Raw genomic sequence first — 69882 nt, 5'->3', positions numbered from 1 at the left:
TGTATTTATAAACACATAGATATGTGTTTTTAGAAATTTCGGAGGGGGCATATACACATTGTATTTGTACCTCTTTGTGTCTGTGGCTTTCTGGGTGTATCTGTGAGTGTCTGTCTCAGTGTGTATCCATGTGTGTGTGTATTTGCACATATGTTTCTGTGGGTCTCTATGTGTGTCTTTTGGTCACTCTGTGTGTATTTGGGCCCTTAGGTGTGTATTGAGGCCCTTGTGTGTGTATGTAGTACTATGTATGTGTTTGACCACTGAGTATGTACGAGTGTGTGTGTGTGTGTGTGTGTGTGTGTGTGCGCGCATATTGAGATCTCTGGTGGTGTGTCCAACTCTCTCGGTGTGTGAGTGTCTGGGTCTGTGGGTGGGTTTGTATGTGTCTCTATGCCTGGGTTCATGGGTGTGTGTGTGCGTGTACGTATGTGTCCCTGGGTGGATATGTATCTAGGTTCTAGGTGTGTGTGTATGTAGAGTACCAGTCTTTGGTTGTGTGTATGTCTGGGTCCCTAGCTGTGTTTGTGTGGGGGTCTCTGAGTTCACATGTGTCTGGATCTGTGTGTGTGTGTGTGTGTGTTTCCCCCAGTTATCCACCATCTGTGTAGCCCAAGGACCCCCAACCCCCTGCATCCTCTTTTGCAGGACAGCGACTGTTTGGCGGAGCCTAAGCCCCTTCTGGGGAGAGGAGTACACTGTGCATCTACCCCTTGATTTCCACCATCTGGCCTTCTACGTGCTGGATGAGGACACTGTTGGGTGTGTGGCTGGGGCAGGTGGCGTGTGTGTGTTGGGGACCCAAGCCTGGGCATCTGAGGGGAGGTGGGATGTGAGGTCACACCCTATAGCCAAATGCCCACCCACCAGCCCTTGACACCTGCCCTCACTACTCTGTGGGTGGTTGGGGGTCCCTGACTCGGACCCTTACCCGCCCTGCTTTCTGCAGGCATGACGACATCATTGGCAAGATCTCGCTGAGCAAGGAGGCCATTGCAGCCAACCCCCGAGGTGGGCGAGGGACACTGGCCCAGCTAAAGAGAGGGAAGGTGGGGTGGCCATTCCTGGAGGGGGCATTTGAAAGGGCGTAGTAGGTGGCTTCCGGAAGCACAGAGCCTTCAGTGGAAAATTATTTCCGGTGTTATTTTTGTCTTTAATTTTTAATTCAGTTCATTTGTTGAGCAGTTAATTCATTTACATAGTTTGGTATCCAAATTTTGCAGTAAGCAGTGAAACTCTCCCTCCCACCCCAACTACTCCATTCCCTTCCCCATGTTGTAAGCTCCTTGTATATCCTTCTAGAGATATTTTAATCACATACAAGCAAGTAGCAATAACGATAGCAGCAAACACTTACATAGTGCTTACTGTACGTTGAACACTTTCTAAGTTCTTTACATTCTGCGTGTATCAACTCACTTAATTATCATCACAACCCTAACAAGAGGTATGTACTCTAATTATGTCCTCTTTATAGGTGAATAAACTGAGGCACAGTGTTAAATGACTTGCCCGCATCACAAAGTTATTAAGTGAGATGGCCAGGATTTGAACCAGGATTGTCTAGTTCCAGACTCTGTGCTCTTAATACTGCACTATATGTGTGGGTTTTTTTCTGCTTACATGAGTCGTATCCTATCACACTTGCTCGCTGTTCTGTACCTTGCCTTTCCACTTCACTGCAATTCTTCAAGATCTTTCCATATCAGCACTCCAAGAGTTTCCGTATTCTATGTTCTTTGTGTGACTTTGTGGTACTTTATTGTGTGGATGTGCAATCATTTATTTGGCTAGATCCCTATTGGTGGCCTCTCGATTGTTCACAATATTACCCTAGTTCAAACAATGCTGCAATGAATAGCATTGTGCAAACGTGTTTTCACACTTATTCAAGTTATAGCAATGTTAGATAAATTCCTAGAGGTGGATTTGCTGGATCAAAGAATATGCACATTTGCATGTTTGATAGTTTTTCCAAAATAACCCTCTATGGAGGAGGTAGCAATTTACCCACTCCACACCCTTGCAAACGAGGATCGCTTTTTGATCTTGTATCTGATAGGTAAAAAATGGCCTCTTAGTGTAGATTATTTTGCACTTCTCTATGAGTGGGATTGAAAACCTTTTCATATATTTAAGGATATTCTTATGTCTTCTTCTGTCTATTGTCTATTCATATTACATATGCATTTTCCCCAATGGGTTGTTTGCCTTTTCTTATTGATTTGTAGGAGCTCTTTACATATTAGGGAAATTAATTCTTTATCATATTAGCTGCAAATACTTTTTTCTCCCTTTGTCTCTTGTATTTTGACTTTGTATATAATTTTTTTCATGTTTAAAATTTATTTTTCTCTAGTCAACTTTATTTACTTATTTTTCCTCTTAATTTTCTGTTATAGCTAACAAACCTTCCCAACTCTAAGATTAAGATAAAATCTTTTTTAATATGATTCCTTCTAGCAACAGTTTGTTGATTTATTTTTTTTTACATTTAAGTCTTTGATCTATTTGGAATCTATCCAGACATAAGGTATGAGGTAGAGACTGAATTTTATTCCTTTTTGTCTAGATGACTACCAATTGTCTCAACATTCATTAAATAAACTACCTTTTTTTCTTCAGTGGGAATTAGTTGAGAACTTGTTAAGTGCTAACCATCATAACAATCATTGCTCCTATTTAACGAGGGCTTCCTATATGCCAGGCATGATGCTACGTGCTTTACATTTCATTCTCACAACACCTTAGTAAAGTGTGGACTAGAATAATCTCCAGTTTACAGAGGCTTGGAGAAGTAAGGTGACTTGCTCCTCCTAGAAGCTGTGGAAGTGGGACTTGAGCCCTAGCTGTACCCACCTCCAAAGTCTGTGTCTCAACCTGCCTACTGAGCTGTACCCACAGGGGTGGAATTAAATGAGTGAAATATGAACCCTGGCTTCAAGAAGCTTATGGACTAGATAGGAAAACAAAACACATTTACATGGAACAGGGAACAAGAAAAGAAAGTGTCCATGAATCTGTATGTGGGTGCTTTTTATTTTTTAAAACAGGACAGAAATGTGGAGGTGGAGGTATATGGAATGTCACTGGCATGACAGTAGATGAGAAAAAAGTAGTGAGAGCTAGTGTGGTTAAGGAAGGCTTCCTGGAGGAAGAAGAAAAATAAAATACCTTAAGTATTTTTAAAGTGCTTTGGCAAAGATGCCAAGGTGTATCTGTTTGAATTCTATTCCAGAGTCAGGCATATGTCAGGCCAGATGGAGCACTTGGTGGAAATTGATTGGAGAGGGCCCTAGGTCTCCAATCCTGGCTAGGCCACAGCCAGACTATAGACTTTATTCTGGAGGCAATAGGGAGCCATTGATTGTCCTTGAGTAAGACAGTAAGGAGAATGAAGTCATATTATCAGAAGATGGAGTGACAAGAGAAGTTGGATGCATTTTAAGAAGATCTCTGTGGCTGCTTTGTGGATACTGGATCTCAGTGGGATGAGAGCAGATGTGGGAGATCAGTTAGGAGTCTGTTGCAATGACCAAACAAGAGAAAACTGGTGGCATCCTAGACTAGGGGGTAGCAGTGGAGATAGAGAGAGGTTAGATGAGACTTCCACTTCCAGCAGCATGGGGGGCCTAGATCCTCACAAGTGACCTCCTGCCACATAACAGTGAGGTTCTGAATTAAACAGATTCAACATTGTTGGACTTGCTGTAAAGAAAGAAAATCCCTCAGTATTTCCCGCAGTCCAAATCGTGAGCTAAAACCTAACAGGGAGTGGTGAGCACAAGCCAGGGAATAAGGAAGGACTTCCCTGAGAGCAAATATCAATATCTATTCTACTGTCAACAAAGAGACTCAAACTTGGGCTAGAGTGGATGTTACTAAATGTGGAATTCCTCATTAGGCTGAGACCCTGAAAGGGTCCCAGAATAAGCAACTACCACTGCTCTGCAGGGGTAAGCATCCTCACTTTGGGTTTCCCACAGAGTAAGATCAAATAATGACTTCACAATCAAAGATCACCAGACACACAAGGAAATTGGCCACCATGAACAAGAGTCAGAAGAAATAATGACCATCAGATTTAGACCCACAAAGACTAGGTTTTGTAATTAGTATATACAGGATTTAAAAAAGAATTGAATGTTTAAAGAAATAAAAGATGCATAGTCACAAGAAAGGCCAGCAATAAAGCAATAAATTAAAAAATAAACGGGCAGGATTACCAGTTAGCTTAGTTGGTTAGAGCTTGTTGCTGATAACACCAAGGTCTAGGCTTCAATCCCTGTACCGGCTAGCCACTAAAAACAAAAAACAAACAAACAAAAAATAAAAGTAAAAAATGAACAGACAGATTTTAAAAAGAACCAAATAAAACTTTTAGAGACAAATGCAATTGTTGAAATTAAGAACTAAGTGGCTAAATTAAACATTACAACATTCAGAGCTCTAGTGAGACTTAGTGAACTGGGAGAAAGATCCAGATAAATTATTCAGAATTTATCTCAGAGAAACAAGGAGCAGGAAAATATAAAAGAGAAGTTCAGAGACATGGAAAATAAATGTGAAGACCTAACATCCATTTAATTAGAGGTCCGGAAGGAAAGAATAGATAAAATTGGGGAGAGGAAATAGTAATTTAAAATAATTAGGGAAAGAAAAGTGTTAAAAAAAAAAAAAGTTGGCCTAGAATTTTCTAGAATGAAAGAAAGGACATGATTCCATAAATAGAAGAAGCATAATCTGTACTAAGCAGGATTAAAATAATCCTTACCTGAACACATTGTGGTGAAATTGCAGAACATCAAAGACACAGTCCTTAAAAGTAGAGAGAAAAGAGACCACTTACAAAAGAGCAACTCCTAGGCTGTAAGCTGACTTCCCCATAGCTACAAAGGAGAGGAGAGAAGAGGAGAGAGAAGGAAATGATGCCCAAGATTTGTTTTTCTTGGCCGGCCAGTACAGGGATCAAACCCTGGATCTTGATGTTTTCAGCACCATGCTCTACCCAACTGAGCTAACTGTTAGCCCCAAGATTTTTTCTTTAGGGGAGAGTATGTTGGGATCAAATGATGGATAGCACATGGTTAAGAGCATTGGCCCTAGAACTGTACTGGCTGTGTTCAAATTCTAGCTCAGCCATTTAATAACTGCGGGGTCATGGGAAAAGCTCCTCCCATGTTCCTCATCTGGAAGTGGGGATAATTGCAGTCCGTACATCAGAAGCTAACATGAGGAGTCAGTTACTTAATACATTTTTAATGTTAATTGAATTTTAAGTGAACACAGTGCCTAGTACACGGTAAGTGCTTAATAAATGTTAGTGCCTGTGCCCTCCAGGGATCGACAGCTGGATCAACCTGAGCCGCGTGGACCCAGATGCGGAGGTGCAGGGTGAGATCTACCTGGCAGTGCAGATGCTGGAGGATGTGCGGGGCCGCTGCCTCCGCTGCCATGTGCTCCAGGCCAGGTATGGTAGTGATGGAGGTGTGTGGGGGGTGGTCTGAGAATGAGGAAGAATCCCTTGGGTCCCCCTGCTGCCTGGCCTTTGGGACCTTCTCCCTCCTGGAGCACTTCTGGGCTCACGGTCAGGATCCCTGTGTAGACAAACAGGCCAAGCTTACTGGAGTGCAAGTTCCTTGGGGCAAAATTCTTGTTAGGTCCCTAGTATACAGCAAGATCAGTCCAGACACTAGGATGGGCAGACAAATGAGTATGGAGGTGTATTAATCCAATTGTAACTGACAGATACCCAATTCATACTGGCTTCCGCGGAAGTGCTAGTTTATTGGCTCATATGACCAACAATTGGCTTCAGGCATAGCTGGATCCAGGTTACATCAGGAATCTGTCTGTCTTTTGGCGCTGCTGCCCTCTGTGTTAGCTTCATTCTTAGGCAGCCTCTCTCCACTTGGGGGCAAAGATTGTTCTAGAAGCCCCAGGCTGGCATCCTACTGCCATAACTACTCCAACCGGTGTCCTGAATTAACCAATTCTATTTTTTTTTTTTTTTCTGGTGGCCAGCCAGTACAGCGATCTGAAGCCTTGACTTTGGTGTTATCAGCACCACACTCTAACCAGCCAGCCCTTGGGGCACATGCCTATCTCTGAACCAATTGCCCTGACTGGTCAGGCCAAAGCCACAAGCCTATTCCTGGAGTGGAGGAAGGATTGGCCTTCCTCCACTAAGTCATGTGGGCTGGAAGTAAAGGAGGGGCAGGGCTTATCCCAAAGAGAAATCAGAAGGAAGACAATGCAGGACTAGCGGAACCCACAGATGGTCCTCTAGGGGCACCAGCTCATGGTCCATTCATCCATCTTCCCTCTTGCCTGCATACCACTGTAGTCCCCTTCTCCCTTCCTTAGTCATTCTGCTCCCTTAAATACCTCCACCCCTTTTTCCCTCTCATCTCCCATCTTGTCTTCCTGCCTTTTTTCACACCTCACTCCCCCAACCCTCACTTTTAGACCAATCTTCACCCAGGTTGGAAGTATTCTCTATTTCTAGCTTGCTGTGTGACCATAAAGTCTTTCCTTGCCCTCTCTGTGCCTCTCCCACCACCTCCAGATTTCTACCCCCAGTCTTGGCCCCAGCTGGGGCTCCCTGGAGTCCGGATGAGGGAGAAACAAGGAGGCAGAGGACAGGCCAAAGGATTCAGCATGAGGCAGGGGCTCCTTGTCTGCTTTGTGCCCATGGCCCCCTCCCCAGTCACAAGGTTGTGAGGGATCTTTGCAAGCCTGAGAGGGATTGTTGTCGCTTAGCAACTGGGCTGGATCCTAGGAAACCAAAGGCAGCTTTGGATGCTGAACAGGGGAGGGAAAGGAGCAGAAGGAGGAAGCAAGCAGTCCCTGGTGGGGGAGTGGGGGTGGGGAATGTTCCTGGATTTGGGGACTTCAAGAAGGAGGCATAGGGAAGCTGACTAGGGTGAGACTTTTGGGTTGTCATGGCAACCAGAGGCAGGGAGTCCCTGCCTCATGCCTTCTGTTGGGTTCTAGGCAGGGTATGGGCATGAGTGTTTGCTGAATGAATAAATGAGCTGAGCACTCACCACCTGCCAGGTGCTATGCTAAGCCCTTTACACACATCATCTCATTTAACCTTTGGCTCTTTGAGGTTGGTCTGTTATTGTTCCCATTTTCCAGATAAGGATACTAAGGCTCAGAGAAGTGAAGTGACTTTTCCTGGTGTCACCCAACCAGTGAGTGGAGCCAGGCTTTGAACTCTTGCATCTAGTCTCCAATTTATGGCATCCGGGGAAACTGAGGCTACCTTCGCCCTTCCCATTGCACCTTCACTTTCTGGGCTTTGTGATGCAGAATATGACCTTCCCATGCCTCAGTTTCCTCATCTGGAAAATAGGGGCATACATACTAGTGCCTCCTCCTAGGGCAGTGAGAGGCAACAGGAAGGTACTGAGTCTGGACAGGCATGGTGAGAGGTGCCCCTTGCTGGGCCCCTATGGTGGAACAGTTCCTTGCCTTGGAAACCAGTGGCATTTGAATGATCTACCCTGAACCCCCTTTCCAGAGCCAACTTGGGTATTGGTCCTCTAGGATCTTGTGTCCCCTCACTCCTTTCCTCATCTCTCCCCAGGGACCTGGCTCCCCGAGACATCTCTGGCACGTCTGACCCGTTCGCACGTGTGTTTTGGGGCAGCCAGAGCTTGGAGACCTCGGTGAGCAGTGGGGAGCGGAGCCAGGAAGGAGCAGGACATCCAGTGGTCGGGTGGGGTCCCCTTCAGCTCTCCTGCTCACAGACCACTTCCCCTACCTCAGACCATCAAGAAGACTCGCTTCCCGCACTGGGATGAGGTCTTGGAGCTGCGAGAGATGCCAGGTGCCCCGTCCTCATTACGAGTGGAGCTCTGGGACTGGGACATGGTGGGCAAGAATGATTTCTTGGGCATGGTGAGCATCTGTATTAGTCCATTTTGTGTTGCTATAACAGAATACCTGAGACTGGGTAATTTATAAAGAACAGAGGTTTATTTGGCTTACGATTCTGGGACAGCTGCATCTGGCGCAGGCCTCAGGCTGCTTCTACTCATGGCAGAAAGTGGCAGGCAGCTGGTGGGTACACACAGATCACATGGTGAAAGGAAGCAAGAGAGAAAGAGAGGGGAGGTGCCAGGGTCTTTTAAACAACCAGCTCTCGTGGGAACTAATAGAGTGAGAACTCACTCATTACTCCTCCACCTAGGGAGAGTACTAATCCATTCATGAGGGATCCGTCCCCGTGACTCAAACTGTCACACTGGGGATCAGATTTCCACATGAGTTTTGGTTGGGACAACACATCCAAACTCTATCAGCATCACTCCCTGCAACACCCTCTGTGGCTCCCCAGGGAAGGAGAGATGGGCTGAGCATCCTGGGGCTTAGAAGGGTGGATGTGCAGGCTGCCTCATCAGTTCCCCTGGGTAGGCCTGGATGATGGATTCCCATTGCTACATTGTGTAGGTGAGGAAACTGAGACTCTCAAAGGTGCAGGAACCTGCCTGAAATCACAGGGTAGGCCCAGATTCTCATTTTGGGACAAGAGCATGTGGATGAGTGTGCGCTAGCTCTGTGCTGAGTGCTTCTCCACCGTAACCTCATTCACTTAACCCTCATGGCTGCTCTGTGGGGGACTGTTGTTATCCCCATTTTACAGAGGGGAAACTGAGGTTCAGAGAGGCTAAGTGGTTGTCTCAAGTTCATATGCCTGGGAAATAGCAGAGCCAGGATTTGATTCAGGTCTCTCTGACTCCAGAACCTAAGCCTGTAACTCCTACTCCTGGAAACACTGGGCTCCATGTCTTTCGTTTGGTTTTCTGATCTGTAAAATGGGTATGACTTTCCTGCCCCTCAGTAGGAGGGGATGTGAAAGCAGCTTTATACTCAGGTTGACAGTTTTTTTATTTTATTTTATTTTTATTTTGGGGGGAGTAAAGCAAATAATTTTTTTTCTGTGTCCCTTTACCCGTTCCTCTTCTCCCCTCCCCTCTCCCCACTACATCATGTCTATTCACTTGTCTTAACAAGTTCAAGGAATTGTGATTGTTGTGTCTTCTCCCGCCCCTTATTTGTTTGTATATTTATTTATTTATTTTTAGCTCCCACAAATAAGTGAGAACATGTGGTATTTCTCTTTCTGCCTGACTTGTTTCACTTAATATAATTCTCTCTAAGTCCATCCATGTTATTGTGAATGGTAGTATTCTTTTCTATAGCAGAGTAGTATTCCATGGTGTAGATATGCAACAGTTTTCTTATCCACTCTTCTGATGATGGACATTTGGGCTGGTTCCCACATTTACAATAGGGTTGACAGTTTTTAGAAGGAGGCAAGATTAGAGCAAAGAAGAGGGAGGCTCGGTTACGCACTGCTGGTGGTGACGTAAAGTGGCGCAGCTGCTTTGGACAGCGGTCTGGCAGTTCCTCTCCTAGGAGAGGACGCAGCAATTCCACTCCTAGGTATATACCCAAGGGAAATGAAAACCTTTGTTCACACAAAAGCTTTGACACAAATGTTCAGAGCAGCATTATTCATAATAGCCCAGAGTGAAAGCAAAACACCAATGTCCATCAACAGATAAACAAAGTGTGGTCTATCCATAAATGGAATATTATTCAGCCATAAAAAGGAGTAAAGTACTGACATGTGCTACAACATGGATGAACCTTGAAAACATGATGCTGAGTGGAAGAAGCCAGTCCCCCCAAAACATGTAGTGTATGATGTCATTTACATGAAATGTCTAGAATAGGCAAATCTATAGACACAGAAAGTTGCTTAGTGGTTGCCAGGGGCTGGGGCTAGGGGTGGCGACAGGGAGTGACTGCTAATGAGTTCAGGCTTTTTTAGGATGCTGACAGAGAATGTTTTGAAATTAGACGCAATGGTTGCACAACTTTGTGAATATACTAAAAATTACTGAATTGTACACTTTATTTATTTTTGGTGGCTGGCTGGTATGGGATCTGAACCCTTAACCTTGGTGTTATAACAACGTGCTCTAACCAACTGAGCTGACTGGCCAGACCCTGAATGGTATACTTTAAATAGGTGAATTGTATGGGATATGAATTATATCTCTATAAAGTTGTTACTTAAAAAGAGAGAAGGGATGGTGTTTGGGGGCCTTCTGGATGTTTTGATAGATGCAATTTGTGTCCTAAACAGATAAAAATACACCCAGTCCAGACATGTCTCTAGCAGCTGTGTGACCTTGGGCAAGTCACGCCACTTCTCTGACACTCACTTTCCTCAGCTGTAAATGAAGTGTCCGCTGGAGGCCCTCAGTGCCCTGGCAGGAGTGAATAATTTATGATTGTGGGGAAGGAGGAGGTGGTGGTCCCTGGCAGGCCATGCTGACCCTCCACGGGTAGGCAGACTGAGCTCTTCTTCCAGGGCTGGGTGGAACCTGGGCAGGGCAGGGCAGAGCCTGGTTGAGGGTGTGTGTGTCTCCCGCAGGTGGAGTTCCCCCCGCAGACCCTGCAGCAGAAGCCGCCTAATGGCTGGTTCCGCCTCCTGCCCTTTCCCAGAGCCGAGGAGGATTCTGGGTAAATGTGGGCACAGAGGGGAGGGGGCCAGGCTGGAACCATGTCAGGTACCAACCTCACTCATGGGCGGGTCCTCGTGGGTGCCACACCAGCCCACACTATCACCATGCCACTGTATTCATTCACGCATTCATCCTTTTAACAAACGTTTTTGAATGTCTTTCAAGGTGTGTTCACATATGTCTAAGTGGATTCACTTTACACTCATCCACCTGTTCACATGCAAACATGTCAGTTTACACGTGTTGATGTGTGTCCACAACTTTGGGTCCTTTCACACCTATCTACACTTGTCCACACTGGCTATTCTTGTACACACTTGTTTACACTGGCCACACTCTTTATGCTGTCTCCACTTGTTTATTCCTGATTATATCTGTCAGTATCGGTTCACACCTGTTTATTCTGGCCACACCTGTTCACGCTATCCACACTTGTCTATACCTGTCCACACCTGACTACACTACTCATACCTGCTCACACTATTTCTGCACACAGTTGTTTACACCGACCACACATCTGTTTACACTGCCTGTGCTTGTGTGTTCCTCTTTATGCCTGTCAGTATCAGTCCACACCTGTTTATATTGGTGACACCTGTTCACACCTGTCCAAATCTGTGTTGTTTTGCAAATATCTGTGCTCCTTACCTGTGTTCGCTCCTGTCTATCTTGGATATCCACACCTGCCCATACATGCTTAGACTTCTTCCCCTGTGATCTGATCCTGGTCAGGAGGAACCTGGGCGCCCTCCGGCTGAAGGTGCGCCTGATTGAGGACCGCGTCCTGCCCTCCCAGTACTACCAGCCCCTCACGGAGCTGCTCATGGAGTCTGTGCTGGGGCCAGCCGAGGTGGGTGTGTCAGGCAAGTGATTTCACCAGAGTATGCCAAGGTCTGGATCATGGCCTCCACCTACCTCGGGCAGCCCCATCTGGGCTCTTCTGCTTGGGGTCTTAGGGCCCCAGGTCACCTGTTTGGCCTCCTGTCCCTGCCCAGGAGGATGCTGCTAGCCCACTGGCTGTGCTAGAGGAGTTGACCTCGGGGGACTGCCGCCAGGACCTTGCCACCAAGATGGTGAAGCTATTTCTCGGCCGGGGCCTGGCTGGGCCCTTTCTGGACTATCTCACCCGGCGTGAGGTGGCTCGGACCAGTGAGTTGCCTTCGTGACCTTCAGGGATGGGTCTGTAAGAGGGTATCTAGGGGAGGAATGGGGAGGCCTCAGGAAGAGGGTTGGGGCTCCTGTGGGGGTGCTCCCTGTGCTGTGCACCCCAGATGACCGGGAGCTCACTTCTGGGTTCAGGTCCTGGTATTGCTACTTGTGAGCTGTATGACTCAGCAGCTCACTTAACCACTCTGGGCCCCTGCACTGTGAATGGGGTTGATGTTTCAGGTCTCCCTGATTATTGAGGCTAGAAGAATCATGACACCCACCTTGGGTGAGTGGGGTGAACTGGGCCCAGCCCCTCAAATCTCAGTTAACACTTCCCCCTCTCCTCCCAGCTGACCCCAACACCCTCTTCCGTTCTAATTCCCTGGCATCCAAGTCAATGGAACAGTTTATGAAGGTGAGTAGGTGAAGGCCTGGGGGGCCAGGTGGCAGCTTCCTCAGGGGGACTCCCTTCCCAGTGCTCAGCTGGACCCTAGACAGCACTGGGTGGCTGGTGCCTGGCCTTGCCCTGAGTTGCACCCCTGGTCGTGTCCCCTACCTCACTGCTTAAACACGCCCCAGCCTGTCTCTGAACCTCTCCCCACATGGTCCCCCTGCCCTAGCTGAAGGGGAACACCCTGGCCTCGCCCTCAGCCCCACCCTGTGTGGTGCCCCCTGCCCCCAGCTTGTGGGCATGCCCTATCTGCACGAGGTCCTGAAGCCAGTGATCAGCCGTGTCTTCGAGGAGAAGAAGTACATGGAGCTGGACCCATGCAAGATGGACCTGGGCCGAGCCAGGTGAGCAAAGCCCGCGGGTGCACCCCGACCCTCCAACAGCCCCCCTTACCCATCAGAGCCTGTCAGGCTGGGTCTGGGCTGCTCGGAAGCTCTGGGTTGAACCTCAGTCTTCACATGTGAGTACATGGCTCCTCGGGCTGTTTAGAGTCTGGTCATGGGCCAGACTCTGAGCTGAGTGCCCAGGGTTCAAATCCCAGCTCTGCCACTACTGGGGGACATGTGACCTGACCACCTGTGCCTTCGTTACTTCTTCAGAAACTTGGGTTCATGACACCTGCTTGGTGGGTGGTTGTGAGAATTAGCTTGGTTATGCATGCAAAGCCTGGCACGGGGTGAGTGCTCCGTAAGAGCCATCATTTCTAGCACTGTGGTGCTGGCGGCTGAGGCCCTGGGGGGCTGGGATTCTGGAGCGCGATCCTCTCAGTGAGATTGGTAGGAAGCAAAGCAGTGACTAGAGGCCTCCGTGGGCTCCTCCTTTCTTTCCAGAACCTTCCACCCTCCAGCCAGGCTGGCTTGTTCCCATGGTGCCAGGGGAGCTGGTTGCAGAGTCATCCTTTCCTTCACTTTGGGCCCTACTCAGCAAGTGTTGCCCACACATTCTGACCACCAAGAGACAGGCAGCAGGACCCCTTTCTACAGATGAGGAAACTGAGCCTCAGAGAGGGGAGGTCACTGCCTAGGGTCTCACAGCCAGGAAGATACAAAGTGGAGATTCGAACCAGGCCCTGAGGAGACGGGCAGAGTCCGTCTGTGAAACTACAAGGCAAGGGCTTTTCCTAGCACACCTGACAAGAATGGAGAGACGCAGTTGGGGCCCCCAGGGAGTAGGAGTATCCGGGGGCCTGGGCAGGCAAGATGCTAGTCAGACTCTGGAGCTGGCAGTCCTGAGTTCTAATCTCAGCTCTGACACTTATTTGCAAGGTTACCTCTTTAAGCTTCAGTCTCCTTACCTGTTAAATGGGAGTAATCAGGCTACTTAACTCTTCCGGTTGCCATTAGGATTAAATGATACAATGCCAGAGACAGTGAGTCCAGGGTTAGCTTATTGGGTCCAGGACATAGTGGGGCTGAGAACCTCCAGCCTTGCTTCCCTGGAGTTCTTAGTCTGGGTGGGGCAAGTTAGACCCTCAAATTGTAGAGAAAGGAGGGAACAAGATAATTGCATCTGGAAAAGTCGTATTGGGCTGGCCGGTTAGCTCAGTTGGTTAGAATGCGACGTTGTAACACCAAGGTCAAGGGTTCAGATCCCTGTACCAGTCAGCAGCCAAAAAAAAAAGTGCCATCCTGTCATCCACTCAACAAAACAATTGTTGAGTGCCAGGCTCTGGACCAAACACTGGGTACAGCAGAGAGCAATGGACACAAATCCCTCTTCCAGGGGGAAGGAGACAAAAAACCAATCTCAAGAAGAAGGCTCATGCAGGTGATCAGTGGAATGGAGGAAAACAAAGAAGGGAAGGGAGTCAAGATATTCCATAGGGTGGTCACAGGGACAGCCTCATATAGAAGGGGACATTTAAGCAAAGACTTGAAGGCAGTGAGGGAGGGAGTTATGTGGAGATTTGTTGTAAGAGTGTTCCAGGCAGGGGGAACAGCATGTGCAAAGGTCCTGAGGTGGAAGTGTGTGACTGACTTGTCCAAGCTGAAAATGCATGGAACCAGGGCCTGCGATGATGAGCCATGACAGGGGGACAGCTTCTTTGGGAAGGGGACATTTAAGCTGAATGTGGGGGCAAGAGTGTCCCAGGCAAAGGGAAGAGCAAGCACCAAGGCTGAGATGGGAGAGAGCTCAATGTGTTTAAGCAACAGCAAGAAGCCTGGTGGGAGTGGTCAGAGGGAGGCTGCAGAGGTGGGAGGGGAAGGTGGCCGCTCTCTGAGCTCAGTGGGGGCTGGTGGAGGGTTGTGAGAGAGCAGATGCTGTGCTCCGAGGCTGAGCTGCACTGCTGGCTCCTCCAGGAGGATCTCCTTCAAGGGCACAGCCTCGGAGGAACAGGTGCGGGAGACCAGTCTGGGGCTGCTGACAGGCTACCTGGGGCCCATCGTGGATGCCATCATGGGTTCTGTGGGGCGCTGCCCCCCGGCCATGCGCCTCGCCTTCAAGCAGCTGCATCAACGCGTGGAGGAGCACTTCCCCCAGGCGGAGCATGAGGTGGGCCAGGCGCTCCCACTGGGCAAGTGGGGAGGCTGAGTCTGGGGAGGGACAGTAGCTTGCCCAGGGTCACACAGACAGTCAAGACAGAGGTGGGACCAGAACCTGAGCAGCCCATACTAAAGCACTGTGTTTCCTGGCAGAAGTAGGGACAGTGTTCCTGGCAGGGTTTGGGACCCAGGGGTGATTATAATGATGATGATGATGATGATGATGATGATGATTACAGCTACAACTGTCTGTAGCCCTTACAGTGAGTGGGCCAGACCTTGTTTTAAGTGTTTTATGTACTCATCTAATTCATATCTATCCCGTGAGGTGGGTACTAGTATAATTATTATTCCCATTTTACAGAGGAGGAAAATGAGACCCAGAGAGGCTAAGTAATACAGCTAGAAAGGAGTGGTGCTGGGATTAGCACCCACCCAGGAAGGCTGGCTTCTGAGTCTGTACCCAAAACCTCCAAATAATAGGGTCTGGCACAAAGCAGTGCTTCTTGAATTTCAGCTGAGAGAGAGAAGTTGGGGGAGGGAGAGGCAGGGATCTGGCAAACAGTAGGTGCTCAGTAGGAGACATCAAAATAAAGTCTAAAAATAAATTCCTGAATGTGCTAGTGCTTTACAAACATGGATACAAAAGTTGGAAGCTCAGATGCTGTGGGCTTCAGGCAGGTGAAGTGCATAAACAGTAAGTGTAAGGCGGGGGGTGGTAGGGAGTGGTGGGGACTGTGGCAAACTGGAGCTCCCACAGCTCATCTAACAGTGGCAGCTTCCAATAATTATTGTCATGTAGGATAGGAATGGGGCCCAGTATTGCTAGATCTTTAGACGTTTTTGGTTTTTTTAAGCCAATATTCTGGATTTTGTAAGGTCTCTCCTTTTTAAAATGCTGGCACTAATTTACCTAAAAAACCAAATAAGGGCTGGCTGGTTAGCTCAGCTGGTCAGAATGTGGTAATGATAACACCAAGGTCAAGGTTTTGGATTCCCACACTGGCCAAACGCCAAAAAAAAGAAAAAGAAAAAGAAAAAGAAAAAACCCACCAAAAACCCAGAAAAAACAAAAAAAATACAAACAAAAACACTTTGGGCCAATTATTACATGCTTGTAGTTGGACTGGCCTGTGGACCACCAGTTTGAGACCTCCTGGTTTAATGCGCAGCACACTTTCCAAGGAGGCTGTCATTGTTCTTGCTAACAAATGACATTGGGTAAGACTGACTCTTATGTAGTGCTGATGTAACAGAAATGCAGATACGGGGCTCGCTTTGCAGAAAGATCTAAGACCTGCTAAACGTTGGAGATGTAACGGTCTAATTCCTAGAGTCCGGGTTAAGAGCTTCTGATTTATGCCATATCTCTGTGCACTTCCCATTTACAGATGGGGAAACTGAGGCCCAGAGAGGTAGAGCATCTTGGCCAAAGCTGTGGACTCCCAGCTTGGGTCTCTGTCCTTATCCCCCGCTCCTCCCCAGCTGAGGAGTGAGCTCTGGGCCTTCAAAGTGGGATGTGACTTGGTTTATGCCCCACTTTGCTGGGCTGTCACCTGGGCTGCCAGCAGAGGTGTTAAGTAGGGCATGGCTATGCCAGGGAGGACAGAAGGGAAGTGGGGAGTCCAGCTCCCCAGACAGTGCAGCCCTTGTCCAGGGAGGCAATATCAGTGACACCCAAGTGTCCCCCATTTCTCGGCCTCCAAGGTGAGCTAAGAGCAGGGACTTTCTCAAGTCTGGGAAAGTGGGAAGGGTAAGGAGAACCCAGGGAAGCCTCTTTGTCCACATCCACTGCTCTGACACCTGTGCCTCCCCTCAAGAAAGGAGGAAGTTAACGAGCTGACATCGAAGGCTAAAATTATCAGAACATGGCAGGTGTGCGGGGGGTGGTGTTGTGGGTGGTTCAGGGTTCCAGATGGTGGAGGAGACCCTCCCTCTGGGGAGCTCCAGGTACTCAACTCTTGCAGGGCTCACTGTCAAGGCTGAGGAGCCCCAGGAAGTTGGTACACTCCCAGGGGAGGGTATTGTCTCATGTGTGAATACAACCCCTAAATAAACACAGGAGCACACTCTCAGGCTAAGTATAGCTGGGCAAGTGTGAGAGGTGGGTAAGGAGCTGGTTTGGGGGGAGTAAGATACACCCTCTCCCTGAGTTCCCTCTGCTAGAGCTGGGGAGCCAGCCTCACCTGCATGTGGGCCAGGCTTGAGGCCCACACGGAGGGGCACCGTACTCTACAGTTTGTAGACGGCAGAGGCTGGGGGTGGGAGATGCACACAGGATGGGCTCTGGAGCCTGTTGAACTGGTTGACAACTGAGCCTCATTTTCCTCATCTAGAAAATGGGGATGATTACCTACCCCACGGGGTTGTTTGAGAATTAAATGTGGTAGTTCAGGTTTAGTTTCTGACACTCAGTGAACACTTCGCAGTAGCTGGTGTTGAATGGCAGGAGAGTGTGGTGAAGAACAGAGTTCCAATCCTGCCTGCGTCCAAATCCTAGCTCTACCACTTACAGCTTTGTGGTCTTTAGCAAGTGATCTTCCCTCTCTGGGCCAGTTGCATCCTCTGTAAAAGGGAGATATAATTCCTCCTGGGGTAAGCATTAAAGTAAACGAAATGTATGGAGAAGTATCTGGCCTACTGCAATTACTACAAAAAATCATAAATCTGGGTTTGAATCCCGTCTTCTCTACTAATTAGCTGTGTGACCTTGGACAAGTCATGTGACATTTTTGGGCTTCTGCTTCCTCATCTGTAAAATGAAAATAATGACGGCATCCCCCTCATAAGGCTGTGCCCTGAGCACAGTGCTTGGCCCAAAGTAGACTCTGAGGACATCTGGCTAAATCTGATTTTGCTGGATTGGTATTGTTACTCCATTTTCCAGGTGGAGAAACTGAGGCTCGTAGAGCAAAAGCCTCCTTGGCAGGCCAGTATGGCCTCCTGACCATTTCCCATCCCACTTCTCCCTGTACCAACAATTTCTAGTCCTTGCTACCTCAGTTTCCCCAGCTGAGAAGTGGGTTTTGGGAGCCCCACTCACCTGCCATTCCTCCTGGCAGGACGTCAAGTACCTGGCCATAAGCGGCTTTCTCTTCCTGCGATTCTTCGCGCCTGCCATCCTCACCCCAAAGCTGTTTGACCTCTGGGACCAGCACGCCGACCCCCAGACCAGCCGCTCGCTGCTGCTGCTTGCTAAGGTGCCAGCAGTGGGGTTCCCCATCCTGGATGCTCTTAGCCAGGGAAAAAAGCATTGTAAGAACAGAGCTGGGGGGCCAGACCTGCAGAAGACCCAAAGGAGACCCAAAGAAATCCATGTCTGAAACACCATCATTAGCAGTCCATCCTGAGTGTGAAGACATTCATTATGCTCTCCAATTTCCTCTTTTGAAATAAAAACCCGACCCCTCCAGGAGTAAAGTAGGAAGCAGGCTAGCAGCCATTTATACCTTAGTGGGAATTAGACCATCCTTTGTAAAGCAGCAACAACTTGAGGTTCTGATGGGCTCCTGAGTATGCATGATAGGATTGAGCAGTGCTGGGTGTGTGTGGGGATCTGGGCTTGGGTCAGAACAGAATAAAGGCACTAGGGGTGCAGATTCCAAAAGGGGGAGGGAGGAACAGATATTGCTCAAGGCAGGGCACTGGTATGAGTCTTCCGTTGAACTCTGATTTGGGAGCCAGGACTGTGCGGTTCTGTGTGGGTCCACAGAGGGCCATCCCCTCTGCAGTACCTTGGCCCTGACATCCCCTGCTCCTTTGCTCCAGGCTGTACAGAGCATTGGAAACCTAGGCCAGCAGCTGGGCCAGGGCAAGGAACTGTGGATGGCTCCCCTACACCCCTTCCTGCTGCAGAGTATCTCACGTGTGAGAGACTTCCTGGACCGGCTGGTGGATGTGGATGGGGATGAGGGTGAGTTCTTGTGTCCTGCCATACCTGGCTTGTCACCCCACCGGGGGCACTCAGGACCCCCCCCCCCCGCCACACACACACAGTTTTCTCAACACTGAGAATTTGGACCTGCAGGTCAGCTAGTCCGTCAACTATTTCCTGGCACCTGCTAGGTTCCAGAGATGAACAGAGCTGGGGCCCTGTCCGCCAAGCTGTCCCAGCCAATGTGGGGACGTGGGTGGGATCATGGCATGGTGTGCATGCAATCAACAAATATCTGTTAAGTGCCTACTATGTAATAGGCACCATCTAGGTGCTGGGTACATACATGCGTGAACAAGGCAGAAGAAAATCCTGCTCTCATAGAAGTTTTATTCTAGTGGTGATCACAAGCTGTAAACAAGACGAATAGCAAATTATATGGTGTGTTAGGGAGTTTTAAGTAATAAGGAGAAAAAATAAAGGAGGGAAGGGAATGTTGGGGTTGGGGTGGGAGGCAGAACTTTTAGATAGGTTGGCCGGGAATGGTGATATTAGAATAAATACCTGAAGGAGGACAGAGAGAGAGCCATGAGGATCCTGGGGAGGAGTGTTCAGGGCAGGGAACAGCACATGTAAAGGCCCTGAGGCGTGAGCAGCATGAATGAGGGAGAGCTAGGGGGAGGTGAGGCCAGAGAGGTGAGAGGGCCAGACCATGAGGGGCTTTTGAGGCTGCAGGAAGGATTTTGGCTTTGACTTGGAGTGAACTGAAGCCATAGGATGGTGTTAAGTGGAGCTGTTGAGGCTGAGTCCATATCATGGTGTGGGGCTCAAGTCATGACATAGTTGGGTCCAAGTCACATTGGAGCAACCTGCTGGAATGTGGAGCCCTGGCTGTAGCATGGTGGGGCCCCTGTGGTGCTGGAGAGGGGACCTGTGCCCTGGCTCCCTGAGCATGGATAGATCCAGAACATCCCCTGCACGGGTTTGTATGGGCCATGGCTCCCCCTGCTGGCTGCCTGCACCACCGCCTGCAGCTCCCTCTGGTTGGAGAGGGATTGTCCAGGTCTCCTCTGCACCCCCCAACCCCCGCATCAATGACACCATTTGCTGTTGAGGGAGTGGCGTCCAATGTGATCATGTTCCTCTCTCCTGCCTCTGGGAGAGCAGAGAACCAAGCTCATCCAGAGGCCCTGGCCACACTGGCAGGTTGAGTTTGGGCAGGAAGGGCTCACTGTCCCCCACTTTCCTTCTCCCATTTCCCAGAAGCTGGTGGCCCAGTCAGGGCCCTGGTCCCACCTTCGGTGACTGTACGAGAAGGCTACCTGCTAAAGCGCAAGGAGGAGCCTGCTGGCCTGGCCACACGCTTTGCCTTCAAGAAGCGCTACTTCTGGCTCAGCGGGAAGACCCTCTCGTACTCCAAGAATCCTGAGTGGCAGGTGGGGCTCCATCCCACCACGAAGGGGTTTCCTCCCTCACAGAGCTGTCTCTTTGTACCCATGGGGAAACTGAGGCCCAGAGTGGGGCAAGGCGCCATAGCAACGGAGCAACTCCCAACTCTCAAGCCAGGCTCTGCTCACAGCTTCAGGCCAGTGCAGGCACAAGACAGGGACAGGAGTACACCTACATGTACTCACCGTCACATGTCCTTCAGAATGTGCGCACGTAGTGGCCTGGACATAGCCTTCCAGATGTAGACACACATAGGGCATGGACGATGGAACCAGCCTGCAGTGTTCCCAGATCTATGCCAAATACTGTACAGACTCACGTAAAATTGGATGTGCTCATTCAGAGGTACATGCCCAGGTGTATGTGCACACACATACAGGCATTCATTCCCTGATTCATTCATTCATTCATTCAGCACACAGTTATTGAGTGCCTACGACGTGCCATGCACTGTTCTAGGCACTGGAGATATAGCAGTGGACAAGACAGAGAAAATTCCTGTCTTCACAGGGCTGACATTCATGACTAGCACAAATGAGACATGTACTGGGATCTACCCATTCCTGTAGGCACACCCATAGATAACAACAGCTAACACTCAAGAGGGTGTCCACGCTTACTATTTCTATATTACCAACAGAGTGTAGATTCTAGAGGTTAACTCCCTGGGTTCCAACTCTGGCTCCATCAGCAGAATGACCTTGGAAGGATCATCTATCCTCTTGTGCCTCAGTTTTCTCATCTGCAAATTGGGGAGAATAATAGACCCAACCTCAGAAGCTAGTTGTGATGATTAAATAAGTTGATAAATATACAGTAAAGGGCTTAGAACTGCATCCCAAGTGGTAGCTATTATTGGTATTATGAAGAAGGAAACTGATGCCCAGAGAAGTTAAGTCACCTAGAGAGTGATGGGGCAGGACTGCAGGACTCGTGAAGCAGCCAAATGGACAGGCACACAGAGCACAAATGTACAGGATTGAACGTCCCCACTTGTGGGGACTCTACCTGATGTACTCACCCAGAGAGAAGCTGTCCCTGGGCCCTACTACCCTTGCCCTAGCCCCTAGCCCCCAGCCCACCCCGCAGTGGCACTCTTCCTCCCCAGATGTGCTCTTCCATCCCGGTGTCGCACATCCGTGCCGTGGAGCGCGTGGATGAGGGCGCCTTCCAGCTGCCCCACGTGATGCAGGTGGTGACGCAGGACGGCGTGGGGGTGCTGCACACCACCTACCTCCAGTGCAAGGTGAGGCACTGCAAGGATGGAGGGCAGAGGGCTCCGTGGGGTCCCCTTCCACTCCTGACTGCCCCTCCCCCACAGAACGTGAATGACCTCAACCAATGGCTGTCAGCCCTGCGCAAGGCCAGTGCCCCCAACCCAGACAAGCTGGCCACATGCCATCCCGGGGCTTTCCGCAGCTCACGATGGACCTGCTGCCTCCAGGCTGAGCGCTCAGGTAAGGGGGCAGGACAGACTGCAGTCTCCACGTTCCTAACCTGTCAGTGAGCAGGTGTCTCAACTCCACTCGGGCTAGCTGTGCAACCTTGGGCAAGTTACTTAACCTCTTTGTGCCCCAGTCTCCTCAGTTGTGAAATAGGGTTAATAATAGTGCCTATCCCAAAGAGTTGTGAGGATTAAATGAGGTCATACACACAAAGCGCTTAGAACATTGGTTGGCACAGAGTGCTCATAAATGTGAGGTTCTGTTTTTTTAAGCACCCACTATGTGCCAGGTGTCCAGTGGTGTGTGGACACACATTGCCTGCTTGCTCTCAAGGAAGATGAGTGCATAACTGCACAATTATAATTTAGTGATGTGAGTGCGAAGATGAGGCTTTTGAGACTCCAGTGAATGCCTCTGACCCAGCCTCAGGGTGGGAGATCAAGGGGGACTTCCTGGAGGAGGTGCTGCTTAACTGTGACCTGAGTAGAGGAGTTAAGCAGCAAAGTTGGAGACAGGGATAGGGTAAGGAAGAGTGTTGCAGGCAGAGCAAAGGGCGTGAGCAAAGGCCTGGAGGTGAGACAGAGCAGGCTGAAGGATCGGCGCCTAGAACGTGGAAGGAGGACAGGGAGAGGCGAGGCTGCCGCTACAGTCCAGGGAGTGGCAAGGGGGATCGGAGGAGAAGGCAGGGAGGCCAGGGAGGGGGCTACTGCTGGAATCCATGGGGAGCGGCAATGCGAGCTCCACCGAGTGGAGGAAGCAGGGTCTCGAAGGAAACAGTAAGTTTCAGGAGAGATTTCAGAGGTAGAAAGGGCAGGACTTGGCAACTGCTGGGCCATGGGCTTCTGGAAGGGGAGGGAGGATTTACTGATGATGCCGCAATCCCCTCAGCTGCTGGCTGCAGCCGCACGCACTCGGCCATCACTCTGGGGGATTGGAGTGACCCGCTGGATCCTGATGCTGAGACCCAGATGGTATATCGGCAGCTGCTCCTGGGGCGGGACCAGCTCAGGTAGGTGTCCCCACCCACCCCACTTCACCTCCTATGACAGCTAGGCCAGCCACAAACTGTGGCCTCTCTGGGCTCCTTTACTCATTGTTTCCATTTGCATGGGTGGAGCTTCCTGGGGTGCCAAGCCCGGGGTGAGGACTGGGTGTCTACAAAGTCAGGGTTTGGGAAGCATCCTTGGGCGAGTCCTAATGCAGAACCAGATCTTAGGATCTTTTATTACCTGGGGCTCCAGAGACACAGGCACAATTCACATAAAATCCTGGCCTGCTGAGCTTGCTATATGACCTCGGATATGTCCCTTCCCCTTCCTGGCCTTAGGATCACTGTTATTCAGTGACAGATTTGTTCCAACCCATTATAGAGTGGGTTCTGAAGCTGACCTGCCTGGGTTCAAATTCTGACCTAGCCACTAACTGTCTGGGTGAGCTGGAACAAGTTTCTTAACTTCTGTTTCATCTGGAAAATGGGGATAATAATGATACCTACCTCATGTGATTGTCCTGAGGATCAAATGAGCTACTTACAAGCAAAGCTGTTTGTAGGTGCCTGGCTGCACAGTTAGCTTTCAGTAAATGGTAATGATTATTATTATGCTGTGTGACCTTAGACAAGTTACTTTACCTCTCTGTGTCTCAGTGATCATCTGTATAATGAAGTTAATAGTACCTACTCACATGAGTACCACTCAAGTTTGTCATGATAGTTAAATGAGTTAATACACGTAAAGGACTTAGAACAGTGTCTGGCACTCTAGAAACGTTTGCTGTGATGATGATGGTGATGATTCATGGGAATCCTTAATGTCTCCTGCAACCAGCAGAGATTCTCTGGGGTAGGGAGCAGAATTGGGAATCAGGTTCTAGCCTTGTTTTTCTCCCTCAACTCCCAGGATGAAGTTTCTGGAGGATTCCAACATGAATACAACTCCAGAAGCAGACATAGAGAAGGGCTCCAGTGCCACAAAAGGTATGGGGTTAAGGAAGTCCCTTTTCTTTTCCCTATATGACACTTCTTCACAGCTTGCCAAGCACACCTGTGTCCTTCTGCCCACCCTCCTGTTTCCAATCCACTGTTGGGCCACAGGCTGTGTGTGTGTGTTGGGGGGTGGGGGTGGGACTCTGGTACATTTTAGGATTCTCAGGGCACATGGCAAATCTGCATTCTGAGAAAGCCATTGGGTTTGGGTTATGGCTGCCTGCCCTGGACTGGCTCAGTCCCTGTGTCCCCCTTCTCTCCCTCCCAGGGGACTGTCCTGATGTCCTGGTCCAGCAGAGAGTGGCAGCTGCCCGCCTGCTGGAGGTACTTGCAGACTTGGATCGAGCCCACGAAGAGTTCCAGCAGCAGGAGCAGGGGAGGGCAGCCCCAGGCACCCTTGAGCCCTGAAAAAATGCCAGAACCAGCCTGCAAGGAGCAAGGAGCCAAGAGGCCCTCCTCAAGAGTCTCCTCGTGGCTGTCCTATACCTTTTTGATGATGTGGCCTGGAGGATCCCAGAGACATGCCTAGCCCTGTGTATCCAGAACTCAGGGCATGGAAACCCTTTGGCAGGGCCAGCCTGGCACTGAGTGAATCTCTCTGGGATGAGTCAGACTAAAGTGGATAGATTAAGTAACCTGACTTATCTGTCTGAGCCTGGGGTTTCTGCCTCTCCAGACTAGCCTCTACCCACACCGTTGATGCCAGCCTGGCCCTGAGCTGCTGGATATAGCTGCACCTGAATTCCTGCTGCCCATGTGGCCTTGTTACCCTAGACAGGCACTAAATGGGCTCAACCCTTCCTATTTTCATGTCTACAAATCCCTGTAACCTCACTGATCATTCTGTAGCCTTCCCTTGGCCGAGAGCTCCAACCACAAGCTTCCAGAATCAGATGCCCTCAGAAAGAACTGAGGCTGGCAGCCAATGGCAGCCCCGTGTGCCAGGCTCAGACCCTTGGAGCCTGGGAGACCTTGGGCCAGGCTCTTTCTTCCTCTTTGAGCCTTGGTTTATCCTGTGTGAATTTAGATGTGTGGTTTTCAAATTGGATTGTATCAAGGTAGCTCAGGAGCCAGGGAGGGGTTTCTCAGACTGTGGTCCATAGTCCACCCCCTGGGGCATCTGCTAGAAATGCAGATACCTCAGCCCCTCCCAGCTACTGACTCACAATCTGAGGGTATGTGGTGGCAAGAATCAGGGTTTTTAACAAATTCCTTAGGTGATGTGGATGAACATAAAGTTTGAGGATCACAGGCCAGGGGAATGGGTACTTTTATATATTCGTATTAGGGTTTGGGGTGAGATTTTGTTTGAGAATGAACCACAGACTGTAAAATGTTTGGGAACGCCCGACTGGCAAAACTGGAAGGGCCTCCAAGAACTCACTTCCAGTTTGGTGTCACTAGAGGGTGGGACAGAAATTGAAGTCTACCTGGCAGAGGATCAAGTGGACCAAAAACATAGGAACTATCCCGTGGGTGGCCAGCAGGGGTCACCTGGAGCCCAGCATTCACCACAGCCTGGCCAGCATCCTGGCCTGTTGCTGGAGGCTCATATTTGAGGATTGAGGATCCTAGGGTTCCTAGACAGAACGTGCGCCTTTCCTCCGAGGGCATGAGCTGGGGCCCTGAGGTCCCGATGAGCTTGGTCACAGTGTCTCCTGACTCCTCCGTATTCTCCCAGAGGCTCACAGCTCTCCCCGAGTTGTTTCTTATAATTGTGCCAAGGGAACAGATGTGTGTATTGCCTTGGGCTCTTGTGAAAGAGAAAGGAATTTTCACCTCTGCATTGCTGGGGACTAGGAATAGGAGGGTCTGTCTCTACCCCAACCATCCCCCTTCCTACCCTAGGACAAGAGAGTTATGGTGACTCTCCACTCCTCCTCCAGTGGCTGAAGGCAATGACCCCGAGGTTGCCATTCTCTTGTAAGCCATCCCTCCCTGATGGGGCAGACTGAGGGTACCCAGAAACAGAGCCACCTACCCCCCTCTTGGCAGGAAAAGGCTGAGTGAGGAGGAGAAAGACCATTTATTTCTCCACCCACAGTGGGACTGGTAGGTTTTCAGAAGAGCAATTGCTGGCGTCCCTTTAAATCTTGGCTGACTACCACTGTGGCAGCCAATCAACAGAGGCGGAGCTGGTGAGTTGCCTGGGCAACAGGCCCCTGGTTGGCTGGAGACTATTTGCCACCCCACTGCCCATGCCCAAGGAAAGGGAATTTAACTCTTTGTTGTCCGCTCTGCCTTTTAAACACGCTGGCCTAAACGAGGCGGCCTCCTCTTGCTCCTGAAGCCAGAAGCTCCAGCCTTTGGATTTCAAAGTTGGAAGTAATTTGGTGGAGAGGACGGGGTGGGGAGTAAAGGAGAACAGTGCCTTTATCTGGGACAGACATAAGGCCTGGAGATGGGAAAGAAGGAGGTCAGGGTCCCAGAAGGATGAAGACACACAAGCACAAAACAAGATACCCCTAGTCCCCACTTGCACTGGCCTGTCCCTTTGTAAAACTGCTCAGTAATCTATGGGCTTCCTCCCCATGGGCCCACAAGTGCCCAGTCACTTGGTGGTAGAGATGAGTGATGGATACAGGGTGGGTGAGGCATGAGGGTACACTGAGCTTCCCAAGTCCCTTTCCCCTCAGGATCCCCAACAGGCCCCTAAGTACTTGACCTAAATCCTCCTGTTTGCAGACAAGTCTGTACAGATGCAATAGAGACATAGGTGGGAATCCACATGGGGTATCACAAGGGTCTTTCTGTCTCTTCTCCCCCAGCTTGGGGTTAAGTAGAGGCACGTGGTGTGCGTGCATGTGTTCAACAGGACACGTGTATTTGTGTGTGATGGGGTGGGTCTCTGTCTTTTGGTAGGGAGGTTGCTGTGGTTTCCGGTACTTTCTCTGCAGCCCTCTCAGGGAGCTACGGGTTGGAGCTGGCTGGCCTGACGTCCTCCTGTCATCCCAGCTGCCACCAGCCAAATCCCCTGAATGCTTCCCGCTCCTTCTTCAGGCTCCTCCCATCCCTGAACCTGGGCCACCAGGACACCCCTGGCGGAGGGAGGCATGTGCCAGACCAGGGGCAAAGCAGGAGGAAAGGTGGGCAGCCTCGGGCTTCAGGCCTTGGCCACAGCCTCGGAGACACCCTGGGCTGTGAGCTCAGCCAGCACGTTGTCTAGGTAGCTGGCATCTGGGTAGCCATGGCCCGTGAGGTTGGATCCAAACTCGGTCTTGTGGTGGATCTCATTCCACACCACGGTGTCCGACTCGCCTGTGGTGTTAGATGTGCCGATGGTGAAGATGAGTCTCCGTTCCCAGGCTGTGATGAGCAGCCTCAGCACCTGGAGGGTGGGGGACAGGCTGGGGTGGGGCGAAAGTCACGGGCAGACTCCATCCCCACCCCACCCCTCCTGGCTCAAGCCCCGCCAGCCTCAACCTCCCTTCCTCCCCTGCCACATCATGACCCAGTTAGCACCTACTAAATGCTGCCGGGCTTGGCCGTTTCCTTCCCGCTTGTATTTCCTGGACTTACTCCACCTGTGAGCTCCCTCAGTAAAAGCTCTTTCCAAGTAATCTGCCTGTTTCTTTTGGGGTGAAGGAAGGATCTCAAGCTGACAGCCCTCAGCTGCATTTGGTTTGGACCCCACACTGTATTAAATAGCCACTTTGTGAATTAGTTGCCAACATTCAAAAATCAGGAGATTTCACTGAAAATCAGAATTTCTGGCTTCTCTTGAAAAGCAAAATAAAATCAGACAACCTGTAATGTGGTGGTGAAGGCACTGGACTGCTTGGGTTCAAATCCCAGCTCCACCACTTAGTCGCTGTGTGACTGTAGGCAGGTTACTTACCTTCTCTGACGCTTTGTTTATCTGTCAAATGGGGTCAAGTCCTAGACCTCAGCAGGTTGGTAAATGAGATGACGTGTGTAAAGTAGGTGGTTATGCTCAACGCTATCTGAGTGCAGTTTTGGGGAGGAATGTGAGAGCAGGGATCGGGGAAAGGGGGACCACAGGCCCAGGCTAGCAATGGCTGGGACCCCTGTCTACGTCCATACTCCTGCACCCTTGCAGCTGGCTGGGCACCCACCTTCCGGCCCTTCTCATTGTTGGGCAGATAGCAGTGGCGCGGGAAGCCTCTTGCGGTGAACTTCTTCCCCGGGTTGGGGTGCTCAGGGCCCTGTGGGGAAGAGTAGCAGGGGCTTCAACCACAGACAGGTGGAGGGGGGGTCAGGGGGGCTCCAGGGTCAGAGGGACCAGCGGGGAGCTCACCTGGATGCCTGTGGGGATGTCATAGACAATGCGGATGGTCTGGGTGTCAGCAAAGCCGGGCAGTGAGTGGGGGATGAGGTGGAACTCCATCTTCCCAGGTGGCTGAGTACCTGTCTTCTCCCCATAGATGGCTTTGCAGGTGGGGCACTGCAGGCTGCCATCCTGGGGTGGGGGAGGCTGGCAGTGAGTGAGTTCCCCGATGTCCTGACCCTACCTGCTCCCCACCCACTATCCTGCCCGGCCCACCTTGTTTCCATTGGAGTACATGGCCACGAGGCACAGCAGGTGGTACATGTGGCCGCAGCGGCCCAGACGGCCGACAAGCTCAGGCCGCACGCCCTTGTGCCGAAGCACACCTTCATAGCCAGATGCTGTGACCAGCCGCTCCATGCAGATAGTGCAGTCCTGGGGGGAGGGGGAACACGGGAGACTGAGGACCAGTGAGGATAGGATACCTTCTGAGTCAGTGCTGTCCCCCAGCAGGAGTCCAGCCCTTAAGCCACTATGGACAGCAGACCACCCCCCTCTCTGGCACCCTTTTGGCAAAGGGAGAGAGGACACCCTCCACCCCCATATACTGAATTCAGATATATCACAGAGAAAGCAATAGCTCTTTCCCTCCAGATAGATTAAAGGCTTAACTAACAAAAGCAAAACTCAATAACCTTGAGTGGGAAATATGGGTGAAAATATGACACAAAACTGTCAATCATCAAAAGATTGATAAATGTGATTCTATTAAATTAAGAATTTCTGTTCATCAAAAAGCCTTGTATAGATCTAGAATAGAATTGTGGTTACTAGAGGCTGGGAAATGGAGTGGGGAGAGGGGATAAGGAGAGGTTGGTTAATGGACACAAAATTACAGGTAGAAAAAATAAGTTCTAGTGGTGTACAGTTGTGCTAGGCATCTATAATTAACAATAATTTATTGTATGTTCTCAACTGGGTAGAAGAGAGGAGCTCAAATGTTCTCATCGTAAGGAAATGATAAAGTTTTGCAGTGGTGAACATACTAATCACCCTGATTTGATCATCACACATTGTGTACTTGTATTGAAATATAACTCCATACTTCCCCATAAACACATACAATCAATATGCTTCAATTAAAAAATAAATAAAATCCTTTAAAAAAAAAAAAGGACTTGTAAAGAAAGTGAAAAGGCAAAGGACAAACTGGGAGAAGAGATTTGTAACATTTAGAACCCAGGAGGACCTCCTATCCTGGATTCCCCTCCTCTGGAGGCTAGGCCTCCTGCCCTCCACCCGGGCCCAGACCCTCTCCTTGGGCTCACCTCATCAGGTGGGTTTTTCACCTTCTGCATGTACCTTCGAACCACATCCTCCGGGTTCTTACCTGCAGGGACACAGGGCAGGTGGGCTTGAGCATATGCAGAGTCTACACCTGAGGGCCTGGCTCTGGATGGGGTCAGGGGTCAGAGGGCCGGGGTCGGGCTTGTAGGGGTTGGCCAGAGTCAGATGTCAGGGGTTGCTGGAGGTTAGATGTAACAGGAATTCGTGAAGGACGGGGTCAGGAGAAGGGAAGCTGAGAAAGTAGAAGGAGGTGAGGTCCCAAGTCCTAGGAACTAACTGGAGTTCCGGTCAGGGGTTGCGGTCAAGGTTTAGTGGGATGTAGTTCAGGGGTCAGGGTCAGCACGGGAAGCATACTCTTCTTGAGGTGCTTCTTCTTGGTCTTGCGGCACACACCGGGCACGCCGGGCACGGGCTTGACATCGCTCTTGCTCACGGGCGGCGGGTGCAGGATGGGCTTGGGGGCCCGCGTCAGGCACACCGGCAGCCCGGCCGCGCACAGCAGGATCCCGGTCATCCCTGGGGCGTGGCGGGGCCGGTCAGGGGGCGGTGGCGCCTCGCCGGGCCCCGCCCCCTGCTCGCCCGCACCCCGCGTCTTTGGGCGGACGGATGGCTTCTCTCGCGCGCGCCCCTCATCCCCCAGGAGGACAATTTGCAGCAAGTAATGTAGTGGCAGCCGGAGCCTCCCCCAGACCCAACCCTCTGGTCACGACGGGGAATCCTAGGGTCTTCAGGTAGCGGGTGGGTGCGGTGCCTTCCGTGGGCCCCGCCCACCCCGCTGTCACAGGCTCAATGGTAGGAGGTGTCTCCCTCGGGCCCCGCCCTCCAGCTCGTCGACGGGCGGAGCCATAGGCCTGATAGGCGGGGCTGCCTCCTCGTGGGCTCCGCCCTGCTCCTTTCCCGTCCTGGACTGGACCTCACCTGCTAGGGCCGGGTGCACCGGCCCCGTACCATTCAGGTTCTTCACCGGGAGCGCGGGGACCCTGCGGGGAGAAGAAAAGAGGCCGCAGCTGGACTCCAGCCCCCCCCTCCCCCCGAGCAGATCAAAGGACCATGGTTTGCCTTCCGTTTCTGATTCCTGGGAGCACCTCGACCTCTTTGTGCGTGTCTCTGTCTTCTAGGATGATCACCTGGAAACTCCATTCCGACTCTGACATCCTATTATGGGGTAGGGAGTGGCGACCCTTTGCTCCTGTTCAAATAGGATGCACCCTTAGACTTACTGCTGATTGTTCTCACGCACAGCTGGCCTCCTCCCTGGTGAGAGCATTTCAGCTCCAACAGCTCCCATTCATTGACCACTGTGCCTGGAAACCAACTAGTGATTTAGCTATATCTTCAAGATTGTTCTGTGGAGCACTAATTCCCAGAGAAAGTTTGGAAAGGATTCACGGATCAAATAAGTTAGAAAACACTTCACTGTCTCCCTTTCATATACACAACATATCTGAGTATCTTAAAGCCTCTGATAAGTTCCGCATAAGGGTATATGGTTAATGATGGTAAATCCAGGTTTTCCAAAGACATTTGATAACTAACGTTTTTTCCCCTTCTGGAATATTTACTGATGTTAGTTACTGTGACTAAAGCATTGGCTCCTCTTCAAGTAAAGAGCCCCTGGGAAAAGGCATCTTATTTCCTCTGCCCCCCAAAGAACTCTGGCTTTTGGAGTCAGTGAGAGCTGCTTTCATATCTCAGTTCAACCACTGCAATGCTGGGCAACACACAGCACACCATCTCACCTCTAGTAAGCTTGTTTCCCCATCTGTAAAATGGGGATAATATGGTACCTTCCTTTTGTTTGCTGTGAAGATTCAATGAAATTCTACATGTCAAGGGCTGAGCACTATTCCTGGCACCTACTAAAAACTCTAAAAGCATTAGCCATCATCCTCATTACCATCAGCTCTGTAATCTTGGCCATCTCAACCACTGAATCACAGTGTAACTTCTCTCCATTTTAGAGAGCAAACCACAAAAGTGTTGCAGTGACATCCTTGAGCAAGTCACTTAACCTCTTGATCCTCAGTTTCCTTATCTATAAAATGGGCATAATGACACTTCACTTATAGGGGTGTTGGGAGGACTGAATGAGACAGCTTGCTGCAACTGTACACTGTGCCCGCCTGAGTCTTCATTACTTTAGCACTTGCTTAAGCAGGTGAACTGGTGTCTTGCTGTTGCTGGCATGGAACCCTGGCTGGATAAGTTTTGAGGCAGACAGGGAGTGTTCTGAAATCCAGAGGCAGCCTGAAGGGCTTGGGGGATGTGTCAGGAGCGGGTGCAGGAAGGAACGGGGGCAGTGACAGCTGGAGAAGGAGCTGCTACAGCCCCCTTTGTCTGCCTGCTAACTTCTGAGTCTGGGCAGTGCTGCCTAGTCATCTGTCCCCAGCAAACACAGTCAGCACCGGGGAGCTGGCTGGGGAGCATTTTTAAGCAAATGGTGCCCTTGGCGGGCTTGGGTACTGCTGCAGTGGGTCCAGACACACAGACACACACACCCTGGGAATATGCACTGCATACACATGCACACATATTCTTGGGGAACACACCATATACACAGACACAGATATGCACACGTGTACATGGAGTAGACCATACAAACATATACCTAAGGAGCACACTACACACACATGAACACATATGGAGATATACAAACAACACTTCTGGGTTATAAAAGCCAATCTTGCTCCTGAGAAAAGGGTTGCGAGTGGGGTGTGGCAGTGGGGCTCTTTTTATTTACCCATTGGCAAGCTGGGGGGACAGTCCCGAGATGGCCCCCAGCCTCTCTCAATCCGCAGGCCCCTTGCGAGAACCCTGGGTAGCAGAGTTCCCACGATGCCTGAGCGTGAGAGCCACCCAGGGCCTCCTTTTGATGTGGGATGAGCTGTTTCCTCCAAATCAGTGAGAACATCCTCCTGCCCTGGACAAGTGACTACTGCCCTTGGGTCTCCCAGAAGGGAGGCCAGGCTTCACCCCCTGCTCTGCCTTCTTTGGGCCCAGCCTGGCAAAGGGGTCCCCTGGAAATCTGCTCTGACCAGAAGCCAGGCCTGGCTTTCCCAGGGCAGGGATAGGTCCCCCTGCCCCGCAGGTCTCCCTCTGTCTTTCCCAACCCTCTATCTGATCCTGTCTGTCCTCTGTTCTCCATCCTCCTGTGTTTCCCACCTTGCCTAGAGTAACATCTGACATCCTGATCTGGCCCCTCATTTCCTGTACATTCACGTCTTGCCCACTCTTCTCCAGCCACCCTGGTCTCCCTGCTGTTCCTCAAACATGCCAGGCACATTCACACCCCAGGGCTTTTGCACTTACTGATCCCTTTCCCAGGATGCTCTTCCCCAGATATCCTTATGGCTTGTTCCCTCACTTAACACAGGTCTTTGTTCAGATGCCACCTTATCAGAGAGACCTTCCCGACCACTTTACTTTACAGAAGCCCCTTCTTTGTCTTTCTCTTACTTAACTTCTTTCATAGCACTGATCATGACCTGGATATTATCGAGTCTTTAAGCATGACCAAGCCCTGTGTGATCTGGCCCATCCCCGCCTCTGTGACCTTACCTCCTACCCCTCCAGCTCTGCACTCCAGACAAATCAGCCGTTTCTCTAACTTGTGAGCACGGTCACCCTTTTAGACCTTTGCACTTGCTGGCCCCTCTGCCTGAAAAACTTTTCCTCCAGATCCCAAATGGCTGGCTTACTCAACTCTCTGCTGAAATGCCACCTCATCAGAGAGACGTTTCTTGACCACCTGACTTCAGCCCTGGTATATGGCACATAGTAGATGTTGAACAAACACTTTGTGCATGAATGAAGGAAGGAAGGAATGGATTTTGTGGAGACGTTCTGAGCAGATGACTCATGGGCACATGCTCAGGGCACAGTCTCTCCATGAATTCTCTGCCCACACTTGAAGTGAACCTCAGAGCAGGTGTCCGAGAGAACCAGCCTCTGCAGCTTCTAGTCCCCAGGCAGTTCTTTGCCAACATTCATTCTAAGGTGAGCACACTAAGAGGGCATCCCGTGGGAGTAGCCCAACCAGTTCCCCAGAAATGCTCCACATCCAACTGAAGGCAGAAGTTCCATGGCAAGTTTTCAGGGAATCCAGACATTTCTAAGAAGTCACCTTACTGAACGCACCACATGGAGACAGGCCACGTGGTGTTCTCAGTGGCCAATAATTCCAAGTGCTCACATGCTTGTTGAGCCAGATGCTGCTGTAGTTAAGCAAGTGCAAAAGCTTCACTGTCTCATCTGATTGTCCCAACAAGTCCATGATAGCCCATTCTATAGAGAGGGAAACTGAGGCACAGAGGTGAAGTAACTTCCCAGTAAGTGGTGGAACCAGGATTTGAGATCAGGCTGTCAGATTTCAGAGTATGTGCTCTTAGCAATGCTACACTAAACCAAGCTCTCCCACCATGGCTTAGAGGCTGAGACAGGAAGCTCTAACTGACAAAAACAATCTCCTTAGAATTAATCTGGGAAAGAGGGATAAGGTAGTTTGGTTCTCCTCTCTGCCAAGGAAGAGCAAAGACATGCTTTCTACCTGCTCTGACCGGAAGGCAGTGTTCACAGGCAGGATGAGATGAGGCAGGGAGACTTTCCTACTTGCTGTTCCTCACACTGTTCCCTGCCCTTTTCTGTCTGGGTACCTTCACCACATTGTTCCCCCTGCCTGCCCATACTGTCTACCTCCAATTCACATCTGCTGTTCAAAGACAGCTTCAAAGGTCACTGTCTCCATGAGGCCTTTTCTGATCTACCTCAAGCAAATTCATATCCACTTCTTTTAATCTCAAGGGGCTGTGTTAATGTTTTTTTCAAGGACACAGGCATTTTCTGTCTTGCTTTCTAGTTGTGCGGTTCCATTCCTATTTCTTCCACCAGATTGTGAGCTTCTGGAAAGGTGTCTTACCCAGCCCTCTCACACTGGGATTGAGGATAACACCCTGTGCAAAATGGGTTCTCAGTCTGTACTAAATGGAGAAGATAAGCCAAAGAAGAAACTGGTCTACTACCTCTGCAGTCTCTTCAGAGGGGGGCCTGGTGTCCTTAGAAACAGTAGTTCTAATTCCAACCTCCCCTTCTACAACCCCCACCCCCGATAAGTTTGGAGCAGGAATGTCGAATGCATGACATGCTAATACATGACATGTTACCACTACTGCCTATCTGGCACCCATGGCAGGCATCACCAATCAATCCCAGCACTCCTTACCACTATTCCAAGATGCAACTTCAGAATCCTCCTCAACATAGTGTTCCAGGAAGTCACTACCACTGGAGCAGAGATGGCACATGAGATGAAACCTATTTGTCACTTATTTTGCAGATGAAGGGGCTGAAGCCCAGAGAGGGGAAGTGACTTCACACAAGGTCGCCCAGCTGGTTAGTGGTGCAGCTGGCACCAGGTCCTGGAGTTTCTGAGTCAGAGGCCAGGGCTGACCCCATCATGTGGGGTCTGTGGGGCCATCTGGAGTTAAGCCAGCCTTCAGAGCCCTGTGTGCCCTAGAGGTGGGCTGAAGCTTTTGGCCTGGACCTTGGAGCTGGCTCAGCCCTGAGGAGGCAGGCACGGGGGCTGTATAAGTGGGTACATTTGCCATCTTTTTCTGTCCATCAGAGGGGCTGAGGACACAGGGAAGCAGGAGGCCACACTGACCCTCCTTTTAGGGTGGCTGAGTTTCCATCCTGCAAGTTGGTTTGACCTCCCTTTCTTTCCCCTCTTGCCCCCAGCAGGCCCCAGACTTGTCGCATTTTCTAATGATGGTTTCCAGGTCACCTGATTGACCTCAGACCCACTCAGGACACCTAGCATTTCCCCAGAAGTCTCTAGGGGAGCCCTGGGAGGCTCAGGCATCAGTCATTTGGGTCCAAGTGAGTGAGGAGGGGGCAGAAGTGAAAATGTCATGTCATGGGGAGAAGGAAGTTGAACAGTATTTTGGGGCCCCTACGCTCCCCTTTTCTCCTTTCTATAGTTTTCTGCCAGGGCCTAGGACTACAGCTGTCACCTGCCCCCTTTTCAGTGCCTACTTTACCATGTCGCCGAATCCCTGCCCCCACAGTCCTGGGAACCCAGATTGGGGCCAAGTCTCCCCTGCTCCCCCCATCTGCCTCACAGCGAGTCCTGGGAGATGGGACACCCACGGGTCCAGCACCAGCTGCTGTCTGGGGGCCCTGCTCGCGTCCCCTTTCCTTGCTCCAGCATCCCTGTGTGCCTGGGACAAGCCTCTGAGCTTCTACAGTCCTCAGTTTCCCCTTTGTCTGATGGGACTGCTCACCCCTGCTCCCATCTGTTTCCTAGGGATTAAAGGATGCAAAAGTCCCCCAGAGAGACTTTTTGAGGGGTGGATGGTGTTAGGGGCTCAGATTTATTCAGAAGTCTGGGGGCTCAATGTCACTCTTGTCTGTGTTCCTGTTTCCCAGCCTGCACCGTTTCCTCTGGCTCTGCTGGGAAGCCCAGGTAGGGGAGGGGAGGGCAGGGCTGGTTGTTCCCACGGCCTGGGGCAGCTGCGTACAGACAGGAGTGTGTGGTTTGGCCTCACAGGGAGCAGGGCAGGAAGTGCTTCAGGTGGGGGGGTGGAGGGGGGAGTGTTTGGTTTGACCTTGTAGTGAGGCCGCAGGAGGGAGAGGAGGCAGATTTACAGCCACTGCACACCAGCCAAGCCAGGAAAAGTGGGGGAGGGTGTGCAGGCCACAGACCTGTTGGGGACCGGGTGACCAGGCAAGACTTTTCACATTGTACCTTTCCGTACTTTAAAATTTTTGAATCATTTAAATGTAATAACTGTTAGAGAACTAGAGAAACAAAATATGGATTCTTTTAAAAGAAAACATAAAATCACAGCAAGAAATTTAATAAAAAAAAGCAAAACAACAAAAACACCGAAATACACCCACCACCACAAAATCCATCTCCCCGCTGTAGCCTGCTTCAGCCCCTACTGCAGTCTATTCACAACAGTCAGAGTGGGCATGTTAAAAAGAAGTCACACTGGACTCTCTCCAGCTTACAACCCGTCGGGCCCTCCTCCCACAGAGTAAAGCCGAAATCCTCACCACAGTCTTCAAGGCTCTGTGCGACCAGATCCCTTTTTCATCTCTGACTCTCTTTCCCAGGGCTCATTCCTCCAGCCTCTCCAGCCACACTGGCCTTTTCAAACACACCAGGCCAGCTCCTGCCCCAGGGCCTTTGCATGAGCTATTCCTGCTGTCCGGAGTGCTCCTCCCCCAGTTCTCTGCAGCCCGGCTTGCTTCTTAACCTCTTTCTATCTTTGCCCAAATGTTACCTTCCCAGTGAGGCCTTTCCTGACCTCTTTATTGAAAATTACATCCCTCTTATCACTTCCTATACCCCTTCCCTTTTTAATTTTCCTCTGAAGGAGTTGCTACTCTATAATAGTCCAGAATTTATTTATTTTGTTTATTGTTTGTTTCCCACTCGAATGTAAATTCTGAGAGCAGGGATTGTCCGTTAGGTTCACTGCTGTGTCCCTAGGGCCTCAATCAATCAATACCTGGCACATGGTAGTTCTTCAATAAATATGGATGAATGAATTAAAAAGCAACAAACATATGCCATAAAGAAAGTAAAAAAACCCAGAAAACTAGGGGAAAGATGACAGACAAGGGGTTAATACCCTTAATGCATGAAGAGTTTTGCAAATCAATAAGGAAGTAATAAGCAGCCCAAGAGAAGGATAAGCAAAAGAAATAAACAAGTAATTGGCAAAAGAAGGAACCACTCATGGCCAGTAAACAGGAAAAAGTTCTCAGGCTCAGCTAAGAACCAAAGGTATGAAAACTTAAATAACATCTTTTTTAGCAGCAATTAGGTTGGTAATGTTGTACAAGTCTGATAGGGACAAGAGGGAACAGAGGCGGCTTTAAATGTGTGAGGACTTAAAAATGCAGCCACTTTGACCTCTGGCCTCATGGTGAACAATGGTCTATGTTGCCAATCCCATTTCACAGGTGCAAAGACCAGAGAGGGTGATCAGCTCAGCTGGGGTCACACAGGAATCAGTGTGGGGGTCTCTGGGACCATGATCTGAAACAACATGAGCAGGCTGGGGGTGGGGCATCCCCAACACCCTGGCTAATTTGGGTTTTTGAATGAAAGTCTTAATTTTGTGGCCTTAAGCAAGCACCTTAGCCTTTTGGAGCCTCAGTTTCCTCACTTAAAAAATGGGGATAATAGGACCTTCCCCCTTGGGTTTCCATAGAATTAAGAGAGATGATAAATGTAGAAGCCATGAAATGGAGCTTGGGACATAGTGAGTGCTCAATAAATGGAAACAGGCCCACAGCTCTCCATCTACCCCCACCCACCACGTGGGGTGGAAACTCTGAGTCTGGTTCCTCTGCCCCATAGCTGTGTTCCAAAGTGCTGGACACTGACCTCTCAGGAGACAAGGTGAATCTTCCCCACCTCTGTGTGACCCCCAGGCCCAGGCTGCCAGCTGGCTCCCTACCCTGTCACAGGGGCAAGTGGAAAAAAATCCCCTGCAGGTAGATGCTCTGCCCCCACTGGTTGTGTGACTCTGAGCAAGTCAATCCCCCTCTCTGGGCCTCCTTCCCATTCTCCACCCAGGGCTGAGGTAAGAATGGAGGTGGGCAGAATGAGGTCAGAGCTCTGATGAGTTCACACTTCCCTCACGCTGATCACACGTGATGATTTTTAACACATTTGCACGACCATCAGCCCTGCTGAGGCTGCATGTGTCTGAGGTGGTGGCTTTAGCTCTGTTTGGCAGATGGGAAAACTGAGGCTAGAGAGGTGAAGCCATGTGCCCAAGGTCACTCAACCGGGAAAGGATTTCTGGTCTGTTTGAGTCCAGCAGGGGGGAGGGGAAGAGTTGAGAGAAGGGAGCAGGGAAAGGGAGAGAGCATGGCTGAGAGGAAAAGAGAAAGGTGAGAGAGGAGACAGAGACAGAGACAGAGAGACACGGAGAGACAGCCACAAAGAGATGTAGAAAGACTAAAAGAGAGACCAAGACACAGAGAGAGATAAAAGGAGAGATACATAGAGACGTTGTTGTGGGCTGAATTGTGTCCCCTCAGAATTCATGTCTTGAAGTCCTAACCCCCAGTACCTCAGAATGTGACTGTATTTTGAGACAGGATCTTTAAAGAGATAATTACATTAAAATTAGGTCATTAGGGTAGGCCCTCATCCAGTAGGACTGGTGTCTTTATAAGAAGAGGAAATTTGGACACAGACAGGTACAGAGGGATGACCACATGAAGACAGGGAGAAGACGGCCGCCCGCAGGCCCAGGAGAGAGGCCTCAAAGGAACCAACTCCGCCGGCACTTTGATCTCAAAATTCTAGTCTCCAGAACCATGAGAATACACAGGTATTTCAGAAAGTTCATGTGCTCTAACCAACTGAACTAACCGGCCAGCCCTTTGTTTTATCTTTTAATTCTATTTTTCCATGAACTTTCTGAAGTACCCTGGTACATTTCTGTTGTTTAAGCCATTTTCTGTGGTACTCACGGCAGCCCGAGCAGATCATACAGACATAAAAACACAGACACAGAGAGACCGGGAAGGGCCATGAGGGGGTTTGGGGACCAGGGCAGGGGTGGGGAGGCCTGGCTGCCTGATATCTCAGAGACCCCCATTGCTTTTCTCTCATAGGCTGCACCTGGGCCTCAGTTGCCTTGGCAACGGGAAGCTTTGGCCTGGAGGAACCAGGGTCTGCCACCCCATCCTTCTTCCTCCCACTCCCCGACCCCCCATGCTGAGCCAGGAGCACTTTTAGCTGGGATTCCTTAGAGATGAGGGTTAGGGGGTCTTGACAAGGCTTGTCTGGCTGGGGAGGGTCTGTTAGAGGGGTTGGGGTGAGACCCAGGTAGGGTCTGCATGGATGAGGAGGGATGAGGGAGCCCTTGTCAGTGCCTTTCCCGCCATCTCCTGATTTCCAGGCAATGTCTGGGTCTGGGACAGTCAGAAACAGCTCCCAACAGGAGGGACAGGAGGAGTGATGTAGACTGTGGGGGAGGGGCACAAGACTGGGGAGAACAGAACTCTGGCAGGTCAGAGGAGGACATGTTCAATAATCAGTACCCCCAAGGAGAAATCTTCCTTATTCCTACAGCTCCCTTAAGCTCAAGCACACTCTATAGCTCCCCACTGCCAGCAGCACTAAGCCCAGGCTCCCCAATGGCAACACAATCTGGCCCTGTACCTCCATGTGGAAAAATTCTCAGCCCCCACTGTTCCATGAGGGAGCCTCTATCCCTGTGTGGTCTCCAGAACCCTCCAGATTCATTGCTACCTCCACCCCTTTGCACCTACAGTGTCCTGCCTGGGATGCCCTTCCCCCTCTTCCTGGCACCTCTGGCCCTTCCCTGCACATGACCTTCGCGCCCCCTTGACGTTGCATGTGCCGTTCCCTCTGCCATCCTGTCCCACCACCTCCCCAGCACCTCCTTCTTTCTCCAGAAATCATGTCCATTTACTCCCTCATTTGCTATATGTCTTTCTCCCCGCCAATCTGTGCTCCATGAGGACACGGATCTTGTTTGTCCTGTTCAGCTCTGTGATTACACACCCACAGTATATATTTTGAGAATTAACACCGGGTAAGAAAAGCTGAGAAATTCCCAGTCTGCCCTAGGACAGTGGCTTTCAAAAAGTTCATCGGTGACTAACAAATTCATTTCACCTGGCAACCTGTTAAACATATGCCGAAATAATGCAAAACGTTCATGCAACAATTCTTATCATTACTATATATGACACATGCCAAACTATTCTATTCTACCGTATCCTTTCTGCTCTATTTCAAGAAAATTCTGGTCATAGCCTCCAGATGTCCTAATCCACTGGTGGGTTACAATACTGCTCCAGCAAGAAAGTTCTCAAACGCTTGCCGCAGAGGTCCCAGGAACTTTCCTGGTTCTGCCCTCCTTCACACCCACTCCAGCTGTTGTCCCACTCTTAACTGTCTTCTCGTCATTCTGGGGCCTCCTTTCATAAGGTAGCCAGAGCCAGGCTACTGTCTACAAGGAGTCATAACTGATACTTCAGCCCCCCGAAGTGACCAGAGAGTCCCTCCTGCAGTTTTGGGCAATGCTTCCCAAGAGGCCTTCCCTGACCGCCTCAGATTTCCTCTCTGTTGGCACTGGGCCTGCCAGAGGTTGGGGTCACACATGCACACCTCCTCCCTGTGACCAGGAGGGGAAGGGGAAGGGAAGGGTGAGGCAGGCAGGTAGGTGGCAACTGTGGCCCCTCCCTGGAAAATTACGGCTCCCCCGCCCCCCATACCAACCCTGCTCCTGAATAACAAAAGTTGTCCTAACGGCCACTGCTGAACTATTGCCATGTGAAGACGCTTTGTCCAGGCATACATCGTCTCCCCACAATGAGAACCATGCACCCATCTGACAGATGATGAAACTGAGGCTCAGTGGAGGGGAAGACCTTGCTCCTGATCTCACAACTCAGAATTGGCCAAGAGGGGTCTGAACCCAGGAAGCCAGACTCTCAAAGGGACAGAAGGCAAATAGGGCAGCTTCGTTCAGGGTCTATAGCTGCCCTGGATGAAGGGGTGGTCCAAAAGGTCACATCTCAGGTCATCATTGTCAATCCCCTGAGCCATGCCATGGTGATACAAGCAGAGCTAGCCTTTGGTGCCCCATCCCTCCACCTTTTGGGGACCACAACCCACATCCCACCAGGTCTTTTCTCTTCTGGTCTGTCCCAAGCTCATAGTCTTTGTTCTCCCCTCTCACCACCACTTCCTCAGGGCCTGGTCTTCTGCTCAGACCGACTAAGTCTGGGACCCCTATTCTGGTGCCAGGGATACCTTAATTCAGGAATTTCTAAACTTGGTATGTCCTGGGTTCTCTTCCTCCATGAAATCCTGCTTGCAAAGCCAGTTCATAAAAGAGGTTCCAAAAACAGCTGCTGTGGTTAAAACGAGAGAGGAGAGACTGGCTCTTGTTTGCCTGACTTCTTATCCACCTCCCTCCCTGTCCCTGCCACTATTCCAGGTCACCCCAGGAGTCCCTGGAGCCCGGTTTGAAAATTGCAGTATTAACCCGAAGTAATGGTGATATCTCAGGTGCGGCCTATAGGGGAAGTATTTCGGACAAGCAGCTCATGCTTGCTCGAGCCACCGTGAGGCATGGAGCAAGGGCAGATGACTTTGAAGCCTTCTGCAAATTCTTAGAGAGCACAGCACAGACTGGGAAGCTCACAGATCTGGGCTCCAATTTCTGCTCTTCCCCGATGACCGGTGGAAGGTACCATACCTCTCCCAGGCTCAGCCTTTCCATCTGTAATATGGGTGATGCAGATACAGAGTTTAGCAAATAATGAACATGGAGTATACACCGTTATTGTTGGTATGGCCCTATCTCTGTGAATTGTGTGACCTTGGGGGAGTCATTTACCCTCCTCTTGCTTCCATTTCCTGTAAATTGGGGATGATGATGGTACCTACCTCCTAGGGTCCTTGTGCATTGAGATAAATGAGTGGGAACATGTTAAGGTGTTTAATGTTTGGCACAAAGTGAATACTTAATAGATGCCCGGTATTACTTATCATTAGTGTAATTCTTTGCTCCTGGTCCTAGTGGGCAGCCACCCCTGGGCTTGGTCCTTGCCTGCGGGTGACACAGAGGACCCCTCCCTTTGGGCCCCGTCTTACCCGGGCGGGATGGTGGCGCGTGTGCTCAGGCTGGTGGCGCGCTGGGGCCCCGGCCGGTTGAGGTTGTTCTGTCCGGGGGTGGGCGCGGCTCCGGGGGCACTCGGGCTCCGCGGGGGCACCCCGGGGGGTGGCGCGGGCTCGGCGGGGCCGGCGGCGGGCGCGGCCCAGAGCGCGGCGCCGGCGAACGTGGCGCTGGGGCGCACGGCGAGCGCGCCCGGTGGCCCTCCGGGAGGCGGCGGCGGCGGCGGGGGCGCGGGGGGCGCCTTGCGGCGCTGCGAGGCCAGGATGGCGTTGGAGGCGGCGCGCGTGCTGTTGACCAGCAGGCACTGCTGGCACGAGCAGGGCTGGCCCGAGCTGGCGCCCACGGGCCACGACTGCGACTTGGGGATGGAGCCGACGGTGAGCGGGTAGGCGAGGTCCAGGCGGCGGCGCAGGCGGCGGCGGCGGCGCGTCTGGCGGTTCATCTGCGACATGCTGTTGAAGTAGATGAGGTAGCAGAAGCCGAGCGACGAGAGGTCGAGCCACGGGTGCTGCTTCTCGTAGGCGTTCTGGATGGTGATGCAGATGTCCATGTCGTAGGCCGTCCACGCGCCGCCGTCGTTCTCCCACTCCCACACGATGCCCTTGCCCGGCGCCGACGACGGGTCGTAGAAGTTGCGCCGCACCGGCCTCATGGTCCCTGTGCTCGGGATGGGGAGGGGACGTCAGCACAGGCGGGCGCGGGTCGGCACAGGCGGGGAGGCGGGGCTGTGGGCACTGGGGAGAGGGGTCAGGACAGGCTGGAGGGGCGGGGAACAGCACAACTGGGGACACGGGGGGGGGGTTGGCACAGGTCCCCCAAGGGTGACATCAAGACGAGCGGTGGGGCAGAGGGAGTCAACGCAGGCCTAAGAAGAGGGGATCAATACAGGTTGGGGGGTCCAGGTTCAACACAGGTGGAGGGTCAATACTGTTAGGGGCGAGGGTGAGGGGGCCCCACCCGGGTTGCAGGAAGTTCAGTATATTCTGGACAAACGGGGCAGAGTGAGAGGAGGGCAGGGATGGGTGGTCAACCGAGAGGAGTGTGGGGTGGGAGAGCCAACAACGGGGGTGTCCAGACAGCTGGGGGAGGAAATCAGCAAGGCATGGGAAGGGCAGGATAGTCCAGCTCCCTGTCCCCGCAAGGGTCAAGACAGGCACTGAAGTAGTGGTTACCACAGGCCCTGGGGAGGAGGAAGGCAGGGGGTGCGTGGGTGCTGTTCAGGCAGGTGGGGATAGGGCAGGCATCCACAGAGACCAAGGCCATTCAGAGAGGTGGGTGGCATGCAGTCCCTTCTTTCATTAGATCACTCATTCATTCAACCATTTGTTCATCAATCCATTCATTATTTATTAATTCAAGCACCAATTCATTTATTCATTCAACAGTTCTTTCATTAGTTCATTCATTTATTCATGCCTCAGTTCACACATTGATCTATTCCTTAGTTCATTCATTCACACCTGCAGTCATCCAGGAGGCTTTTTATTCTCCATCCTTAGCTCACTCCTTCATTCAGGCATTCAGTTATTCATTTACCACCAGCCTATTTAAAACCATGCACCCCCGCACGCTTTTCCCTCTCTCCTTCCCTGCTGCATTTTCTCCATCTGATATGCTTTACATTTTACCCATTTCTCTTCATTTCTGTCTTCCCCTGCTAGAATGTTACAGCCACAAGGGCAGGGATTTTGCTTTATTTACTGCTATATCCCCAGCACTTGCCCACCTTAGGTGCTCAAGAGATATTTGGTGAATGAATGAGTGAATTCATTAGTTCACACATTGATCCATTTTGGGGTTAGTTGTTCTCTTATTCATCCCTGCACTGGGCCTTCCTTCATCCACTTATTTGTTTTTTCATCCATCTGTTTGTTCATTTGTTCCTTCCTTCAACAAACATTGGCTGACTGCTCTTTGGAGGGCTCCACACTGAGCACTCATTCAAAACCCGCATAATGACTGCATGATAACATGGCCGGGTGGGTATTAATGGCCCCCTTTCATAAATAAGGGCTCTGAGGCTTTGCCACCAGCCACTGCTCCATGTTTGCCAAAACTCTAGGTGTTCCCTGAGAGCAAGGCTCCATGGAAAACTCTGGGTTAAACAGAGATAACCCAAGGTCCAGGCTGCAGGACTTCTCAGAGCCTTTCACCTGATCTGGTTCTTGGGACTGGCGCAGAGAGATTCTTTTGCTGGGTTCATTTGGCAAACCTGTAGGAAGGCTGCACACTTGACTGCTCCTCAACTGTGGGCAAGTCCCTTAAACCTCCCCAGGCCTCAGTGGCCTCATCTTGAAAATGGGGGTGATGCTAATCCATGGCCTGCCTTTCCCCTCTCTGACAGGGCTGTGGGGAGGATTTGGTGAGAATAGCCACAGAGGACAGGGTCTGGGTGGGGCCTCAGGGCTGGGGAGGCAGGCAGAACACATTTCAAGTCCTGATATCCTGACTTTCCAGCTCTGTGACTGTGGTCAGGTGACTCCACGTGTCTGAGCCTCAGTTTTCTTATCCTGAAAATGGGCAGGAGCTGGCTGGTGAACTCAGTTGGTTAGAGCGTGGTGCTGATAACACCAAGGTCCAGGGTTCAATCCCTGTACAAGTCGGCTGTCAAAACAAACAAACAAATGAAAATGGGCATGAGCAGACCTTCCTTGTGGGGCTGCTATGAGGATCAGTTGAGATAAATACTGTTTCTACTCTGATGACTCCAGAATCTGCCATCTCCAGTCCCTTCTCCCCTGAGAGCCAGGTACATGTATTCAGCTACCTCCTTGACACTTCCCTGCAGATGTCTAACAGACATTTCAAACTCACCTGGGCCAAAGCAGAGCTCTGTTCTCCCCCTGCCCCAAACCTGCTCCTCTCAAAGTCTTTCCCACTGCAGTTACTGGCAGCTCCATCCTTTCAGTTGCTCATCTTGGGATCCTTGAAACTGGGACTCATCCTTGACTTCTCTACCTCACACGCCACATTCAATCTGTTAGTAGATCCAGTTATGTGCACCTTCAAATACATTCCACATCTGACCACTTCTCAGGCTGCACTCCCAACACCTGGTCCAGGGCACTGTAGGGCTCCCGCCTGGGCTATTGCAATAGATTCATGACTGGTCTCCGACACCGCCCTTGCCCCCGTCATCTGTTCCCCACATGGCAGCCAGAGGGATCCTGTTCAATGCAAGTCAGATCACATCCTTCCTCTGCTCAAAATCCTGCATGACTCCCACGCACTTGGAGTAAAAGCCTGTTTTCACCGTGACCTACAACACGCCCCCCACTCCACCCCCCGGTCTTCCTCTCTGACTTATCATCTACCTGCCCAGCTCGCTGACTCCGCTCCAGTGCTGTTATTCAAACACACCAGGCGCTGTCCAGCCTCAGGGCCTTTGCATTTGCTGTTCCTCCGCTTGGAATACGACCTTGCCATTCTCAGATGTCCTCCTAGTTTCCTCCCTTCTTTCTTACAGGTCTCTGTTCAAATGTCACTTTGTAGGCCATCCCTCTAAAATGGCTGCCCCCCATTGCTGTCCTCTTAACTTGCTTTATTTTTCTTCCTGGTACTTAGGACCAGCTGACACAGTATGTTAGTTTGCATTCTTTCTTTACTCTGTCCCCTCCCACGAGGTCAGGAATCTTGTCTGCTATGCATACTGTTGTATTCCGGCACCTAGCACAGTGCCTGCACACAGTAGGCCCTCCCTACATCAAGGGAATTCCCATCGAAAATTGGCATCACTCCAGGGTGACTGGCCCAGGGATCTGCAGCCAGATGGTTGAGGGGGAACTCACCATGGTCCTTTCCAAGGATTCCCCATCTCCCCTGTTGCTCGGGCTTCTCTCTCCTGACCATGGACTCTGTCTGCCTGCCCCACACTTTTGTCCCTACTCAGGACTGAAAGAGCTTGTCCTCTGTCTTCTCCTCTGTTAGAATCCCAAGGGCTATAGACTACTTCTGTTCCCTGCCAACTGCCCAGACCCTGAGAGCTGGGGAAGTCGAGGCACAGAGCTATAGCAGTTGATATGAGAGAGGCAGATTGGAGGGATGGGGAGGTTGGACTGGTGGCCTGGCTCCAGAAATAAAGCCCCTTGGCTCCTATAATGTTCCAGTCAATCATATGAAAACTCCCCACAGGCCTCTGGGCAGCCTTGCTCTGATGGCTGATTTATCATTTTAATTGAGTGTGTGCATATTGATTTCTTCCCTGGCGATGGTGCTTCTTCCAGGGCGGGACTGAGAGGGGATTAGTTATAGAGAAAACCCTGGATCCTGTTCCCACTTGCTCCTGTGTGCTGGCCTTCCCTTCTCAGAGCCTCGGTTTTCCCATCTGCAAAATAAGGGGCTGTGACAGGTAATCTTCAAGTCTGATGAGTCTGAAGTACCACCATTAGCCTTTGTGTGAGGGTAATGTTACCTGGATGGGGAGAGACGGGAACCTGCTTTATTCAGCCCTCTCTGTGTGCCCAGTCCTGAGCTGGGCAGGGGAGGGTTAGGGTGGGAGATGAGAGGAAAGTGACTGAGAGAAACAACTCAGAAGTCTCGCAGGCCTTGGAAAAATCCTGGCTCCACACATAGCCTCAACGTCCTTATCTGTGAAATGGGGGTATTAATACCTACCCCAAAGAATTTCTGGGGCACAAAATAAAGATAACACACGGCAAAGGTGCTTAGCAGAGAGCTTGGCATATAGTGAGTGCTCCGATGAATGTTAGCTATGGTGGCTGTTACCCACATTCATCCTCCTCCAGCCCTTGTACGCTTGGTGAACTCCTGTTCATGTGACAAAACCCGCCACATGCCATGCTTCTCTGTCTTGTTGCTGTAGTTGGCACATGCAGCTTCTTACTGTGTGTCTATCCTTGCACTGTCATCACGTTATTTGTTTCTGTTCTTAATCTCCCTCGTTGGTCAATGACTTTTGGGAGGACAAGGACCAGGTCAGATCCACGACTGTGTTTCCACACCAGGCACAAAGCCTGGCGCAGAGGAGACGTCTGCAACTGTAACGGGCAACCTACTTGGCACATGTCAGGGCTCAGAGGGAGTGGGAAAGAAGAGGGCTCGGCAGAAGCAGACCCACCAGGAAGGCCAAAGCCTCACAGGGTCCCTGGGGATGACCCTGAGGCTGGGGTGGGGTTGGGGCCCCAACTGTCAAGGTTGGCTGGCTCTGCACTAAAGGACTCTGGGAGTTTGCCAGGGCCAGCCAGCCCAGGCCTCCTTCTCTCCAGGGCTCTATTTACCAGGTATCGATTTTCCTGCCTGTTTACTGGTAGTTATTAAAGGCTGTGTCCCTGGAGTCCTTTTGAAATGAGATTGGAACCTGGAGAGCTGGAGTAATTAGGGCAGCTGCCGTCCTCCCTGCTGGGCTCTGCACCCCGCAGCGCCCGCTGCTGCCTGCCTGCCGGTCCATCCACCCCTCTGGCCCAGGCTAGCCAGGAACCAGGCTGAGGGGGGACAGCTGGTTCCCTGTGACCTGCCTGAGCTGTGATCTCGAGATTTCCACTGGGGCAGTGGCAGAATGCTCCTTCTCCTCTGCAGTGGCCTTGGCCTAGATCTTTGGCCAAAACAATGGGTCTAAGATGGGGCTGGAGGCTCTGGAAGATGGGCAGGCCTCAGACTGATGGCCTAGAGGCATGGCTGGTCTTTCTCATCTACCCGCTCAGCCAGTGTCCTTGAGCAGATCACTCCCCCTCTCTGGCCTCTAGAGCACCGGCTGTGCTGGCCATGATGGATCTGCGTGTCCATGGCATTTAGGGACCTGTGTCAAGCACGTGCCACTTCTGGACCTGTTTTTGTGTCTGCTTTTGTTGTCCCCAACCCCCATCCCGGCCCCCTGTTTCTTAAGAATGTTTGGTTGATAAATTCCAATTTCCTTCCAGTTGAATTGAGGGGAAAGGAGTTTTGGCCAAATGTCAGCTGGAGGATTGCAGGAGCTGGGCCCCCTGAGACTGGGTGTGGGGGGCAGCCATAGCCCTTGCAGCCAGTGACTGTGCCATGTCTGGGGCAGAGACAGGGAGAAAGGCCGAGGCACAGAGGGGAGTGAGAGAGATAAAGGTGGAGAGACACAGAGAGATAGAGACACACACACGCACATGGAGAGGCTGTCAGAGGCCAAGACCAACATGGAAAATCGTGAGGCAGATACAAGCAGAGCTGGAGTCAAAGAGACAGCAAGTTTGAGAGACAAAAAGAAAAACAGCCAGAAACCTAGAGGCTGAGACAATCACAGGGAGTCAGGGAGAACAGGAGGCTGAAGCCAAGAGACAGACAAGAGTGGCGAGGAGAGACGGGAGTAGGAAATAGCCACAGCAATAACAGAAGTGCTAACATTTATTGAGCACCTACTGTATGCCACAAGCTGTGCTCAGCACTTTCCTTGAATTCCCTCATTTTGTCCACACACCATTCCTTCCAGGGAGAGACGAGGATTATTACCATTTAACAGATGAGGAAACTGAGGCCCAGAGAGGTGAAATCTTGGAGGGTGTGAGCAGACAGCTGGAAATGATACTCCACTCATGGAGTGAAAGGAAGGTCCAGGTTGGACTGGTTCTAAGGGGTTCAACTTAGCCATGTGGTAGCCCAGCCTAGGATACCTCCAGCAATGGGGAACTCATTACCTTGGCTTTACTTCCAGATGTTTAGCTGTGTGAGGTTTTGGCCCTGAGGGGGTCCTGATGTGACCCACCTTGCTCAGAGGTGGGATATGTGGGTGTCTCAGCCTCCTGCTGTTGGACTTAAGAAGAAGCCGAATCCATGGAGAGAGGAAAGGGTCTTGAGCCCTCCTGTCTGCCCCTCAGCATCCAAACAGTTCCTCCCTGGGCGGGGCCAGCCTCAAGGCCCAGTAGGGAACCCCTCCCTCTGTGGGTGGCTTCCGGGAGGGAAATGATCTCAGTTTGGGGGCACCCAGACCCTGACGGGAAGGAGGGCCCGTGGGTGGTGATCATGGGACATCCTGTCAGGTGGGGAGAGCCCTGCTGCAGGCTGAAACCTGTGACTGGGGGTTGGACGGTGGGTTGAGCATGATTGAGCACCCACTGGATGCTGGGTCCTTAGTGAGGGATGTGACTGAATCCCCTACCAACACAGAAATAATAACAGTCGTTCACACACAGAGAGCACACATGTCTGGCCCAGGCTCATACTAACTCATTGAATCTTCACGACAACCCTATGACATAAGGATAGTATTACCCCATTTTAGAGGTGAGAAAACAGAGGCATGGAGCGGTTTAAGAACATGCCCACAGAGATCTGCAAGTGAGTGGTCTAGCCAGAACCCACACCCAGACTGCTATTCCTTTCACCACTCTGCTCCATTCTCATGAGCCCAGGTTTCAAAGGAGGAAACTGAGGCTCAGAGGTTACACAGAGAGTGAGTGACATGTCTGAAGTTCGAATCCCAAACTGCTATATGACATTCCAGAACAGCCACCTCTCCCGTAAGCCCTTGGCTGATTATCTGCACAGCTGGCCAACTCCCTCTAACAATAACAAATGCAGTACCAATAACCATAATGACCGATGCATTGCATGCTTCTGCTGGGCCAGCTACTGTGCTACGGGCCTATGTGCGCCCCCTCCTACTCCTCACAGCAGCCCTTGGGGTGTGCACTATTATTATCCCCATTTGGCAGATGGGGAAACTGAGGCTCCTTGAGAAGACACTGAAGCCTGGCTCAGGGCACCGGCCAGGCTGGGATTTGAACTGCAGCCTGTGGGTCCAGGCCACCTCCCCCTTCCTGCCCTGCGATCAATAATCCCACAGTGTTCTGTTTCTCTCCAAACTCCCCTCTGGGACCCGTCAAGCTAAGCTGTGGCCCATTAGCGGTTTCTGCACATTTGAAGCTGGTCCAGGCTCCCTAGGCTCTGCTGGCAGCCAGGGTGGTGGAGAAGGGAGGGGAGGAGATGGGGTCTCCAGCTCTGACTGGGGAAGACTGAGGGGCTACGTGGCACTGGGAGTGGCTAGCACCTCGGAGGCTGCTGCGCACACCCCATGGGCCATGCCACACACTGCCATTTAGATCTGGCACAGCAGCAGTAGCTGAGACTGGAAAATGGAGGGGGAGGGAACAGAAGGGGCAGATAGTCCACCGCCTAGAGCCCTCTGAGCTGCTCCTTCCTTGTCTGTGAAATGGACATAACAGTAATAATAGTAAACACTTATGAAGGGCCTACTATGTGCCAGGCACTGTTTTAAGTGCTTCACGTATGTCAACTCAATCCACAAAACAACTCCATAGGGCAGGTTCCATAATCATCATTGTCTTGTACAAATGCTAAGTGGGGAACAGAGAGGTGGAGTGACTTGCCCAAAGTCACATAGCCACTAAGCTACTCAGCCAGGATGGAATCCAGCCAGAATTTGAACTTCTCCCCACTTCCACTGCCACACGCTGGCCCAAGCCACCCCTTCTGCTAGCCTGGACGTTTGCAGTAGCTTCCTCGCTGTGTCCCAGCGTCCACCCTTTGCACCTTGTAGTGCATACTCACATGGCAGCCAGAAGGATCTTTCACAAACTCAGGTCTGACCATGTCACTCCTCTGCTCAGCACCCATCAATAGGTCCCTAGTACCCTTGGAAATCAATCAGTTTAAGCTCCTTAGCTCAGCCTTCGAGGTCCATCACAAGCTGTCTGCATAGCCTCACACTCTAACCACACCAAAATTCCAGCCATTCTCTGAACACATGATGTGCGGTTATGCCTCAGCCTCCCCAGCCACTGCACGTACGTCTATTAGTTGCCCAGTCCCTTTAAGCATCTGAATTTGCAGCCTCTGTGTAGATGGGGAAACTGAGCCCCAGAGGGAGAAACTTGGCCAAGATCACCTAGCAATTAGCGACCAATCTTGAGCCCAGGCCCCCCTGGCTGCCATTTCCACAGTACCAGGTGACTACCACCTTGGCATGGATGAACCTTTGTTCCCTAGAATGGAGGAAGCTGGGGAGGGCGATGCCCACTCTGTGATTTCAGGTGAACTCTATGCTTCCCCTGCTATGCTCTGCTTGCAGTTGGAGGGAGAGGGGACAAAGGCTCAGCAGCGGCAGGCTCAGCCAGCCTTTCATTGGGAGAAGAGGTGGCTACACTGCAGCTGCTGGCAGGACTGTCCTGGCCACCTCCTTTGGTTGCCTCGTCCTTTGTTGTGCATTTCAGGGTGTTCAGCGCCAGGGCTTGGTGCCAGACTCCCTCCTGCACCTCGTCACTGGTCTGCCATTGCTGTCTGGGCAGGTGGAGGTGGCAGCCTGGAGTAGCTCAAGAGGGACGATGAGAGGAGCCCAGAGAGGGAGAGGCGCTTGGCCAGGGTGGCAGAGCAAGGACACAGCTACACAGGACCTGGTGGAGACTCAGCCCCCAGCCCAGCAGGTCCTGGAGCCCCAAGGTCAGGAACAGTCCCACATCCTGGGACTTCCTTGGTGCTTGGCCTCCTGTATCACACCTATCACCCCCCACCAAGACAGAAGTGCCTTGAGGGCAGGGATTTGTGTCTGTCCTGTTTATTGTGGCATCCGTAGTGCCTGGGACAGTGCCTGGCACATAGTAGGTGCTCATTAAATTCCTGTTGCATGAATGGATATTGACCACAACCCAATGACATGGGTTCTGTCATTGGGTCCATACTACAGGTGAGGAAACAGGCTCAGAGAGAGAGTGCTTATCCAAAGTCACAAGTCCCCCACCTCCTCACAATTCCCAGAGAGCTGCTGGGAAGGGAACCCAGAGCCTGGTCCTGCCAGCAAGTCTCCCCAAGGCAGCCACTTCCAGGTTTTGGGCCCCATGCCCTTGGCTGATGTCAGCCAGGGACATCTGGGGGCTGGTGAGGGTGTCTGTGTCAACTGGGAGGCTGGGTGGGCTCATGGGGGGTGACTGTCTAGGGACCTAGAGGCTGTCTCTAAGAACTCCTCACTGGGGAGGGAGTTAGGGACCCCATTGCCTGTTGCCTGAATGAATGGGCACCTCCACTGCGGCCAGTCGTGCCCCCATCACCTCCTCCATCAGCATCCTGGCCCTCCTCATCACCCTCTCATCACATCCTCTATCACCTCCGTATTAGAACCCTCCCCTCCCCCTCCTTAATAATCCCCCACCCCCATCACAGCCCCACCACCCTCTTCCTCCAGAGCCCCGTCCCCTCTCTTATCACCTTCCCCATTGCCTCCTCCACTAGACCCCACACCGCCCCATCACTCCTTTTCACCTTCCTCACCACCTCCCAGCACAGCCTCATCACCTCCACTGTCACCTCCCCCATCACAGTTCCCTCTATGGTGCCCCCCATTCCAGCTTACCTTTAATAACTCCCATCATAGCCGCCATCTGCTCCCACCCCTTGCCACAGCTCACTCCACCCTCCCATTACCTTCCCTGTCACCCCCCCACGTACCCCGCCCAACTCCCCCACCACAGCTTCCATCACCTCTCTCATCTCTAGATCAGACTCCACAGCTCCCTTGGAGAGATGAGACTGGGGATGGGAGGAAGCAAAAGATAGGGAGGGGAGAAGGAGGGGGAGAGGACATGGGAGGGGAGAGAAATGACTGTGAGGAGAGAAAGGGCTGTAACCCAGGACCCCCCACTTTCATTCACTGCTGGCACCAGCAGGTCGCTGGCGGCGCTGTCCAAGGTACCGGGCCAGCGCGGACCTGTTGCAGGGCAAGCCTGGGAGGGCCCCCGCCCCCACCCCACTGCAGACCTGGATCTGAATCTCAGAAACCCCTCTTCTGAGCTTGGGCAGATGGCACCTCACCCTCTGAGCTTCAGCTTTACTATGTGTAAAACGGGGTGATGCATATGCCAGCTGGGAGATGGGAGCCCAGACAGACTGTAAGGAAGTGCCTGGGTCAGCCCCTGCCCCACCTGCTCCAGCTCTGGCCTCCTTGATTAACAAGGGCACTGTGATTAGTGAGGCTGGTCCTGCAGTGTGGCTCTGGGTCCCCCAGGGCCTGGCCACTAAAGGGCAGCAGCTGGCAATCCAGCCTGCCAGGCTCTGGTGGGCCCCAAGAGGCCTCCTTTACCCCTCCCTCCATTCTGTCACAGCCTCCCTCTGCCATCCAGGCCTGAACTTTCCTCCAGGAGCTTGCTGATGCTGTTTTCTCCACCTGGAAGGACGACTCCTCCAGGAAGCCCTCAGGCACACACTGCCCACATCACCTGACCAAAGGCACTCTACCTCTCCAGCAAAGCATTCAAATATTTTTCCTACTTGAACATGAGTGCTTCCTGTGTGCAAATTATTCTCTGTGCTTCTACCTACATTATCGCATGTAGTCCTCACAACACTATTCTTAACCCCATTATACAGACAAGTAAACTGAAGCTCAGAGAAGTTAAGGGTCTTGCTCACAGTCACACAGCTGGCAAGGGGCCAAGCCAGAATACAGATCTATATTTGTTGGCTTCAAAAGTCAGAGGGTTCAAATGCTATTCCCATGATATGTATTTGCTTTCCCCTCCACTAGACTCTGAAATTGATTTGAAATTGATTGATTAGACTCTGAAATCAATCGATTGATTTTGTCCATCTCTGTGAATCCCCAAGCCCCAGCCCAGGGTCTGGTACTGAGCAGGCACCAATGACTATCAAATAAAAGTGGTGATAAGCTTACAGTATCAAAGAGGCTCCAGGATCTAGACAAGCAGCCAGAGGCCAAAAGGACAGGTCTATAATGGTGGAAAGGTAGGCAGTGGGATGGGTGGCTGTGGGAGACACCACCTGTGGATTAGCTGGATCTGCTGCCACCACAAGATGGACCTCTCCCCTCTTCCCACATCATCCTTCTTGTGCCAAGTATCAGGCCCAGTCCCAGGGGCTTCCCAGACTAGCTGGGAGAGGGTCCCAAGGGGTCCTGTAACCAGGGAGCTGGGCCCTGAAGGCCTCCAGGTTAGTGTGGGATGTCCTTGCATTGGATCAGAACCTGACAACAAGCCCCAACAGAGCCCTCAAGGGAGAAGGGGGAGGAAACTCCCTCAGTTCTGGCATCAAATGTCACCTTGTTTTCTATCCCAGAGGCCTATCTGGGAGGCCTGGGTTCCAGCTTGGGATTGATAGGCTGTGTGACCTTGGGCAAGTCACTTGCCCTCTCTGGGGCCTCAGTCTCTCCATCTGGAGTCTAAATTCTGGAGGTGCTTTCCCCAGTGATGGCTGCTCCTTCCCTCTGGGTGGTCCGACCCAGTCTCCACAGTCTAAGTGTCCTTAGACAGGACCTTCCCCTAAGGGCAGGGACCAGAGCTGAGTGGAGCCCAAGCTACCCAGTGATGTAGGCCTTGGAAATGAAGAAGCCAGCCACCACCTGTCACTCCAGCCTGACAGCTTGGGAGCTCCAGACACAGCCATGTGTGGAGCCTCATGTGCAGCATTTCTGGATGGTCCGCAGCCTGGTCTCCCCTGGCTTCAGCTGTCCCACCTACAGAATGGGCAGAAGGCTGCCGTAAGTTCCCTAGCACTAGATGGGGAGAAAAGTGGGAGACATCAGTCAGATAGGTGCCCCTCCCCTGCCCTAGCCACACAAGGCCAGGGAGAATCTGGGAATGGCCAGGGAAGTGGTGGAGTCACACCTCTGTCTAACTGTGTGGACTGGGTGGAAAATCCAGGGTCTAGGGGAGTCCCTTGGAGGCTGCAGTCCCAACAGCAGAGGATGCAGATGCCCTCCTGGGAAGTATGGCCTCTCCTGGAGCCAGGAAGCCAGTTCCAAACCTTTCCCCAACTGCTGATGGAAGCCAAACCCCTCAACCCCAGACCACCAACTGCTGGGCCCACCTGGGCAAACCCCTCAGCCTAGGTTTTCCTAGTCGTGGAAATCTTGGTTTGTCTGTGGTACAGATGGCTCAGGACAAAGGAAGGTGAGCAAAGCTTTGGGGCAAACACAGTGCATGGCCTAGCAGGAAGAACATGCTGAGAAACAAGCAAGCCACCCATCCCTCCCCTACCTCGGGCTCTCCCTCCAGCCTCTGCCTGGGACACCATTGTCAGCGACCTAACATCATATGGCCTGGGTCACAGCACTCTGCCTCCATGTGGGGGGTGGGAAGTGGGGGACTCCATTTTCCAGTCCAGACTCTGGGCTTTGGGCTTCAAAAGGAACCTCACCACCCCCTCCCCACCCCCGGAAATGGTGAAAACAGCCCAGCAGGGGAAGGTGAGGGGCAACGGCTGAATAAACAGCAGCCTCCACAGGGCCCAGGCTGGCCTCTCCCCAGGGCCGAGCCTGCTACTGGGTCTTTTTCCGCTGGCAGCATGACAGGCACGTGGGGCATTTGGGTGGCAGCAGTGTACAGCAGGCTGGTGCCGTGTGCATGTGTGTACACACATGTGCACCTTGGCACACACCACGAGGTATACACCGTGCTGGGTGTTCTGTGCAACTAGCACTATCTGCTTGTCTTATGGTAGGGCAGGGGTTTGCGAACTGTAGCCTGTGGGCCAAATCTGCCCACCACCTGCTTTTGTACAGCTCAGGAACTAAGAATGGTTTTTACATTTTTCAATGGTTGGAAAAAAAAAGATTATTTCATGACCCATGAAAAGTATATGAAATTCAAATTTCAATGTCCACCTCTAGTTTTATTAGAACACAGCCACATTCATTATTTACATATTGTCTATGGCAGCTTTCACACTAAAACAGCTGCATTGAGGAGTTACAACAGAGACTGTAGGTCCCACAAAGCCTAAAGTATTTACTATCTGACCCTATCAGAAAAAGTCTGCCAACTTCTGTGTTAGGGCACTAGCAAAGCCAGGGCATGCTCCTACTCTCCCGAAAATTGCAATTCAGCTTCAATGAACTTTTTGAGTATTTTCAGTTAAAAAATCTAGATGGAAGCCCTTCATTTCAGCACATAGACATGAGTTATGGGTTTTACAGCTTTAGATTGTTTTTTCTCTTGCATCCACAGTGGTGCGCACTAGCTAGGTATGGTATATAGCAGGTGATTAGTTGATGTTTGTGGGAGAAAATAGGCTCTATTCTCTCTCAATCCAACAACCCTGATAGTTATGTGATGCTCTTACCCATTTCACAGATGTGGAAGCTGAGACCTGGAGAGGTGAACATACCTGCCCGAGGTCACACAGCTTGTCAGTGCAGAGGAGAGCCCAGCAGTCAGGTCTGCTCCCTGCTGGTCCAGGCTTTTCCCCAGACCACTAACAATGAAAACAAGATATCCTTTCTTGACATTGTTTTGCGCCTGGGTGAACTGGGGAGCAAACTCTAACATGTCTGCTGGGGAGGCATCTCGCCTCTCCCTCCAGTAGATTTCCAGGCCTCCTAGGTCCCCCGCCAGCCCCAGTAGGTTTCCAGGCCTTCCCCTCTCGCTCAGGGAGGTCTTGGCAGATTCCCAGGAGCCCGTTGAGGGATGAAGTTTTTTTTTCCCTTTTCCGGCAAACATGGGGCAGGTGTGGAGTGAACAGCTCTGGGGAGGGGGTGCGCAGATGTGACTGGAGTTGAACTTCTGGGGGGGTCCAGTAAGGCTGAACCATAAAAGGGGTGCTATTGAGAGTAAGGGGCCTGCTGAAAGGCAGGTGGTGGGAGTTCAGGAGCCTGGAGACTCAGGAGCCCAAGTGGAAATTCTGGGAGTAGAAAAGGGGTCCTGAAATGGAGAGGGGGATCAAAGGCAAAGTTGCCAACTTGGCAGCCTTGGGAGGGTCTGACCCTGCTTCTAAGGCACCCCTCCCCTGCCCATACACAAGCTAGGTCCTGGAAAATCTCTACACTCGCCATTAGGTCTGAGCCCACAGAATGCCAAATCACCTAACAAAGAAAAAGCCTACCCTCTTCTGCTATCAGACCCCTGCCACCCACCTCCAGCATAAAACACAGAGAATGGGGCAGGGGACACCCAACACTTCTAATTTCTCCATCAGCACCTCAATGCCCCTCTGGAAGAATGGGCACAGGAACTGGATGGTGACTCCTCCCTACTCTCAGGATCAAACTGAAAGTCCTTTTCATGGTTGTCCAGGCCAGAATGACTGGTCCTTGGTCCAATCTCATTTTGCACCATCTTGCCCTGTTCACTGCACTCCAGATGCAATGGACTTGAATGTAGGCTGCTCCTTCTCACCCCAGGGCCTTTGCTCTGGCATTTCCTCTGCCTGAAACATTGCCTCCCACGTTCATTCTTCAGATCTCTGTTCAAACATTACTTCCTCAGACCAGCCTTCCCTGAGTACCCATAGATCAGGCTGATTTCATGCTCTCAGACCTGCAACTGATTATCTGTGCAATTCTGTGCTTGCTTGCTCCTGAACTACACCAGGACCTTCAGCAGTAGACCTCTGCTAAGGACCCTGTCTTCCTCCCCTGTCTTGTTCCCATTGCTTAGCGCAGTCTAACACACAGCAGGAAAGCAATAAATGATCATAAGATAGAACGCATGAATCATTGGCCCCACCAGTGACTGCAGTCAATGCCTAGAGTTATGGAAACACAGTTGTACTGAAATGTAACATCCATAAGCCACTCATTATAAATGCACCTGTGTTTCTAGACTTGGTGAGCACTGCAGGGACCAAGCAGTGTTCTACAGTAGTGCAGTCCAACTGCAATGGTGGCAATGTTCCGGATCTACACTGTCCTGTACAGTAGCCACAAGACACATGTGGCTATTGAGCATTTGAAGTGTGACTAGTGTAACTGAAGAACTGAATTTCAAATTTCACTTAATTTTAATTAATGTAAATTTAAATAGCCACATGTGATTAGTAGCTACCATATTGGATGGCACAGTCTAGAGAGAAAGGAAGCATCTTACTATCCCCAAGGTTGTTACATGTGGTCTGTCATCCAGGGATTCACAGGAACTTCTCAAAATCTCCATCAGCTGGTCCTTCGGGGTCAAAGATTCTTGGGCAGCTTTCATGAGGCAGGACCTCACCACCCCCAGTGCCTACCAAGCTTGTCACAGGGACCACTGGGCAATGACTCAGGGAAATCTCCACAATGATGGCAAATCTCCGGAACAAAAGACTGTGGCCCTGACCTCACCATTTTTATCATCATCGTTATCTGTCCCACCACCACCAACACAACCATCAATAGCACCACACTATTCCTGATAGTTCACCAGCCCACACACAGTACTACCACCCACACCACATGGCCATCAAGGCTGCCACCAACATCATTCTCTCCATCACCACCCATCACAACACCACCAACACAACCATCAACATCACCACCAGCACCTAATTCCACAATCAATACTACCACCAACCCCTCCATTATTACCATCCCACCGTCACCATGACACCACCCTCAACTTCACCACCCCCACCACCATCAGTACCACTGACGTCACCACCAACATAACCACCAACACTATCTCCTCCATCATTACCACCCTACTCCCACCTTCAATACCCCCCACCTCCCAATAATTACCACCAACCATCGCTCCACCCCAACACCACCAATGCTTGGAACCAGTACAGGATATCAGTTAAGAGCTTTGGCTCTGGAATTCAACTGCCTGGGTTGAAATCCCAGTTTTGAGTTTAAATCACTCAGCTTCAGTGAGACTCAGTTTCTTCATCTGTAAAATGGGACTCCAACTAAAAATACAGTAGTAAAACTTACTGCCTGTGATCTTTGGAAAAATCAAATGAGGAAGTGCGTGTAAAGCCCTTATTCTACAAATATTGAGTTCTAATGCTCTTCTATGTTCACAATTTTATTTAATCCTCCCACAGCTATGATAGATATTGATCTGTCCATTTTGCAGATGAGGAAACTGAGGCTCAGAGAGGTGATGAAACTTGCCCAAGGCCCTACAACTAATATAAGAAGCTGCACTGAAATCCAAGTCTTAAACTGGAGTAGGTGAGACTGTCCCTTTTTCAGAGGGGGCCAAGGGCCTGAGGGGGAGGGGGCCGCAGGGAGGGAGGTTGGATCACCAGATTTGGCCTTCCTGCAGTTCCAGCCTCTCTCTTCAGGAATCCTGGGTGGGATTTTCCCTGCCATGAAAGGCATGGCCTGGCATGGCCTGGCAGGTGGGATGGGGTGGGCAGGAGTCTGCTCACCTGTGTCCTGGCGAAACTGGTGCATGGACTGCAGGTCGATGATATAGGGCACCAGCTGGGCGTCCACCTGCCCCAGGACTACAGAACCTCGGGCATCCTCTTTGAGCACATTCTCGATGTGGTGGCACACGGTGGCTGTGTAGGGCCGCCAGCGGCTGTGCTCATTCAGCCACTCCCACACCACCACCCGGGCCACGTTTTGCGGCGGGAAGCCTAGCCCGTTCACCGGCACCATCACGCCTTGGCCTGGGCGTGACATGGCCGCCGCTGCCTCAGGGGCCAGGTCCCCACTCTGCTGGCCCAGCTCCTCCTGGCCCGGGAGCAGGCAGGGAACTTCCTCTCTCCCCAGGGAGGGCAGCAAGGACCGTCCAGCCTCCTTTCTAAATCCAGGTCCTCTCTGAGGCTTGGAGGCCTCAGTTAAAGGTATGCAGGGTGATGATCCAGGCTCCAAGGACCGTTTCCCTGCAGAGCTGTCTCAGATAAAGCACACTGCAATGGAAAGCAAGTGTCTTTCTTCTGACTGTAGAAACATGGCTCCAGATTCCTTGGTCCCTTTGGCTCTGGTAAGGGAGTGAAGCAGCCGCCCCTTTTCTAGGTCCAGCCTCTTCCCTGCTAGTCTCCTCTGGCCGTTTTCCCCTGCCACGCAGGGCCTGTCACCCAGGAGGCCCGGGCCCCAGCCTGCTGCTCTCTGCGGAGCTCAATCAGCCCTCTGCGTTCCCAACTGCGTCCCAGACCCCTGCGCCTGGCTTCAGTGGGGCTGCTCGCCTTGCCTAGGGTCCGCCCCCCAGACAGCTCCTACTGAAGAGGGCGTCCGTGTCCCCCTGGTCCCCTCTCCACAGAGTCCTGGAAGGCCTGGGTGGTCGCAGAACGCACTGGGGAGGTTGCTGTGCAGATCCCGGCCGTCGCGCCCGGGCTGCGGCTCTGGAGCTGGGCTGGGGGGCGAGAGGGACGAGGGGGGCGGGGGCCCGTGGGCACGCCCCACCCCACTCGTGCTCGCAACCTGCCAGGAAACAAGAAGGGGAGAGGGCCCTTTAAGAGGAGAGCGCGGCACCCCCTCCCCCCTTCCCGGGAGAGCGTTCTGCTGAGAACAATGGGGGAGCCGATGGGGGGGGAGCCAGGGGGGCTTAAGGGGGTCGCCCGGCCCGCGTCCCCTTGGGGGCAGGCCTGAAGGGAGGGTTGGGGGCGCGGTTTTCCGAGACTCCCGCCTGCAGCGCCCCCTCCTCAGCTCCTCGAGCGTTCCCCTTCCCCGGGCCCGCGCCCTGCCCAGGGGATGCAGGGCGTGCGGGGATGCGCGGCGCTGCGGGCGAGGCCCAGGGCCCCTCGGGGGTCGCGTCACGGAGGGAGCGAAGCCAGGAGCTGGATCGTCACTGCCTCCCGCCCTGGGGGTAGCAGCCCCGTTCCGCAGCCCAGACCTCCCCAACCGCGTGCCGGCGCCCTCCACACTGGGGCCGGGGGTGGGGTCCCTAAGCACCCCGCGCTCTCACCGCCTCTCCGCTGCTGAGGCTCCTTCTCCGGCTCGCGCTCCAGCACCGCCGCCTCCTGGGCTCCCCCCGGAGTGGGAGGGGGCCGCGGTCCCGCCTCCGCCCTTTCCCTCCCGGGCCCCGCGGCCACCGCACGCCTGGGCGCTGGGCTCTCCGCGTGCGGACAGACTGCCCAGCCAACCGACGGACGCAGCGGCGGGCTGCCGGACGCCGGGATCCCGCGGGGTGGGAGGCGGCCGCGGCCGCGCTCGGGGAGGAAGGGGGAGGGGGCGGAGAGGAGGAAGGGGAGGAGACAGATCGCGGCCCCAAGCGCCGCTGGCGCTGACACGCGAGTCCCAGGGCGCCCCGAATCTGCGGCTAGGCCCGCCTGGGACCCCACAAACCTCATCCCAGGCAGAGCGCTAGGCAAGAAGTGGGACGTTTAAGGGCAGCCTGCTTGACTATTTGTCATCTTTGCGTTCCAGTCACCCGGTCCAGGGTCTGGCACTTGATAGTTGCTCAATAAATACTTGAATGAATGAATAAGATCCAGAGATTTGTCTGAAGAAAGATCTTAAATCATTCTGGGGTAGCCTCCTTCCTCTCAAATGGAACCATAGAATCTGAAGCGTATAGATGGGAAGACTGAGGCCCAGGGAGAGTAAGAAACAGGCCCAGCATCTCATAGAAGCTTAGAGCAGTGCCTAGGCACCAACCCAGATCTGATTCTCCCACCAGTACCCAGTTAGCCAGCCCAGAGCTCACTTCCCCCCAAAAACCCATCTGCTCCAGGTGAGCATGATGGGAGCAGCATCTTGCCTCCCAGCAAGGAGGGGACCTAGGTCAGGAGGCAGAGACCTTGGTGGAAGGGCAAGGCGGACTCTCTGCTGTCTCATTCACAGCTGCCTGCAAACAATAGGTGCTCAATAAAAGCTGGGTGAAAGGGGAGGCTGATGGTGGCAGCAGCTTAAGTGTTAATGGTATGGGCAGTCCCTCCCTCCTCTGTCAAGCTGGATGCAGCTGAGGACACACATCAGCTGGGAGGGGGATGGACCACCCGGGGCCTACGGGTGTTTAGATTAGGGAAGATGAAGGATGTGTCCGGGAACTCCAGCCTGGGCGGCAGACAGGGGGTCAGTGGCCTGTTTGGGAGTCTGCCCAGAGCGGCCCACGCTCCTCTGCCTCCCCAGGACAGCTGATGATAAACTAGGCAAGGTCAAGGGCAGGCTGCTCAGGGGTGTGTTCCCAGACCCGAACCCCAGTTCCCCTGCCAGCTGGAGTGACCTTCCCTCCCCAGACCACTGCTCTGTCTTGCAGCCCAGTGCCTGATGGGCTTTTCCAGATTGGATCAATGATTCTGCTTGCTTGCACCCACTGCAGACTGAAGAGAGAGGCTCTGTCCAAGGGCAGGGACAAGTCTGCAGTGATAATACTCCAAAAGGGGCACTGAGCTCTGAGATTTTAGCCTAGCGTCCACCGATGGCTTTCCAGGGGTCTATGAAGCCCCCCGCCCCTTACAAGCAAACTTGTGTGTCTGTGCATTTTTCTGGGAAGTGCTCTGGCTTTCAGCAGATTCTTCTCAAAGGAGGCAGTGACCTAAAAGGTTCAGAGCTGATGCTCAATAACCTTATGTTACAGAAGGAGATCTGGGGACCCCAGGGTGGGAAAGTGATTGGCTCAAGATCACATGGGGATGCATTCCCTGAATTCACCCCCTCTTCCTCTGTTTCTGTGCCCATACCTTGATATGCCATCCTGTATAACAATTAGCACCTTAAATGAAATCGGTCCCTGCTGTCGTGCAACATCCTTATCAGGGACTGTGCTGTATTCATCTTTTTGTGGTGTGGCTGGTGCTCATTACATGATGGGTGTCATTTGTTAAGTGCCTATTATATGCCAGACACTTACATAATGCTCACTACTCTCCATAACCACGCCACGAGGCAGGTAGTATTGTCCTGATATTACACATGCAGGGGAAAAAGAAAAACTTCTGAAGCTCAAAGAGGTGAGGTGGCTTGCCCAGTGGCGTAGCTGGAATTTGAATCCCAAACCCCTTTGCACCTCCCACAACACCATGTTGTCTCTCTGTGTTTGCTGAGCGACTAATCGACAGCATCCAGCTGAGGATCTGGTGCAGCGTGGCCTTTAATTGCCCCTCTCAACTGGACTGTGGAACATCTGGAAGTGCAAAGCCCTCCTCCCAGGGCACCCTGGGAGAAAGAAATTCCAAGGAAGGAGAAGGAATTTGGCTGCCAAAAAGCCCACAATCTACTGGGGAGATGGCTCAGACACCAGAGAAGCCAACAGAACAAAAGCAATCAACCACGAACTCTTTTTTTTTTTTTAAAACTGTCCATTAAGGCATTTTATTTGTATGTGTGTATTATATCCCTAGAAAAAAAATCATCCAGGATTTTCCCTCATGTGTGCTTTCATCTTGCTTTCTTGTGGTCCATGATACCAGCTGAGGTCATCAGTATAATGAAATCAAACTGATAGGATGGGAAAGATTATTCTGCCAGTTTTCTAGATCTTTGAGTTGCACATCAAATCTGGGGCTGATCACTCCACACTTGTCTAACCTGCCTGTGAGATCCACAGTGATTTTCCTGTGATCATCAATGATTTCATATTCACCGATGTAACTGTGTGCATCATCATAATTAGAAACCAGATGATGACTTTGGAGCATGACCTAAGAGAACCTGGTGTTGGTCTCTCTTCTGAGTATTGTTGATGCTCTTGACGGCATAGTCCAGGACGGTCATGTGCACCATTATGGCAGCATGGGGAGAAGACAGAAAAAGATGAACTCATTTTTTTGTTCTCCTATCCATCGTCTATTCATCCATCCATCCACCCATCCATCCATCTGAAAAATATCAGACCCCTCCTATGTGCCAGGCACTGGGGCTATGCGCTGAGATACAGAGATAATCCAAATAACAGGGTGCCTGCCCTCCTGGATCTCAGAGTCTAGTGGGAGAGTCAGACATAAATCAAAGAATCAAACAAAGTATGATGACAAATTTTTGCCAGGGCCATGAAGGAAAAGATCAGGATATCAGGAGGGTATCTAACGGGGGTCCTATCAGGTCTAAGGAGTCAGAGAGGGCTTCTCAGAGGAGGTCTTAATGTGGCTAAGGGATGTAGGAGGAGGAATGTTTAAGGCACAGGAATGGAGGCATGCAAAGCCCCATAGGTGGGAAAGAGCTTGATGTCTTAGAGCAACAGACAGGAGACTGGGGTGACCACTGAGAATGGAGTAGGGGTGAGCGTGGGGCAAGACCAGGTGACAGGGCTACCATGCAGGGCCTTGTTAGCCCCCGCAGGGGTTTGGGATTTTATCCTAAGAGTCACAGGGAGTTACCGAAGGAGATTTGATGTGATTTGATTTGTGTTTGAAAGAGTCTGAAAGTAATTAGACTTTATTGAGCACCTACTGTATGCCCAACCTGGAAGGGGATGCAGAACAAGATGAGTAAAACTGAAGACCATAGCAGGGTCATGTACGATTGGGGTATGAGCCCTGGGAAGCACATGTCACGCTGCCCCCAGCCTGTGGAGCAAATGAGTTAAGGCTTTTCTGAGCTCTCCTCTCCATCCCTCAACATTCTGGCGCATGGACCAGCTATGACCTTCCCTTCAGCATGTGAGAAAAAGTTTAAGTGGAAAACAGGAAACAGAGCAAGAAGAACTGTTTGGGTGTCTTTGGGGACTCAAACAGGGCCCCTGGAAGTCAGAGTGTTCTGTTGAAAATAGGGGACTTCCTTGGGGCTGCAGAATGTAAATGGGGTGGGGGATGATAAAAAGTTTTTTGCTGAGAAGTGGCGGTGGAATTGGAGGAATCTCAGAGGGGTAACGTCCACAGCTGGCCCTGGTCAGTGAGGACAGTCTGCAGGCACAAGGCTGTGGCCCTTGGGAGCAGCTTTTCCCCATCACCAGGCAGGGCTGAGGCCAGGTGAATACAGATTCCCAGGCCTTGCCATGAAGTTCACATTCAGCCAGACTCAAGTGGGGCCTGAGCACCTATGGGTGAGATGATCGCCCACCTGAGAGTGCTGGGTCTCACTCTGGGTGCATGTGAGAATCTCCTAGGAAGTGCTTAAAAATTACACATGTCCAAACCCCACCATCAGAAACCAATTTATTTGATCTTGGAGTCCAAGTGTCAGTACTTTTTGGCCAATGGTCCTTTCCCTGGATTTGAGAGATTGAAACTGAGAGAGGGTTGAGTCAGCCCAGGTAGGTGGGCTGATAATCCATGGTATCGTGAGCTCTCAAGGCCTGCTTTAGGCTACTCACTTGTTCATTCAATTCGAAAATGTTTACTGAGCACCTACTATGTGCCAGACACTATTCTAGGCACTGGGGATACAAATGTGAACAAAAGACACAAAAATACTTGCTCTCTTGGAGCTGACATTCTAGAGGGGGGGAGATAGATAGTAAATAACTGCGTAAGTAAAATATATAGCACATCATAAAGTGTAAGTGCTATGGAGAAGATAAAGTCCTCTTAGACGTTACTGGTGGAAATGGGACTTGATGCAACCATGGTGGAAACCAGTCTGGCTTTATCTCTGAAAGTTCAGCATGTACATACCCTGTGACCCAACAATTAATTCTATTCCAGAGTACGCATCCCAGAGAAATTATTTTCCATTTACAACAGGAGTCATGTAGAAAAACGTTCATAGCAGCTCTGTTCACAGTGGCCGAAATTGGGAAATGGCCAAATGCCCATCCACAGGAGAGAAAATGAATAAACTATGGTTTAATTTCCACAATGAAACATGACATGGCACTCACAGTGAAGGGTCTATAGCCCCACATCACAATAGACATGAATCTCTGACACAAGAGATTCAATAAAAAATGTCCCGTTACATAAGCATGATTCCCTTTTTTATAAAGTTAAAGGCAACTAAAATTATATATACATACAGATGTGATAATTAACTGTATGAAAAGGAAACAAAGGAAGAATAAATATGGAACTCAGGATGAGTATTACAGCGGGGGGACACGATGCCAGGGCTCGGGGCAACCATATGGTTAGATGTAAGTTATTGTCAAGATTCTAGCTTTTGTTTCGGGTGGTGTTTCCACAGGTGTTGATTACATTCTTAAAACTAACTAATTAAATGCTGATGACAGTGGGTTATGAGTCAAAGGTTATGATTAACCCCCCTCCCTTTCTTTTTTCTTTTTTTGTTTTGTAATGCAAGGTTAGAGGGAAAAAAAAAAAGCAAGACTTGGAGGGGGTAGTGGACCATGGGGAGATCCGAGGAAGAGTGTGCCAGGCCAAGGGCACAGCAGGTGCAAAGGCCCTGAGGCAGGAGAGCACTTGGAGGAAGTGACTATGTGTGTCCTGGAGATGACCTGCATCAAGCAAAAGAATGAAGCAGGCTTAGGGAGTGGGAGAGAGAGATATGGGGGGGAGGAGAGAAAGGACATTCTTGGGTTCCCCAAAGGGTCCAGATCCTGAGTCAGCTCTTCTTAGTGACTGGCTGTTCAACTTTTCCTTGGATTCCATGAGACACCCAGTTTCCTTGAGGTGGTTTAATTGGGTCCTACCCAGTTAAATCACTGACCCTGTGGTCACAAGATCATGTTGCAGGTTTCTTCAGAGAAAGTGCAAACCAGGGATGGATGCCAGCGTGGTAGAAAACCACCAGGAGATGGGGGAGACCCAGGCCAGCATCGGATAAGGGTGTGGAATAGTAATTAACCCATTCATTGAACACTTTCTAGATAGCAGGGATTTTTATTAAGTCTTCAATCCTCTCAACAACCCCAGCAGGCATTATTACAGGTTTTATAGATGAGGAAACTGAGGCCCAGGGAGGTTATGACCTACACTGTGGGCAGCTGAGCTGAAAAGCCTCAGGTTTGGCTGATCTTGAAGCTCTTGCACCTGGGACATGAGGTCTCTGATCTATTTCCATTGTGGTGTCCCTTCGGGACCTCAGTTTTTCCCCTCCACGATGTAGGTGAGACCTTGCCACCTCTCCTTTCTTCTCAAGGCCCTGGGCAATCTATGAGAACTGGGAAGCTAGGCAAGGTGAAGGCACTTGATCCTGGACTGGCCACATCTCCCCCACGGAGGGAAGGAACCCAGACAAAGAAGGGGGCTTAAAGTTAGTGTGGCCTGCGACGTGGTGGAAGTTTGGTGCGGTCAGAGCTTATGCAAGGGAAGGGGAGGTTGTGTGTGTGTGTGTGTGTGTGTGTGTGTGTGTGTGCGTGCGCGCGCTTCCTTGCTTACATAGAGCTAGTTCGTCTGGGGAAGGGGTGGCAGAGAGATGAGAGGAACCCTAATTTTTTCCAGAACCCTAGTCCTTTTTTTTCCTTTCCAGAAATCGCCAGCATGGGTCCAGTGAAAGCTGTGGAGTGAAATAGGAGTGGATGCAGAGCGCCCCCTAGTGGTCTATTTTGGTCCATTGCTCTAATGCTGGAGGGATTTCCAGGTAATTTATTTTTAATTTTTTTTATTGTGGTAAAAACACATAACACAAAATTCATCATCTTAATCATTTCTAAGCTTACAGTTCAGGAGTGTTAAGTATATTCACACTGTTGTGCAACAGAACTTTCTCATTTTGCAAACCTGAAACTTTGTACCCACTGAACAATAACTCCCCATTTCCCCCTCTCCCCCAACCTCTGGCAACCACCATTCTGTTTTCTGTATGTATGAATTTGACTACTCCAGTGCCTCATATAAGTGGAATCATGCGGTATTTATCCTTTTGTGACTGGCTTATTTCACCCAGCATAATGTTCGCAAGGTTCATCCGTGTTGTAGCGTGTGTCAGAATTCCCTTTCTTTTTAAGACTGAATAATATTCCACTGTATGGATAGACCACATTTTGTTTATCCATGCATCTGTCAATGGACACTTGAGTTGATTTCACCTCCTGACTGTTACGAATAGTGCTATTATGAGCATGGGTGTGAAAATATCTCTTTGAGACCCTGCTTTCAACTCTTTGGGTATATACCCAGAAGTGAGATTGCTGGATCATACGTGCTATAGACTGGATTTTTCTCCTCCCCCCATTCCTCTGTTGAATCTCTAACCTCCAATGTGACCATATTTGGCGATAGGCTCTTAGGAGGTAATTAAGGTTAAATGAGGTCACAGGGTAGGGTCCTAATCAGATAGGATTGGCAATCTTGAAAGCAGAGGAAGAGACAGAGATCCCTTTCTTCCTTTCTCTTTTTGAGAGTACAAAATGAGGAAAGGCCATGTGAGCACACATCGAGAAGGCAGCTGTCTGCTGCCAGGAAGAGGGCCCTCTCCAGAACCCGACCATGCTGGCATTCTGATCTCAGACTTCTAGGCTCCAGAACTGTGAGCAATACATTTTTGTTGTTTAAGCTATGCAGTTTTGTTATGGCAGCCTGAGCTGACTAATGCAGTACGGTAACTATATTTTAATTTTTCACAGAACCGTCACGCTGTTTTTTGTAGCAGCTGCACTATTTTGCATTCCCACCAGCCGTGCATGAGAGTTTCTCTACATCCTCACCAACACTTGCTATTTTCTGTTTTTGTTTCTCTAGTAGCCATCCTAATGGGTTTTCCAGGTAATTTTTCTCCCAGCTCTTCAATGAGGGGCTACCGTGTGCCCAGCACTGGGCTGAGTGTGTCACATGCTTGTTGTCATTTAACCCCCACATTAGCCTGACAGTATCATCCATATCTTACAGATGAGCACACTGAGTTTCGAAAGGACAAGTAACTAACTCAGTGTCTCCAGTAAGTTCTAGGAACATCAAGGGCTCCATCTTGGGTCTGTCTGACTCTAAAACCAAAAGGATCTTAATGGAAATCCTATTAATCTTGGCGATGATGGTGGCAATGATGACAGCTAGTGATTACAGAGTATCACCCCTGTGACAGGCACTGTCCTAAGCTCTTTACGAATATTTTGACCAATTTAATCTTTATAACAATGCTATGAGATGTGTACTCTGATTATCCTCATTTTACAGATGAGGAAACTGAGGTGCAGGAAAACTCAAGTTGCTTGTTCAAGGTCATTTGGCAACTAAATGTACAGCCGGGATTTGAACCCAGTCTTTTTCTGCCTTCATATGAGCACACATAGCTTCAAAGCAGATCCCACCTATAAAAATCCAAATTCCCCAAAAGTAAGAATAAGGAAGAGAGCGTGCTGTGCACTGATTGATTTGTGTCCCTCACGGTTCATATATCAGAAGCTCAGTCTCCACTGTAACTGTTGATGGGGGAAATCCTATTATGTAATTGAAAGGTGGGGCCTTGAAGAGGTGATTAGATTGTAGGACCGTGCCACAGTGAATGGATTAATAATGGTGGTCAGTGGCGTGGTTCTGAGGCCTTTAAAAGAAGAGCACATGAGAGGTTAGTCTCTCTCTCTGCTCTGCCATTTCCTGCCATGTGAGACCCCCTGCATTTCTGTAAAGCCACCAGCAAAAGAAGATTCTCACCAGATGTGTTCCCTGGACTTTGAACGTTCCAGCCTCAGAAACTGTAAGCAATAAATTTCATTTTCTTATAAATTACCCAGTTCTGGTATTTTGTTATATGTAATAGAAATGGACTAATACAGAGCATTTGCTTCAATAAAAGCATCACCACTGTAACTCTCCTGACTAGTGGGTTTAGTTCTCAAGTCATCTTTGTCAAGAAGGAATTAGTTGAGAACAAGAGAAACTGCCATTGACCTGACATGAACTCTGGGACCCTGGGAGCCAGTGCTCCCACCCTGGTCTCCCAAGGAGAGCCCAGGTATTTGCATCAGATAAACCAAATTTGAATCCTGGCTCCCTTCTTCAATGTCTTCTTCTTTTTTTGTTCAAATTTTTATTCCAAATTGATTCCAGACCTATAGAAAAGTTGCAAAGAGTACAATGAATTCTTGGATACCTTTTACCCAGATTCCTCAAGTGCTAACCTTTTACCATATCTGATTTCTTCTTCTCTTCCTCCTCCTCCTCTCTCTCTGTGTGTATATATGTGTATGTATGTGTATATATATGTACACAGACATAATACATGAATATATACAATATTTTCTGAAACATTTGAAAGTAAATTGCACATATGATACTCCTTTACCCTTAAGTACTTCAATATATATTTCCTAATACAAGGGAATCCTTTTACCTAACCACAGTACAGTGACCAAAATCAAGAATTACTATACTATTACCTAATCTACAGCCCTTATTCGGAAGTTTCCAGTTGTTCTAATAATGTCCTCTATAGATGGCAAAATAAATAAATAAAAATTCCAGGATCACGTGTAGCATTTAGGTGGTCCTAGATTCTTCATCTCAGCCAAACCACCAGCTGAGGCAGATGCATGAGGGAGCCAAGCCAGGACTGGCAGAACTGCTCAGCTGACCCACAGGTTTATGAGAAAAATAAATGGTTGTTGCCTTAAGTAACCTAGTTTTGGGATAGTTTTTCATGCAGCGATAGAACTGATAGAGCAGGTGCACTAAACATGATGCTTTGGGCTGCAAATAACAGAAAACCCAACTAAGAGAGGCTGAGACCATGATGATATTTATTCTTAATGAGGAGTCCTGAGGTTAGCAGTCCCCCGCTCCCACCCCCAAAGCCACTGTATGAGTCAGGGTTCCCTGAGAAACAGAACCAATAGGATGTGTGTGTGTGTGTGTGTGTGTATGTGTGTGGATCTTCCTTCCTTCCTTCTTTCTTTCTCTCTCTATTTTTTCTTTCTTTTCCTTTCTTTCTCTTTC

General features: G+C 51.0%; 2 protein-coding genes and 1 pseudogene across 9 annotated transcripts in view; 1 reads left to right on the top strand and 2 right to left on the bottom strand.

Annotated features, from left to right (window-relative positions):
• RASAL1 (RAS protein activator like 1) overlaps positions 1-23790 on the top strand; it is a 30107-nt gene extending 6317 nt beyond the window's left edge. The window contains exons 3-22 of one of the 8 annotated variants that reach the window (XM_063086688.1): positions 649-762; positions 950-1011; positions 5341-5470; positions 7595-7676; positions 7777-7908; positions 10457-10545; positions 11280-11397; positions 11543-11696; positions 12047-12111; positions 12379-12491; positions 14448-14640; positions 17161-17163; positions 17693-17830; positions 18399-18543; positions 19768-19940; positions 21062-21199; positions 21275-21410; positions 22287-22407; positions 23297-23346; positions 23648-23790. In XM_063086688.1, the coding sequence (XP_062942758.1) occupies positions 649-762; positions 950-1011; positions 5341-5470; positions 7595-7676; positions 7777-7908; positions 10457-10545; positions 11280-11397; positions 11543-11696; positions 12047-12111; positions 12379-12491; positions 14448-14640; positions 17161-17163; positions 17693-17830; positions 18399-18543; positions 19768-19940; positions 21062-21199; positions 21275-21410; positions 22287-22407; positions 23297-23346; positions 23648-23790 (2299 nt within the window). The remainder of the gene's footprint in view (positions 1-648; positions 763-949; positions 1012-5340; positions 5471-7594; positions 7677-7776; positions 7909-10456; positions 10546-11279; positions 11398-11542; positions 11697-12046; positions 12112-12378; positions 12492-14447; positions 14641-17160; positions 17164-17692; positions 17831-18398; positions 18544-19767; positions 19941-21061; positions 21200-21274; positions 21411-22286; positions 22408-23296; positions 23347-23647) is intronic. The other 7 variants (XM_063086684.1, XM_063086682.1, XM_063086683.1 and 4 more) reach the window with 7 other exon arrangements.
• A 2695-nt stretch (positions 23791-26485) lies between these two features.
• Positions 26486-58915, bottom strand: DTX1 (deltex E3 ubiquitin ligase 1). Its single transcript, XM_063087508.1, has 9 exons — positions 58657-58915; positions 41619-42297; positions 29876-29937; positions 29312-29473; positions 28939-29000; positions 27887-28045; positions 27641-27802; positions 27459-27548; positions 26486-26710 (listed from the first exon to the last, which is right to left on the bottom strand). Exons 1-9 carry the CDS (start codon positions 58913-58915, stop codon positions 26486-26488), a joined length of 1860 nt encoding a protein of 619 aa, XP_062943578.1.
• Positions 58916-62488: 3573 nt separating this feature from the next.
• LOC134370730 (small ribosomal subunit protein uS8-like) lies at positions 62489-62902 on the bottom strand (annotated as a pseudogene).
• Positions 62903-69882: the final 6980 nt, after the last annotated feature.

Source organism: Cynocephalus volans, chromosome 2 (assembly GCF_027409185.1).
Source record: "Cynocephalus volans isolate mCynVol1 chromosome 2, mCynVol1.pri, whole genome shotgun sequence".
NCBI lineage: Eukaryota > Metazoa > Chordata > Mammalia > Dermoptera > Cynocephalidae > Cynocephalus > Cynocephalus volans.
This window is presented reverse-complemented; position numbering and strand designations above follow the sequence as displayed.

Excerpts from the sequence above, each read along its gene's own strand:
- DTX1 (XM_063087508.1), bottom strand. The coding sequence starts at position 58,915 with ATGTCACGCCCAGGCCAAGGCGTGATGGTGCCGGTGAACGGGCTAGGC. Across the intron at positions 28,046-28,938 it reads TGAAAAACCCACCTGATGAG|GACTGCACTATCTGCATGGA; the intron begins GTGAGCCCAAGG and ends CCCTCCCCCCAG. Across the intron at positions 27,549-27,640 it reads ACATCCCCACAGGCATCCAG|GGCCCTGAGCACCCCAACCC; the intron begins GTGAGCTCCCCG and ends TCTTCCCCACAG.